Consider the following 72,089-nt stretch of genomic DNA (forward strand, 5'->3'; position numbering starts at 1 on the left):
ATGGGGTAAAAGACAGTGGAATCATAAAGAACTATAAAACAATTCTCTGTTCCAAATTCCCCACTTGCCAGATAACTCTTCTAACTGCTAAATACTTACTACCATGTGAATTTGTGGAAATTGTTATGTAAAATATGTAATAATTTCTAATCATCATCATCTCCATTTTACATTTGAAAGAACTAAGGGGGCCCTGCTCAGTGGTTGAGCATCAACCCATGCACCAAGAGGTCACAGGTTCGATTCCCAGTCAGGGCACAAGCCCAAGTTGTGGGCCCGATCCCCAGTAAGAGGCATGCAAGAGGTGGCCAATCGATGTTCTCTCTCTTTGATGTTTCTCTCTCTCTCTCTCTCCGTCTCCCTCTAAAATCAATGAAAGAAAGAAAGAGAGAGAGAGAGAGAGAGAAAGAAAGAAAGAAAGAAAGAAAGAAAGAAAGAACGAACCAAGGGTTACAGATGTTAATAAGTTGCCTTAGGATTCAATGTGTTGGAACCAGCACTTGATCCTGGCCCATTTGAACCAGAAAAGTGGGCCCCTAACCATTATATTCACAGCCTCTTGTCTGCTTCTGTATAACAAACCACATGTATTGGCTGACTAAAAGAATGAGGATATGCTGGATGGGGATTGGTGGAGCAGTTAACATCAGTCCTAGATGGACCTTTCTTTTACCTCCCTTTTTTCTCTCAAGTATTCCTAATAGTCAAACGTAAGCCTGTTATATAAGTAATCATCGTCAGCTTCCCTGACAAGACCTGTTTAATTTATACATACAATAATCACCAAATAGGAGGTTGCTACATATCCATTAGTTCAAATGACAGCATTGATTTTTTAAATTACTGATCCTAAGAAGGAAAATGCTTCCAAACAATTGAACAACTTTGATTTATGAAAATAGAAGAAAAAAATAAAATTGAGCATGTCTAAACACAGAAAACTAAATATTAAAAATAAGAGAATAACTATCAAATGCTCATGTTCAGTTTAATTTGCAAAATAAATCATTTGTTTTAGAAAAACAATTAATAAGCTGTAATTTAAAAATCTGTGAAGTTGATAGTAGAACATTATGGATGATTAGATTTGCATAACATTATAAAATTAATAACAAGGTAATGAGGGCATTAATTATAACTTAATAGATAAATAGACTAGATAAATGATAGATGGTTGGATAGATAGATAGACACACAGACAGACAGATAGAAATAAAGACATAGAAACAAAAGTAACAGATGTTTATTTTGACTAGATCTCTGTAGTAGTTTGGTCTAAGTGGCTTAAACAATGGAAAGACTGTCAGCAGCTCTGGAGACTAGCAGACTGCGATTCAAGTATGAATGTGCATCTGAAATAGAAGTAAACACCAAATCCTGATAATGATACCTTCAGGGAACAGACAAGGGGTTGGGGTAAAAAAAAAAAAAAAAAAAAGAGAAGGAACACATAAGGTAACAGAAACTATTAAAATACCTAGCTTTTACATAAGATAGCTATTTAAAATATCTTCCTTCAGAACCAGTGTAGTAGTTTCAACATTATAGTCAGGAAGCTCACTCCCTTTGTTTCAGCCCTAATATTTATGCTAACTACTTGTGCATTCTCAGGAAGTTTAGTAGTCTCTCTAATATGGATCCCTTTCTAAAAATGTGGATAATAATAGAATCTTCCTTTTATATTGTTTTGAGGATGTTATGACATAATATTGGTAAAGCAGCTAAGTTGTGCCTCATGCTGTAAGTTAGGAATGCCTATCAAATAAAAATGCATCCTTATATTATTTTAAAAATAAGATACATGCTATGGAAATATGTCATTCACCTAGAATTATGTGTAATTTAATTATTTATGACTGAGTTCCACAGAATGAGAAGTAATGTTGTGAGAGAAAACAGCAAGAAAACCTTTTATTTTTATACGATCCATGTATTTTAGATGGAAATGTATAATTTAGGATTTGTGTGAGGGTGAGGGAAGCATGTCTATAAATCTGTCATTTTATTGCTACAATGTATTTTAACTACCAGTGTGTAAGTTGTTCAAAGGAGGAAAGATGCTTCATTTTTACGGTTGACCCTTCCTCAGATAGCACCCTAAAATTGCTTCTGCATCATAAAAGTTAACCATTACCGTTCTCTTATTACTAAGCCTCAAATCCCAATGTTTGATTTAATCAGTTATTTAACAACAGACCAGAAATGCAGCCCTGGGCAGTAAAGGGTGAGAGACTAAGTAGTCACCTCTCACCATCATCAAGAGCACATTTCACTGGATGGAGTAGAGAATCTAGCTTATTTTATGCACCTTAGATATTTTATCATGTTCCTAACAGACACCATTTCCATCCCTCACTCTGACCCTTCAAAGTAGAACTATATATAGGTATATGTGTTTGGGGATTGGACTCCTGTCCAATAGCCCCACTTTTCTCTTGTTTCATACCAATTCTTGGGCCATTTGCCTACCTGTGTAGTTTGTTTTTTTGGTCCATCAACAATTAAAAATCTAACTTTAATCTCATTTATGTTGGTTTGATGGAAGGGTTTTGGGCCTGGAATTTGCAGGACAGACCCAGCAAATGGACACTGATAGGAAGGAACTGAGGGTGCTGATGAGAAAATGGACCAAACAATCAAGCATACAGTTTTAAATACAGCAAGTCATGTTAGGACCCCAGCGAAAATTTGAAGTCTGAAGGCCTGTAGGTATAGAGTCTCTAAGAAATCAGAGTAGTGAGAATGGGAAAAGTAAGACAGATTGCTGTGATCAAAGATTGGAATACTGAGTTTTAATATTTTTTAATTAATTATTCATTAATAATGATTTAATGATTATGTACTAATATGTGTTAAACCCTGTCCTAGACAAAGTCTTGAACATAAAATACAAAAGTCTCTGATTTCCTGAAGCTTATATTCTAGGAGAGGAAGAGAGAAATAAGCAAAATAACATATTTAGACTATAATATTGGAGAAAAAGAAAGCAGGGATGGGTACAGGGTGTATCAGGAGAGATAAGTAATTTTAAATAGAGTAATTAGGAAAAACATCACTGATGAGACCTTGGAGTAAGAGATCTGAAGACCTTTAGGTGATAAACCAAACAGATACCTTGGGAAACAGCATTCCAGAGAGAGTAAACAGCACCAACACCTGTCAGAGGGTTCGCCTGTCAAGTGTAAGATACAGCGAACAGGCCTTCGTATCAGAACTGAAAACCGTATTTTAACAGGTCTGTCTGGGTCAATGCTATATTGTTCCAATATTGTTTTGGTAAAGAGAATGACGAACATAAAATATAATTTTAAAGAATATAAAAAATTTCTTCTAAAAATAAAATAGCATTAACTTATCCCGAGATTGTATGTTGGACATTTCATCCAGTAAATAAGACTTGGTTATGAGCCTTTGATCAAAGAATAGGTTGACTGTGAAGTGAACTCCCTCCCTCTACTGACCTCAAGAAAGTGCTGAAGAAGAGCCATATTGACACCTGCAGACAACTGCAGACAGGAAACAACAACAGAGATTCAAACTTCAGATTCAAGCTCCTCTGGCTTCCCCGGGAGCACTCCTCCCCTCTGCCTCATTCCTCTTCAACCACCTTCCACACATCTGGAGACGCTGACCCCTTTGGGATAACTAATTTTAGATTTCCATGAAAATACCTCAGCTAGTTGAGAACTTGTGACTATACAGAAAAGCCTACTCCATCCCTGCCTTCTGTTCCCTATGCTTTCAACATTAGATTCAGAATATTCCAGGTGTGTTTGCAAAAAAATATAATATATTTTTATTAGTAATCTTTTTTTGCGAAAACCAAATACTTAACATTTCAAGCCACAAAATAACTTGATTCTTGCGTTTTCTCCTATTGATTGTTACCCTGGCAATAGTCTTTGAAATCAATTAATTTTTTTGTTTTTAGATTCCATACCCTATAATTCAGACCAAAAAAATAAAACTTTAGTTAATTTTAACTATTAATGAAGGTTTCTTTTTTAGTACCTTGACACCACTGAATTGAGCAAATCACATAGCACATATAATGCATGTTTCAGCTGGGGACCTCCAATGGTTTAAAAATAGCAGCGAATATAATGACAAACATTGACTTCAAATAACTTTAATTTTGATTCTCTGTGTAAAGAACACAGAGTTGTATTTTACTGGAAAATCGTGTTCACAATTTTCACTTGTCTTTTATCCAAATATAAATCCTACTGTTTATTTATAGTGATTAATTTTATTGGGTAATTTCAGAAAGGGAGAGATTTTATATGAAACATCTACAATAGCCACAAAAGTCAATATCACTTCTGAAAATGTGTCATCCACATGACAGAGACATTAGAAATCTATATAGTATGAAGTTAATAACTATTTAAAGGTACAATGAATGAAAGATATAACTAGAGACAGTCCTCAATATTTTCATGCAAAAATATTAGTGTATAGATCAGACTCAGAGCAGAATGCCACTATGTCCCTCAGATATACTTTTCCTTCTTCATCTTTTATTTTACCCTGGAAGTATCTCTATTTGGATTATATAAAAAAATGATGACCTCTGGATTCATTATTTGTTTTAAATTTCTTGCTGCAGAATAGCCTTAAAGTGGCCAAATTAAATTGTTCAGTGAAGAGTGGCTTATTATTAGTTTTTCCTTTAAAGCCCAGGTGAGGTAACAGATCAGCTGCTACAAACTGATCATTCCCATTCACTTTCACCTCCAAAATAACTTAGAAATGAACCCTTCTTCAGTTATTGTATATTGAATTTTCTATTTCATTATTGATTTTTAGAGAGAGAGGAAGGGAGAGGGAGATAGAGAGAGAAACATCCATGTGAGACCAAAACATCAATCAGCTGCCTCCTGCATGCTTTCTATGGGGGATTAAAAGTGCAACCTGGGTATGTTCCCTGACCAGGAATTGAACTGGCCACCCTTCAGTGCATGGGACAGTGCCTAACCAACTGAGCTACCCTGGCAAAGGCTATATTGAATTTTCTAAATGTTTTATGTTGGGACACTAACTCACATTATACATTTGATGAGACTGACAGATTACAAACCCAAAGACCTCATTTTGCAGGTGAAGTTACTGAATTTCAGCAATGTTAAATAAGTTAAGGAATGTTCACAATGTTAGTTGCTAATAACCATTAAACTTTTACTTGATTTTTGTTATTTTTTAGCATGAGATGTTAAGATGGGCTTTGGGACCAGAATCCCCCATCTTCTCAGGTTGCCAGCACTTAAATAAACTTCATTCCTTCTCACTAACTCCTATCTCACGAGTTTGGTTTTTCTTGCAGCAGGCAGCAAAACTCACGTTCAGTAACAATATTGGTAGACACACCATAGTAAAAGAGACTATAAAGAAGGACACTGTAATGAGAAGAGAACAAAATAATGAACTGGATGCCTAGGAAGCATCAGAACTTAAATATTTTAAAATGTGATTCTTTATTCAAAAATTGATTAGCAAATTTCAAAAATTACCAAATTAGCAGAGCATTGATTTTTATAAAATAGGTTTACTAAATATTAAAGTTATGTAGTGGGTATATTCTCATAAAATTTTTGAGTTTAAATTATAAATATAAAAACATAATGATTCTATAATAAAATATTTCTATAATTACATGTAGGTAAATATATTTATGATGATTATTCAAATAAGGAATTAAAAATGATCATCCAACGAACCATAATGAATGATGGTGTAATTTATGCTTTAGAAATATGGTAGTGGACGATCTACTTGTGAAGAAAACTGTGATACATAATCACACATAGAGAACAATGAGAAAGATACAGCATTAGGGCAGAAAGTAGACCAAGAGCCTAAGAATGCTGGACATTCAACATAGGCAAATATTGTAGAGTGAGTGAGAGTAACAGAATAAAGATATAGTTTTGAAAGGTGCAAAAATGGCGGCGGAGTGAATGGAAGCTACACAGACCATCTCCCAGGACCAAACAGGATTTACAACAAAAATAAAGACAAATCGTCAGGAAGGGGCAATCGAAAGACAGCTTGTAGGACCACATAACCAGGGACACTGACTCAATCCTGGTAGGCTTGCGAGGACACAAAAGGGGGCCGGGAGCCCACAGTCCTCAGCGGCCTGGGCTGGGACCAGTGGACTCAGCTGGGACCAGGGTACTTGGCTGGAAGCTGCTGCCACCTCGACTGTGTCCGACAACTGCAGCTGAGTCCTGCGAACTCGGCTAGATACTACGCCTTCTGCTGGTGCCAAAGCCTCGGCTGCCCTTGGCTGGGAGCAGCGCCCTCGGGTTAAAAGTCCCAGATGGCTTCATGACACAGAGTCTGGACAGAGGCTAAATTGGCAGCGCTCACCTCGGGCTCTGGCAGAGGGAAGGAAGAATGGACTGGAACTGTGTCGGGACACTCGGGACTTGGAGGGTGCTCAGAGCTTTTGCTGAGTGCAGCCACTCAGGACTGTGGTAATCTTACTCCTTCCCAGGGCCCTGGGGAGAGGCGGCGGTCCCTACCTCCGAGATTCAACCCCACCTGGTGGCCATTGACATGCTAATTGAGGCCCATTACCAACCAGCATCTGCCCCACCCTTGGGAAATCCTCTTACACTGAGCACCTGAGGGAGGTTTTCAGGCAACTCAGAAACCAGGTTCTTCAGGTAACCACTACTAATAGCCTCCAGGCAAAAAAAAAAACAAAACTAGAGAATAACTACCATTCCCTGGGCTAGGGACTCTAACCAGGAAAGTTAAGACTTCACAGTGGTATTTAAAGTGGGTCCTCCCAGCCTCATCCAAACGCAGGAGAGGGAGCCACAAACAGCAGAAAACCAACACCCACAGGGAAAATTTGGCAGACTCCAAAGCTCACTGTGATAGCCAAAATGGTGAAACACAGAAACAAAAGCCAAATGAAAGAACAAGAGACCTCTACCGAAGATGAGATAAATGAGGTATAGTTAGGCAAGTTAACAGAACAGGAATTTAGAGCCATGATCATGAGGAAGCTCAACAGCATGTGCAAGGAAATAGAGATGATGAAAATATGCCAATTGGAAATTAAAAACCACCAAAAAGAGATAAAAAATGACATATCATAACTGAAAAACACATTGAAAGGTCTAAAAAGCAGAGTAGAGGAAGCTGAGGACTGGGTCAGTGAATTATAGGACAGGGTAGAAAATATCAACAAATCAGAAAACAAAAAGGAAAAGACGATTAAAAAAACAGGAGGACAGCATAAGAGAACTGTGGGACAACTGGAAACGTAATAATATTCGCATCATAGGAGTCCCTGAAGAAGAAGAAAATGAGCAAGGGTTACAGAATATATTTGAAGAAATAGTGACAGAAAACTTTCCTAATTTGGTCAAGGAAGAAGGCACTCAAGTTCAAGAAGCACAGAGAGCTCCAAGTAAGAACATCCCAAACAGGCCCACACCAAGACACATACTAATCGAACTGCCAAAGATTAAAGACAAACAGAGAATACTAAAAGCAGCAACAGATAAACAACAGGTTACCTACAAAGGAAACCCCATAAGGCTCTCAGCTGACTTCTCATAAGAAACACTACAGGCCAGACAGAAAGTCATGAAATAATCAAGGTCATGAAAAACAAAGATCTGAATCTAAGACTATTCTACCCGGCAAGACTATCATTCAAAATAGAAGGTCAAATAAAGAGCTTCCCAACCAAAAATAAAGCTAATGGAATACATTAGCACCAAACCAGCACTGCAAGAAATGTTAAAAGTACTGCTATAATTAGCAGGAGAAATAGGAAGAAAAATATAACCACACTAAACAAAAATGGCAATAAGTAAGTAGATATAAATAATTACCTTAAATGTAAATGGATTGAATGCTTCCATAAAAAGACACAGAGGAGCTGATTGGATAAGAAAGCATGACTCGACTCATCTATATGTTCTTTACCAGAGACCCACATCACAACAAAAGACTCTCATAGATTGAAAGTGAAAGGCTGGAAAAAAATTTTCCAAGCAAATGGAAAGGAAAAAAAAAAGCTGGGGTAGCAATACTCATATCTGATGAAATAGATTTTAAAATGAAGACCATATATAGAGACAAAGATTGCCACTACATAATATTGAAAGGATCTATCCAACAGGAAGATATAACCATGATAAACATATATGCACCCAATATAGGAGCACCCAAATATATTAAAAATCTTCTGGAAGACTTCAAAGGAGAAATCAATAGCAATACAATCATAGCAGGGGACTTCAACACCCCGCTGACATTACTGGATTGATCCCCTAGACAAAAAATTAGCAAGGAAACAGAGACTCTAAATGAAGCAATAGACAAATGAATTTAATAAATATCTACAGAGAATTACACCCCAAAACTACAGAATTCACATTCTTCTCAAGTGCACATGGGACATTCTCAAAGATAGACCACATGTTAGGGCACAAACTAAGTCTCTACAAGTTCAAGAAGCCTGAAATCATATAAAGCATCTTCTCAGATCACAATGGCATGAAACAAGAAATAAATTGCAAGAAGAACATGCAAAGACATTTGAACACATGGAGGCTAAATAGCATGTTATTGAACAATGAGTGGGTGACCATGGAGATTAAGGAAGAAATTAGAAATTTCCTGGAAAACAATGAAAATAAATACACAACAACTCCCAATCTATGGGATGCAACGAAAGCAGTTCTGAGATGGAAGTTCATAGCACAACAGGCATACATCAAAAAATAAGAAAAATCTCTAATAGACTATCTAATCTCACAACTTAAAGAACTAGAGAGCAAACAAAAAGAAAACCCCAGAGCAAGTAGAAGGAAGGAAATAGTAAAGATCAGAGCAGAAATAAACAACATGGAGACAAAAAAAAAAAAAAAAAAATTCAAAGGATCAATGAAAGAAAGAGCTGGTTTTTAGAAAAGATAAATAAGATTGATGGACCCTTAGCTAGACTGACCAAGAAACAAAGAGAGAGAACCCAAATACACAAAATCAGAAATGAAAGAGAAGAAATAACAACTGACACCACAAGAAACAAAGAGAGAGAACCCAAATACACAAAATCGAGGAGAAGTAACAACTGACAACACAGAAATACAAAAGATTGTTAACAACTACTATGAACAATTATATGGCAACAAATTCGACAATCTAAGCAAAATGGACAAATTTCTAGAAACACATAGTCTTACAAAACTGGATCAGGAAGAGATAGAAAACTTGAACAGACCAATAACAACAGAAGAAATTAAAGATGTAATCTAGACTCCCCCAGCAAACAAAAGCCCAGGCCTGGACAGCTTCACAGGGGAGTTTTACCAAACATTCAAAGAATTAATACCCATTCTACTCAAACTATTTCAAAAATTCAAGAAGAAGAAAGACTTCCAAACTCCTTTTATAAAGCCAGCATAATTCTAATTCTAAAACTAGAAAAAGACACTACAAAGAAAGAAAACTACAGGCCAAAATCCCTGATGAACATAGATGCCAAAATCCTGAACAAAATACTAGCAAATCGGATCCATCAATACACCAAAAAAATTATCCACCATGACCAAGTGGGATTCATCCCAGGGATGCAAGGCTGGTACAATATTCGCAAATCAATAAACATGATACACCACATAAACAAAATGAAGAATAAAAACCACATGATCACATCAATAGATGCCGAACAAGCCTTCGACAAAATCCAGCATCCATTTCTGATAAATACGCTCAGCAATGTGGGAATAGAGGGATCATATCTTGACATAATAAAGGCCTTATATAAAAGACCTAAAGCCAACATCATATTCACTGGGAAAAAACTAAAAGCATTTCCCTTAAGAACAGGAACAAGGCAAGGAGACCCACTTTCGCCAGTCTTATTTAATATAGTACTGGAAGTCTTAGCCACAGCAATCAGACAGGAAGAAAAAATAAAAGGGACCCAAATTGAAAAGGAGGAAGTGAAACTGTCATTATTTGCAGATGACATGATACTATATGTAGAAAACCTCAAAGACTCCATCAAAATTTTACTAGACTTAATAAATTAATTTGGCAAAGTAGCAGGATACAAAATTAATGTCAATAAATTGATGGTATTCTTATACACCAATAATGAACTCACAGAAAGAGAAACTGAGAAAACAATCCCATTTACCATTGCAGCAAAAAAATTAAGATACCTAGGAATAAACTTAACCAAAGAAATAAAGGACCTGTTCACAGAAAACTACAGGTCATTGAAGAAAGAAATAGAGGAGGATATAAAAAAGTGGAAGCTCATAACTTGTTCATGGATTAGAAGAATTAACATCATTAAAATGTCCATACTACCCAAAGCCATCTATAGATTCAATGCAGTCCCCATCAAAATACCAACGGCATACTTCACAGAACTAGAACAATTACTTCAAAAGTTCATGTGGAACTAAAAAAGACCTCAAATAGCCACAGAAATCTTAAAAAGGAAGAACAAAGTTGGAGGGATCACATTACCAGATTTCAGGTTATACTACAAAGCCTCTGTAATAAAAACAGCCTGGTACTGGCCCAAGAACAAGCATATAGACCAGTGGAACAGAACAGAGAACCCAGAAATGGACCCAAGGCAATATGCTCAATTCAAATCTGACAAAGGTGGCAAGAGCATACAGTGGAGTAATGATAGCCTCTTTAATAAATGGTGCTGGGTAAATTGGTCAGCTACATGCAGAAAAATGAAACTAGACCATCAACTTATACCCTACACAAGAGTAAACTCAAAATGGCTAAAAGACTTAAATGTGACTCATGAATCCATAAAAATCCTAGAAGAAACTGTAGGCAACAAAATTTCAGACATCATACGCAGCAGAATTTTCACTGATACATCACCTAATGCAATAGAAACAAAGGAGCAAATGAACACATGGGACTACATCAACTCAAAAGCTTCTGCACAGCAAAAGATACAATCATCAAAACGGAAAGGCTACCCACTGTATGGGAGAGCATAAATGATACATCAGATAAGGGATTAATTTCCAATATATAGAGAGGGCTCATACAACTCCACAAAAGGAAGACAAAGAACACAATTAAAAAATGGGCAGAGGAACTAAATAGACACCTCTCCAAACAGGACATACAAATGGCTAAGAGACTTGTGAAGAAATGCTCATCATCACTAATCATCAGAGAGATGCAAATTAAAACAACAATGAGGTATCACCTCACACCTGTCAGAATGGCCGCCATCAACAAATCATCAAACAACAAGTGTTGGTGAGGGTGTGGAGAAAAGGGGACTCTAGTACACTGCTGGTGGGAATGCAGACTGGTGCAGCCATTATGGAAAACAATATGGTGTTAATTCAAAAAATTAAAAATCGAACTTCCATTTGACCCAGTGATCCCACTTCTAGGAATATACCCTAAGAAGCCTGAAACACCAGTTAGAAAGAATATATGTACCCTCATGTTTGTAGCAGCACTACTTACAATAGCTAAGATCTGGAAACAGCCCAAGTATCCATTAGTAGAGGAATGGATGAAAAAGCAGTGGTACATATACACAATGGAGTACTATGCAGTTGTATGAAAGAAAGATCTCCTATCCTTTGAGACTACATGGAGGGACCTCAAAAGTATCATCCTAAGTGAAAAAAGCCAAACAGAGAAAGACAAGTATCATATGATCTCACTTATTTGTGGAATATAATGAACATAACAGTCTGAGGAATGGGGTAGTCCCAGAGACGTGGAAGTGGTTTACAGACTGACAATCCCCAGAAGAGGGGATGGTGGGGGAGAGATAAACCACAAAACTTACATTCATGTATGCATGAACAGTGGACATGGACAACAAACTGGCGACAGGGCTGCGTGGGAGAGGGAGGGGGGAATCAGTGGAGGGAAAAGGAGAAACATCTGTAACAAAAATTAATTAATAAAAAATAAATAAATTAAAAAAATATATAGTTTCCAAAAATTTTAAAAAATAGGAATTAGTAAATAGTTTTTACAGAAAATACTTATTATTTTCTTTCTCACACATGGTGTTTTTCTAAAAAAATCAGTTTTACTAGTTATTCATGTGTATTTTTTCATAAACGATGTTACTATTGTCTGCAAAAAAAAAGATAGAAATATAGCTTATGTTTAATTAAAATATCAAGAAGCTCATACAGCCCTGGCCAGTTTGGCTCAGTAGTTGGGGCATCGGCCTTCCGACCAGAGAGTCACAGGTTCAGTTCTTGCTAGGGGCACGTACCAAAAAAAAAAAAAAAAAAAGGCTCTAACAAAAATAACTGATCTAAGGATTAATACATTTTTATATTACTGTTTATTTTTTATAGTGAGCACTGCATAATATGTTAGTAAAAAAGAAAGAACTTTTTGTCTTGAAATTTTTCATAATGTATTTCATTACTTTTATATGCTAATATCTGAGAACTGAGAAAAACATAATCCTGGAATTAAATACTTAGGTCATATAGGGGATCACTTTAATACTTTCTTTCCTAAAACCACTCATCCTGCTTAGTTTATTCACCTACTATTTTTCAATTAACTCTTGCAATTATTCATCATGGAATTCCATAGCCATAGATATATGTTTCTGTGATCTACAGCAAGAATGAAATTCTAAAACTAATTTTTCTCTCTTCCGTCCTTGGGTAGAAATATTCTATTTGTAAAAATGCAGTTGTCAAAATTCATAGTCAGCTTGCATTAATATGTTGCTAAACCTTAAATGGGAAAATGTTAAAATATAAACTTGAAAATGCATAATTTCTTATGGAATACACACATAACATTTTTTCTAAGAAATATGAAATCAGTTATCAAGGGTTTTCTATGATGTGCCTATTTAATGTGGCTGATACTATTTTTATTTGTTTAATATTAAAGGCAGGATTAAAACAATCTTAGTTGTTAAACCATTGTATTGCATTTAAATTCTCCGTATAATCACCCTGACACTTTCGTACTCATTGTTAAAAATACTGTGCTCAAAATTGCTAACCCAATTGAGTAAGTTATGCTTATAAAACAAAAGTTTACTATTGTGTATTTTGTATATTATCTACTTAATCTCAAAAACTTAATGTCATTTATTATTTTTATAGTTTTACAAATGAATAAACTGGGGGTTAGAATGCATTAAATAAATTTTCAACATCACACAACTAATTGAAAACACAGCCTGAAATCAGGTCGCATAATATCAGAATTCTGTACTTTCTGGTGTTTCTCACTGCCCCAGAAGTTGATTTCTGTTTTTTGTTGTTGTTGCTTTTTCAAATGAGTGTACTTGATCAGATAGCAAACTCAAAGTTCTTCATTATTTTTTCTCTCAATTAAGTCAGTAAGCAAATTAATATGATTAATTGTAAGTAACATGTACAGTTTACAGAATTTCCCCCCCACAATTATTGTTATCAATTATTGTAAATTTTGGTTTTCTAGTCCATTTTACAGATAATATTGTGTGGATAGAGATATTAGCTGAATTGTTTCAAGTTTCTCAGCTAGTGATTTTTATATAATGTGGAGTAGGAGATGCAGTGAATCACTATCAGAAAAAAAAAAGTTTTTTAAATAGAATAAAAAAAAGAAAAGAAGCTTTCCTTCCCTAACTCCACCTCTGCTACCCTCCCCCCTCCCCTAAATATCTGAAATGATCCAAGAAATATACATGAATAGAGAAAAAATGCATTCATTTTGAAAACTAAGAGTGCCATACATTTTGAGAAAGCTCTATTTCAATGACATCAAATTAAAATAAGTTACTGTGGGCGGGTTCTCACATGTGCTTCTGACAAAGAAGTCTGTTGACTTCTCATGGATGTTAAGGAGTAGAGATAATACACTAATTTGGAAACAGTAGGACATTAGGCAAGTTTCATTTGTAAGACATATAAAGACAAGTATTGAATAGGCTTTGCCATTAAAAAAGAGAACTTTAACATTGAATTTTTCAGTTTAATGTTTAACACTGAATTTTTCAGTTTAATGTTTACTAGGGATTTTCATTAACATATAACATCTTAGGACAAGATATAATGATGAAGAAGACCTTCATTAATTCTCAGAGGTTTAATTAATGTGAGCTTTAGTGTCCTTTTTTTTTTTTTTTTTTTTTTTTTACAATAGCTCCCTCTGTCCATTTATAGACAAGAGTATGGTAAATAAAGTGACTTGAGACTGATTATCAAGATATATTAGAAGGAAAGGAAGAAGAAGAAAGATAATGCACCACTTACCTTCTTTTTCTTCTACCCCCACCCCACTATACTCACCCCACCTAGCTTCGAGTATTTTCTTAAATCCATAACTGAATGGAAACTATCTGAGTGATCCAGTGACTAAATGTGAACACTTTTTAATAGCAGTATATGATTACTTTGTAATTCACCACTCCCCATGCTACAGAGGAGAGCTGAAATGATACTCTATGGCTATGCTCTCATCTGTTTATTGACCAGGATTAAATGTTACTTTGTACCTCCAATTCCCAGTAGGATTTTCAACTAAGTGTTTATGCAAAGTATATGGATTGAAATAATGTTGAATGTTAAGTAAAGTCTTTATAAATTGGGTAAAGATGTTTGCAGACAAAATCTTTAGAATAGTTTAGAAAATGAATTATAAAATTTTTCAAAATCATTTCTCTAAAAAAAATTTTGTAATATTCTAAAAGTATTACTGTCTTCTACTCAAGTCCAGATGTAGGGATTAAAAATGTTTGAACTTAGTAAAACTAAATGTTTTATAAGCTCATTTATATTTTAAATGTCATTTGCCCTTTCTATATTAGTGAAGCAGGCAGATTTTATTGTGTTGCCCTGATATATCTTCAAATGGTGGACATATTGATTTTGTAACTTCCATGAAATGATCTCATTAAACAAAAAAACTTGAATTAAAGAATAAAGGAGAAATACAAGGTTATTGTTAAAAAGAATATTGTTATATAGGAAAAAGTTTGAATACATATGCCTATCTTGTTTTATATTTCCATTAAGAATCAGGACAGTTTGTACTGAGTGTGCATCTATAGAATATGTGTTCTTTCCCAAAGCTGAGAGATGTGAGGTAGAGACACAGATCTGGAAGGTGATGACTATATTACAGAACCACATTGACTACATTTCTCAAATAAGGAAGAAATTTACCATTTGTGAACCTAAATGTTCTCAAAAAAATCTTTCTGGGAATTATAGCCATGTCTTAATTTTATTATGACGAGTCATCTTTCAGTGAATTTGAACATTACCTAACCCATTTTCAGCCTTCTTCTATCTCTAAGATTGATTATGGCTGACACTCTCAGCAGTCAAAACATCTTGCAAATGACTCCTTAGCCTGGAGAGCCCAACCAGAATGATGTTCACTTCACTCCCTGCCTAGCTTGTCTCCCATCTAACCACTGAAGCATTTACAAGAACACTTTTATTAAATTTGTTCCAACATGTGTTCAATTAGATGAAATCTTCTTAAATATTGCACTAAATGTGAATGGGGAAAATGCTAAATTGTCTCTATGTTTGTTAAGTGTATTCTCAAAGGAAGATGAAGCCATATTATATCATTGGATTTAAACAATAAAGTAAATAATGTGTGTGTGTGTGTGTTTTAGTTTAGCTATGTTTATACATTAAGTGTTCTTTGCTACATATATTAGAATCTGTTAAATAAACTGACTATAAAGTAGTAGCCCAGGGTGAAATGTCATACTTTATATTCTAGGTACTAATTTTATGGAAGAGTAGAAAAATATGCTTTCTCATATAATAAAATAAATGATGTTGGGGAGACAACTAAGAGTCAACTTAGAGACATTATTTATTTTCTTTATTTGGTAAATAGAAAATTAAATAGTTATTACTTGTTTTGTCAGAAAATATATTTAGTATCACTGTTTTATGTTACTAAAGAGTCGCCTGAGTTGGAGGGTGCTCTCCCTTGCTCGGCTCTTGTCATGCTTGCAAAAAAAGAATTCAGATGAGTGACGGAGAATAGTGTTGAAGCAAATCAAGCAACTTTATTAAGGAGTAAATTTAGTAAAGAAGTAAAGCAAGTGAATTTATTAGAATACACTTGGCATAAAGCACAAGCAGGCAACTCAGCTAGTCTTAATATCCTGCCTGGTGGGGGTTCAAAGTTTTTATACTTTCCCCCACACAGGATTCAAGTCTCCCCGCCAGATAGACTAGAGTTCAAGGTCCCATTTTCTCCCAGAATTTCTGAGAACATCTGTCAATTTTATCTTGGCAAGTCCCAAGATTGCTGACTTCTTTGTTCAGTGGGTGAGATAAACTCCCTATTTTATCTCCCTTATCCCCTCTTCCTGCCCTAGCAGCTTTCTGTCCTAACTAACATCCCCCCTCAAATGATACCACCCAAATGTTTTAGGGGTTTTGTTATTTGTCCCCCAGACTTCATCTCTCCTTGTGTTTAGCTGGCACAAATGTCATTAAGTGGGTCTTTTTCTTTATTTTCCCAGGCCAGGATGATTTAAGCTATGTATCTGGTTAGGTGTAAACCGTTTGCTCTCAAGTGTCCTTGGTTGGGGCAGAGAAGGTCTTGTGATCCGCAAGCTGGCTGCAAGCTGCTCAAGCTGTTCAATTTTCTCATCTCGGTTTCCCCCTTCCACTTACCCAGGAATGTTCCTAGCTTCTTACTACCCTGACACAATTTATTCCTTGTAAAAAGAGGGTGAAAATTTCAAACAACACATTATACAGATTATATTAACTAATGTATGGAGGATCACTACATTGCTTTTCTTAATATTATACATTATTCAATGGCAAATGCCCGTTAGAGGCTATTTCGTAGGAAGAGTAAAATATCTAGAATTTCTGAAAGAGTAAAGTAAAAATGTCCTAAAACACTGTGTCTAATAAATTCACAATTGTCTATATATTGAGTGGTGGTGGGAAAAATTGACCGTAATTTATTTATTTATTTTTGGTTTACCAAGCTGATTCCTGTCAACCGTTCTAATCTCACTGTGCACATGGACGCATGTGAATAATTTATAGTGTTAGGTATAACCAGCTTTGTACCTTTTAAAGAGATGAATTTCAACATTATTATTTCTTGTCACCCCAATATTAGATATTTCATGTCTGATGATTTTAATTGCTGATCCATGAGTCAAAACTGAAACTATGGCTGCATCTTTATAGATTTTTTTTTAAAGTTATGTACAAATTTTGATTATGCAGTTTTAGGGAAAATATTAGAGCTTCCATCAGATTCTTTGGAGTCTATGACTCAAACATAAGACTCAATCTTCTAAGTATTTTGCGATTCATCTTTTTTTTTTTTTTTTTTAATCCTTACCAAAGGACATTTTTCCATTTATCTTCAGATAGAGTGGGAGGGACACAAAGGGAGAGAGAGAACAACATCAACGCAAGAGGGACACATCAACTGGTTGCCTCCCACATGACCCTGACCAGGGCCGGGGACTGGGGATGAACCACAACCCAGGTACATGCCCCTGGCCAGAACAGAACCCGTGACTCATTGGTCCACCTGGTCTACTGCTGAGCCAAACTGGCCAGGGCTGATACTTACATCATTTTAAATGTATTACACACATTTTTAAGGTCACATATTATTTTATTCCATATATTTAAGAACTCCTTAATTTACTACCACTTTTTCTTGTTTTCTTTTATTATTTTGGTTTGTTTTTAGTCCAACTTAATGTAAACTAATTTTTCAGCAATCTATAAAACAGTGAATTGAATACAATGAGGTCAGAGAAATAATAAAATAAGGGTTTAAAGAACAGGACTAACAAATGTCCTATTACATTATTAAAGTGGTCTGAGTTCAGCTCCAAGGGTCCTAGAAATTAAGTAAAACAATATGTTCAATTACAGAACAGAAGACACAATCACACTATCTTAGGTTAGAAAATAATCTTCTATGATTTTTCCTGAGTATAAAACAATTAAAATATCACGTCTCTCCCTAGCTTCCCTGGCTCTAACTCTGTGTAACTTATTCACTGCCATCTGCGCTATAATAGAAGATCTTGGTAAGAAAGACAGACAAAACCCTTTTCAGGATGATAAGGAGGGAGAGGGCAGGTTATTCTGCATTTGAAAGGACAAGAGACCATAAAGATGAAAAAGGAGAACACTGACAACTGTGAGAAGTTTGATGAGAGAGACAAGTATGAGAGCAGCCACAAATACAAAGACCCAAATACAGAACAATGAAAAAAGATACTCTAAAGGACACTGTTCCTCTGCACTTTGCCATTCACTTGCTACCTTCTGCAGCGGTTCTCAACCTATGCGCTGCGACCCCTTTGGGGGTCGAATGACCCTTTCACAGGGGTCGCATAAGACATAATAGTAGCAAAATTACAGTGATGAAACAGCAACGAAAATAATTTTATGGTTGGGGGTCACCACAACACGAGGAACTGTATTAAAGGGTTACGACATTAGGAAGGTTGAGAACCACTGTAAGCTAGCTTTCTGAAAACCGTTAAGGCTTTTGGGGCTAGACTATGGGGTGAAGTGTGTGAAATTAATTAAACGAGGATGTCTTTAGATCACGGTGGCTCTGATGTTGTGCAGCCTCCCTAAGAAAACCAAAATCTAAGCCTATAAATTATTAAATCGAAACCTCAGGACAACCAATCACAAGCAGGAAACTAGGCTTTAAATTAAGCAATCAATTATTTCCTTTTCTGGCTGTCTTTTCTCTACAAAAGTCTCTCTCTGAGCTCCTGCAGATTTAGCCTTCCTAACCACTCCTGGTTTGGGGCTGCATGTCCTCAAATGACTTTTGCTCAAATAAACCTAACATTTTTTAATAATATGCATCCTCAGTTTATCTCTTAATAAGTGATTGGCTATATCAAACTACCTTAAACTCAGATTTGGTTTTACAGGGAAAAAATACTTAGGATAAATGATGACCACTATTAATCTAAAACGTTGTACTAGCCGGGCCAACTTTCTCTCCCACTGATTCTTTAATCCAGCGTTGGAGGGAAGACTCAGTGATCCTCCACTAAAATATATGCACTTGGGACATTTTAAATAAAATGGGCAATGAATGGGCAGCAGAAGAAACCAGAGGCCAGTTAACACTGTGGCAGGATAGTAAGAAGCTAGGAAAATTAATGAGCAAGTGGAATGGGGAAACTGAGACAAGAAAATCAAAGCCAAACAATTTGAACAACTTATAGCCAGCTGTTGAATCACAAGACTTTATCTTCCCCAACAAAGACATTTGAGAGCAAATGGTTTATACCTCTCCTCCCTGACCAGAGAATACATAGCTTAAATCACCCTGGTCTGGGAAATAGAGAACAAAGACCCAATTAATGCCATTTGTACCAAGTAAACCCAAAGACAGGTGGAGTTGATAGGGGAAGGGTAAGCAGTAAGAACAGAATCACAGTTGATTAATAGCTATTCACTGTAGTAATGGTAGATAAGGTATTTTTCTTACAGAACCTGGGGAACTGTGAAGAACCTGCTATAAAAAGAAAAACAGAGTCATAAAGATAACTGACCTTGAAGTCCAATGGCCCCATCACTCAGAAAGAAAATACATCCTGAGAATAGATCAAGGACAGGTCATGTCTGAAGGGACACAATGCCTGGGCACTAATCTCTATGAGGACAGTTATAGAAAACAGACCTTGAGAACTCACATACTTTTAGATTCTTTTCCACTCTATAATTCTATATAATGGCTGGCTTGAGATGAAATGCCAGAGCATTTTTTCAGGGTACTATACCTGCCACTCTCTCAGATGGCTGGCATCTGAATAAAAGCACCTCAAACAGACACCATTGGTTTTGACTTCAAAGTGGGGGAAACAATTAACAAAAACCCCATTAACATCAGACAGACTCAAGATAAAAAGCAAAACAGGAAAGCGGACCAAAGAACAATCCAAAATTCCACTATATGCTCATTTTGATGCATCAGCATATTAAAAATGCACCAGGAAAGCTGGTGAATATTCTGCTGAAACCCTCCCCTAGGATTCTGGCCCACAGGAAAAATAATTAATTAATTAGTTAATTAATTAAAAGTCTGAGCCTACGGGAAATCACATCCACAGCGCAAGGCCAGTGTAGAGCAAAATGGCTTTATCGCATGCACCTGGGTGCAGGCAGGCCAAGCCGAAAAGAGCTCAGCATCAGTTTTTTGTTGTTATTGTTTCCTGGCTTATATACACACAAACTACAGAACCTACAAAAAAACAAAAAAAAAAACAACAAAAAAAAACGACATTCTCTTGGCACCGCTTTTTTGGTGCCAGGGCTGATACAAGCTGTCTCAGAGGAAAGGGAAGAATCTGCTTCAGCGAGGTCTGGGCCATCATCATTATTATGTTTTTTTATGGTCCCTCCATGTTTTCCAAGGCCACCATTAACCCCTCATCTCTATGTTTCCTCTGGGTTTCAGTCCCAGAGTTTTTTTAGGAAACTGCTCGGGGGTTTACGTGCGGGAATAACTGGTCAGAACAGAATTTAGTTTTGTTAAAATGTATTATCCCTTTCAACAACAATCCCTCAGGACAAAGACCCAATTCGAGCTAGCTCTAGAGCACACCTCTTTTTTCCAGGCATGACTTTTTTTATTTCTTTCTAAACTCTCAGCGTCCCCACAAGACTTGCAACCAGGGGAGGCGTGGGCAGCAGCAGCTCTACTCGAGCTCCCCGCCTTGGCTCGCCGCCTTCCTATGACGTCTCGAAAGCCAAAGCAGAGCACTGCGAGGCCCTAGGCCATTTACTGCTGCTTTTTCTACCCTTAGTTCTTCCTTTGTTTCCCTGTCCCCAGCTTTAATAAACATGCTCTCAAACCCATGTGGACTCATGAAGTCAAGATGATCTCACTTATACACGGAATATAATGAACATAACAGTCTGAGGAGTACAGTAGACCCAGAAACATGGAAGTAGGGCACAGACTGACATCCCTCAGAAGAGGGGGTGGGAAGAGATAAACCACAGAACTTATATGCATGTATGCATGACCAACGGACATGGACAACTAAGCCGGGGATGGGGTAGGGGTGGGGTGGGGAGGGGGTTGCCAATGGGGTAAAAAAGGTGAAATATCTGTAACAAAAAAATAAATAAAAAATTTAAAAAATAAAATAAAAAAAGAAACCACACACTACAGGCCAGCCTGAGGCCGACCCTCTTTGGGTTGCTCCCTGTTTGTAACAATGTCTAAGAACGCTTGCATAAACACCTTCTTTATTTTATAACTATTTTGCATTAGCATATTTATACTTAACTCTTTCTGTGTGCTAGCACATATTCAAAGTAGAGGGTTTCAATATTTTTAAGGCACTTATTTATATTTTAAAATAAATAAGCTAAATAAGAAAATAACGAAGCTAAAAATATTTTAAACATTTTCTTGTATTTCTTTTCAGTATTTTTCTAAGTATCTGTGATTGGTAATACTTCTAGGTACATGTTTGTATACTTAAATATAACATATGCAAATTTTCATGTTATTACAAAATTTAATATAATATGAAATATTGTATATTATACAATGCCAGCCTAACCAATTTGGGACAATTACATAACTTCTATATTTTAGAGCACAAGATTAGGTACTTGGCTCAGTTAAACAGTGTGTGCAATAGTTCCAGTTTGGAGTAAAATAATTATTATTTGTAAAGATTGATATACACAAAGGATTTGACAGTGAAATAAAGCTCATAAGAATCAGATACAAAACTGAGATCAAGCCTTACTAGTAAAGTTAAGGACACATATTTTATAGCCACATAAAAAACAGAGAGTAGTGTATTACCACCAATATATCTCCCTGTGTCTCTCTGTCTTTTTTTTTTTTTTTTTTTTCTTTTTGGTGCATGCCCCTAGCAGGAACTGAACCCAGGAATCTGGTCTGCAGGCCAACTTTCCAACCGCTGAGCCAAACCGGCCAGGATTCCCTATGTCTTAATTACCCGAACTATTCAGACAAACTAGGACATCCTATAAAGTATTGTATAGATAAAGAGAGTTTGTCAGGGCTCTGTCAATGGGAATATTTATAAGATATTAGACTGGATCTTTTTTCTTTACTTCCTACAGTCTCACAGAAAAAAAAGAGAAAGAGAGAGAGAGAGAGAGAGAGAGAGAGAGAGAGAGAGAAACATCACTGTTAAAGAGATACATTGATTAATTGTCTCCTGCTCATGCCCTGACCGGGGCCATGGATCAAACCTGCGAACCAGGTACGTGTCCTTGACCGGGAATCAAACCCAGGACCCTTTGGCATACTGGCCAATGCTTTAACTGTTAAACAACAATGGTCAGGGCTATCCTGATCATTTTATAAATTAGCAAGTTGGGGTTCATGGAGTTTTAGAGACTCCATCATGTAAAAACCTGGGATTGAGATACTGATTCAGGTACATATAACAGAGCAAATTTTCAGAGTAAAAAACATCTTAGACAAAATCAAGTTCAGGAAAAATGATGTTCTAGAGTACTGAGCTGTTGGCTCTCCGAACACCTGCCGTATCTTCTTTAGGTGGGCTCAGCAAGGAGAAAGAACATGAATAAAAGAAGATGTGGGAAATGAGAAAAGTAGAGAAGTAAAAGTGTTTATAAGTTTCTATTTTAGGTCAGTTTATACATTAAAGAATTAGAAATAGTTTATAGGTAGTTTTCAATAATTAACTTTACCTTCCTGAACCTTTGAAAACATAGTATTACTAAATTTTTTGAAAGTTATATATTTTTATTTTAACATAAAATGATATTTAATCAAAATCTCTTAAAAGACATCTTTTCTAGTTATATTTTAATTTATCTTTATTTTGTTTCTTTTTATAAAATACATTTTTATTAATGTTTTAGAGAGAGAGGAAGGGAGAGAGAGAGAGAGAAACATCGATGTGAGAGAGAAACATTAATTGGCTCCCACTGGCATGCCCCCTACTGGGGATCAAGCCCACAACCCAGGCATGTGCCCTGACCAGGAATCGAACCCAGACTTCTCAGTCCATGGGAAGACAATCAATCCACTGAGCGACACCCATCGAGCTATTTTAGTTTTTTATATCAGTTTTCTTAAACAGTTTTAATTTCAGTTAAATATATTAGCCTCATACACTTATTATGGATAGTTTAAATCAATTCATCATAGAAGTGTTATATAACCAGTGCATAAATCTGTTTATTTATAAAATGTGATTATAATTCATTCTCATTAATATAAAGAGGTGATAAGAAGTTAATGGAAAAATCTTCATATACCTTCTGCAGTTAGACTCACACTATTTTCCCAAGGTCAGGTGCATATATTATGCCTAATGCCAATCAGCAATGTCCCAGAGCTCCAAACATTCAGCAACAATCCTGATGCCATATGGAATGTGTGCACTTTGTGGGTCAGAACAGCATGAGAAGATTTGTATTACTTTTTTTTTTCCTGAAGTCCTTTAAAATTAAAATAAAACATTTAACCAACAAAACTATAAACCAATAATATTAAAGCACATTCCGCCATAAAAAGAGTTAGATTTTGTTAGTTTACGTTCTTAAAATTCTACTTTATAACATTTATGTAGACAGTATTGTTATATCTAGTCTATTCTCTTCTTTGGAGAGAATTTTATGTTCCATCTCAAAGGACATATGCATTTTAAACCATGAGATATTAAGTAAAATGATGACTGTCAACTTTGGGATCACTCTCAAGAGCTGGTATCTTCTCCTTGCAGTTGGGTCCCTGATTGAAGATGTGTAGTCCCATAGCCAAATCTTAAACATGTAGTTTAATTAAATGCTTATTGTTTTAAGACACTACTGAGATTTTGAGGTTTCTTTTCATTACAGCAAAGCCTAAGCTACTGTAAATTATAATTCTTGTATGTTCTGTCCTCCCAACTTCTCCTTCATGGTCCGGCACTGTCACCTTCCTCACTTAAGTAATTTGTCCGTGAATATAAACTATGAGATGTGCTTCGTTTTAGAAGTCATAATAAAATGCCTTCATTGTTTCCCTGGAAGGTTTGGCTCAGTGATTAGAGTGTCAGCCTGTGAACCAAAGAGTTGCGGGTTCGATTCTGGCCCAGGGCACGTACCTCGGTTGTGGTTCGTCCCCAGCCCTGGTTGGGGTTGTGAGGGAGGCATCCATTCAATGTGTCTCTCTCACATCGATGTTTCTCTCTCTCTCCCTCTCTTCCTCCCACTCTATCTAAAGATAAATGGAAAAAATATCCTCGTATGAGAATTAAAAAAAAAAAAAAAAAAACCTCCATTGCTGGCTTGATGTAACTCTGCTATTGGTGATATGCCATACATCTATCTCCACAGAACAGTAGGCATCTCTACCAAGTAATTTTCAAATATGATCTCACATGTCTGATAATGTATCTGTTCTACATTTGGAAATGTGTTAAGTATGTACCAAGTTAAAGAAAAGGAGATAAATAGTGTGCTGTATCATACATTTGTTTCATCCTCACACCAGTCTATGACGAACATATAGTGCATCTATTACACATTTACAGAAGAGGACATTGACTCTGCCAGCTTCCCTTAACCCTTGGTTATACATTCCTCTGTCATAAGGCTAACCACAGCATACTGTCATTTAAATGTTAAGGTTTTTGTTTGTTTTTTTTCCTGCTAGATTATGAGTTTTGATGAGAAAGATCCTGACAATGCTAAGTGTTCAATTACTATTTGCTGCATGAATCAATGGCTTGTGAACACATTTAATTAACCAAACATGCTCCTATTTTTAAATGGTATCCAAAAGGTTTGAAACTATGTCTGAATCAACTAACATGTACAATGCTTTTCCTTTGATGCCATCGTTGCCTGAGGACTATATAATGACATGCTAACCATGCGTGCTTTCATGCTTTTGCTACATAACGTCCACTAAACTGAAATCTCAGAGACACTGCATCTATTGAATGCCTCAGCTTTCTGACTTTTCACACATCCATTATTTTATTGAGTTTCTTTCTTTTTTAAAATACGATTTTATTGATTTTTTAGAGAGAGAGGAAGGGCGAGAGAGATAGAAACATTGATGTGAGAGAGAAACATTGATCGGCTGCCTCCTGCACGCCCCCTGTTTGGGATTGAGCTCACAGTCCAGGCATGTGTCCTGACCAGAAGTGGAATCAGGACCTCTTAGTCCATGGGATGATGCTCAAGCCACTGAGCCACACCAGCCGGCACACCTCTATTATTTCAAATGACCATGTTCTTTCTAGCTTCCATGTGAGAAAACATTTTATCAATATACTCATATCAATTCATTAGTAACTTAAGGCAACATAAGGACTATCAATAACTATGTATTTCTCTCTCTCTCTCTCTCTCTCTCTCTCTCTATATATATATATATATATATATATATATATATATATTTAAACCCAGATAAATTGCTTTTAAAGAAAAATTTCAGATGTACATAGATGACTTGATTTATGAAAATTGAGTTTTCACATTATTCTGAAAGCACACCATAAAGAAAAGTGTATATTCTGTTTTGTTTGTTTGTGTAATATCCCTTCCATTATGATGTCTAATATGAGGGAAAATTACAGCCCAAAGGGTTGAACTCAAAGTATCAGCTTCTTTTGTGTGAAATGTCTGATTTTTAACTCTGTCACTAAGCCTTCTTTTTATAAGAAGGATTTTACCTTCAATTTTATATTCAATTCATAGGCTTTTTCATGATAAATAGCACTTACTTTGTCATTTTTTCTTGAAAAGTATGATGATTTCAGGTTTTTAATACATAGGGTTATGTTACTAGTGAAAATTTTGCAGGAGGTCTAATTACATTTAGCTTTATTTCAAACCTCAATCACAACCACATAACATATTGATATGGAGAAATATAACATAGGTTACCTACGCTTACATTAAAGATTTATTTTTACTTATAGGAAAATTAACAGGGGAGAAGAAAAAGGATAAGCAGACTCTACAATCTGCTATGGGGGTGTTTTCCCTAAAGCCATCTAAGGACACATACATTTAATTTACAGGTATGGCAAGTCTGACACATTGTTGTCATATAAGCTTCGTTGGGTTGGAATTTGAATAATTTGTTCTCCTCAGTTTCCCCCACAAAGAAAATATGGCACATAGAAAATAAATATTTGTTAAAAGAATGATCGAAATGGTTGTCTGCTTAAGAAAGTTATTATTGCGATGTTAGTTATAGATATTAACCTATAGATTTGTACAGGCTGCCCTGTAACGGAGAAGGGAGGACAGTCTTGTACACATTGGATTAACACATATTGAAAAGTAAAGGTGAAAAGAGAAAGAACCTGATTTGGGGGCAGAAAGATACCAAAGCTGAAATGATAGCATGTAAATGCCCCTTTTATGTGGATAGACCATCCCTTCTTCAATCTTAAGTCACTTCTCTCATATTAACAGACCATTTCAATTTTTTACTTTACCTATTGTTTCAGTACTTATGCTGGGGTTTTAAAAAATGCTACTTTAGAAATGAATCTGCTGATAACTTCTTGAAAAAGAATGCAACATTTATATTCCTTTCAAATATCTGTTCTTCAGTTGCCCTTAGGTGACCTCTGTGTTTAAATATTTCAGGGGTGTCTGAAGCTAACAATCAAGGTCAGGAGTTATACTAGTGTAGTCAGCAACCCATAGTGCAAAATGCAGGAGAAGACGCTGAAAATTCCAAAGATTCAAAGGCAGAGTCAGGTTGGGAGTCAAGGCAAGTCTTCAGATTAGAAACAAAGGTGATGTAGCTGTAAGAAGAGTTCAGGAAAGATCGAGGTCCGCACTGTGCAAGTGAAAGCAATAGCTTGGCCGTTTCATAACCTGCCCCTCGTGGCTGTGAAGCTTCAATGAAGGGCAGCCAGCACGAGTGTGGTCATTAACTCTCCTGTGGCCACGCTATGGAATTCGAATATTTGTCGGATGACTATGGGGAGTTCCTGAAGGATTTCCAGCTGGGGAGTGACATGATTAATTTTTTGTTTTATAAAGGTCACTCCGGCAGCTGTGCAGTGTGTAATTGAGAATGGTAATAAACTTAGAGAACGGAATTTAGAGTAATTAAATTAAACCTCTTTTAATAAACAAGAACACATTACCCAACATCCAGATCAATATATAAAACTTAATCAATAAAAAACAAGAATTTATGCTACATAAATCAAATCAACAGACCCCTTAATAGAAGAAATTTCATTGTTTATTTAAAACCAGTAATGCATATAATAAATGTGTTCTGTCACTGTCTAGTCCTAGTCCTAGCTCGGATTTACAAGTTGTCTTAGATTGGATGCAAAATTAATATTATCAGAGGTGTTAGAAATTCTTGTAAGGAATTTGTTCCACAGGTGTTCAGGCTCCTATATAATATATATATATATATATATATATATATATATATATATATATATATATAATATTCAACTTATGTTTAATTAAAGACTTTAAAGTAGCAAAACTTTCATGAATAGATCATCCTTTCTTAAGTCTTAAGTCACTTCTCTCCTATTCACAGAAAATTTCAATTTTTTACTCTACCTATTGTTTCAGTACTTGTGTTGGGGTTTAAAAAAAAATGCAACTTTGGAAAGGAATCTGCTGATAATTTCTTGAAAGAAGATGCAATATTTATATTCCTTTCAAATATTTGTTTTTCAGTTGCCCTTAGGTGACCTCTATGTTTAAATATTTCAGCAAAAACAGAGATGAACCTTGATAACATCAGGCTCAGCAAAATGTCAGAAAAAGTGAAGAACTATATGATTTCACTCATATGCGGATATAAAACTGAAAGTCAGACACAGACAACAGTATGACATTTACCAGGGGAGAGGGATGTGGGGAGGCAGGAATGGGTAAAAATGACCAGATATAAGGGATGGAAGGAGACTTGACTTTGGGTCGTGGGCACACAATACAATATACAGATCATGTATCATAGTGACAAACGTTTGAAACCTTGTAATGTTATTAACCAATGTCACCCAATAAATATAATAAAATTTTTAAAAAATCACACTAAATGAGGACTTACAGGAGAAAAAAGCATGCTCAGTCACACTGCAGAGTGACAGCTCGTGGACTAAAGTGGCAAAAAGCATTTCTTTTTTGATCTCTATGGCTGACAAATAGTAAAATTTTCTTAAGAAATTTTTCAGTAGAGAAGCAATGGTCCACACTGATCTCACGAAATCTTAACTGAAAAATGTATAATATTCATTTCTCCAGACATTTATGAAAATGTGATATTGTGACATGTCCCACCTGGACAAGAATCTAGTGTCTTTGGACTTTCTTACATAAAAAAAACAGTAATATAGATCTCAAGGTTAATATGTTATTCTTCTTTTTAGATTTTCTGTTTCTAAACAAAACAACAATAAAGGTTCAGCCTCATTTAAAAAATAAATAGCTCAATTTTTCTTAAATCGCTTAACTAACCTGCATGTAAAATAAATCCAGGTTGAATGCATATGAGATGAATTTGACATTACAAGCTAAGATGATATATGTAGATGCATTAAATTTACCTCTTATTTTCATCTTCTATTTAACCATTAGCAACCTCCTTGCATGCTGTACAAAGAACAGACCTCATGACCAGAGCTAAGCACTAGAATTACAACCATGCCTTCTCCAAAGAATCATTATGTGAATGTGTTGTGGGTGTTGTTAAAGATATAGTAAACCCTTGACTGAACTTGGGTTCAATAGGCCACAGCTTGCTAATTTGTACCACCCCTGGCAGAAAAAGCAATAGTTGTCCACTTTGAAAAATTTCTGAAAAAGTTCACATTTATAAAACTCAATTCACTTTTCAGTGGAAATCTGGAATAAGAAGGATGGCAAGATAGCTGCAGTCCAGAGAGGTTTCCAGCCACCTGTTGCCAGCACTGGACAAGACTTATGGCAAAACATTCAACTTGAAAAGATAGCTGAAAAATAGCTGATCAAAAATATTGTAATGTAGAGAGGAGATAGGGTAAGATGCAGAGTGGGTGAACCAATGTATGCAGCTGTGAAGCTGGAGGGAAGGTGCCACAGCACAGACCCGGCCTTCTGGGAGCATGGGGTCTCAGCCCCTCACAGGGATCTCCAATCCAGAGCAACAGAGAAGTGAAAGGGCCCCATGTAGCATTAGGAAATGGGAATCAATGGTGATTTGGTCCACCTGTGAGATTCTATTTGTTTTTAAAATTTTTCTTTATTGATTTTAGAGAGAGGGAAAGAGAGAGAGAAACATTGATGAGACAGAACATTAATTGGCATGCCCCCAACAGGGGTTTGGCCCATAACCTGGGCATGTGCCCTGACCAAGAATCGAACCAGCAAACTCTTGGTGCATGGGTTGATGCTCGACCACTGAGCCACACTGTCTGGGCTGTTTTGTTTTTTTTTTATATCCCCTCCTGCTTGGGTTGGCAACAGGAGGTGTCAGTGACCAAAGGCAGAGCTGAAGCATTGGAAGGAGAGGAAGTGGTCACTGGCCCCTCCTACAAGCTATGGTCACCATCCCCAATGCAAGTCTGTTTAAACCATCCTGACCAGGACCAAGATACCCCTGTAGAGTGCAGTTCCAAAGGGTAAGAAAGAGCAGCTCAGAACACAGATATTCAAGGTGTGAGACTTGAGGCAGTTCCAGCCTCTGAGCTATGAAGGCCCTGTTGCTGGACTACTTGGGGACCTGCCCCTCTGGCCTTGAGTCAGGTGGCCCAGGCAGGGAAAGTGACTCACAGTGGCCTGAACCAGAAAACTTCCCTAGAGGCTCAAAGCCAACACACCAAGGGTCCACATTCAACAACATAAGAACAAAATCCAGTGAGCTCCACAAATAGCAAATCCAAAGTCTTTATTTTTGTATTGTTGTTTTTGTCATTGATGTTGTGTGTGTGTGTGTGTGTGTGTGTGTGTGTGTGTGTATGAGAGAGAGAGAGAGAGTAAATTTTGGTTAGGTCTGGTTTTGTCTTGTGTTTGTTTTTTTGTTTTTTGTTTTTTTCTGTCAGCATATGTATAATAGTTTGCACAATGTGGTCAGAGTTGAGACTCACAGTCAACAAGCCTGAGGACTGAGACCACCCATGAATGGGATGACAGCAACTTAGACCCAAATTCAACAGAAAGGTCCACATGACCCACACAAGGGACATTCCTAGAGACCCCTGCACCACTGGGTCCCATAAGAAGCCACCCCACCAAGACTGGGAGACATAGCAGTGTTATCTGACACACAGAAACAAGCACAAAGAAACAGGCCCCAAATGAAAGAACAGGAGGAATTTCCAGAAAAAAGAGCTAAATGAAAGGGAGGCAAATAATTTATCAGATATAGAGTTTAAAGTAATAATTATAAAAATGCTAAAACAACTTAGTGAGAACTATAAGGAACTTAATGAGAATTACATGGAATGTAGCAGGAACTATATCAGCATGAAAAAGGACACAGAAACCATAGATAATTGAGTTGGAAGTGAAGAATGACATAACTGAAATAAAGAACATCCTGGAAGAAATCAACAGTAGACTAAGAAGAAGCTGAGGATTGAATCTTTAAATTAGATGATAAGGTAGGAAAAATAACACAATTAGAGCAGCAAAAAGGAAAAATGCTTAAAAAGTATAAGGACAGTTTAAAGGATCTGTGGTACAATATGAAAAGGAGCAATATCTGTCACATAGGGGTATCAGAGGGAGAAGAAAGTGAGCAAGGGATAGAAACATTGTTTGAAGAAATATTGACAAGAAACTTCCCTAACGTGGTGAAGAAAGATGTCATACAAGTTCAGGAAGCAGAGAGAGTCCCAATCAAAATGCACACAAAGACACCCACAGCAAGACACATCATAATTAAAAAGGCAAATGTGAAGGACAAAGAAATAATATTGATCAAGGGCTTATTGTAATCTACAAAATTTTGTTTGCTTAATAGTATTGTTTCTTAAAAACCTAAATGTATAGTCTCTTATAAATGTGGACAGCCAATTCCTTGATAACAAATTAAAATCTGTAATGTATTTCCAGTCAACTCATAATCTTACTGTTTTGAAATTGGTACAAATTGAAAGGTAGTTTTATCATTAAAAACATTTTGATTGACAAAAAAAAAAAAAAGAATTTTAAGAAAGCAAGAGAAATATAGTCAATTACCTGCAAGGAGCTCCCAGAAGGCTGTCAGCTCATTTTTCGACAGAAACGCTACAGGCCAGAAGAAAATGGCATGAAATATTCACAGTTATGAAAGCAAGGATCTGAAACCAAGACTACTCTATCCAGCAAGGTGAAATAAAGAGTGTCCAAGGCAGAAAAGTCTAAAGGAGTTTTTAGCTCAAAACCAGTGCTGTAAGAAATGCTAAAGGGACTACTGTAAGAAGAAGGAGAGAAAGACAGGAACAGAGACATAAATAATAAAAATGGCAAAAAATAAGTACCTATCAATAATAATTATAAATGTAATTGTGTTAAGTGTTCAAATCAAAAGACACTGGGTAACTGAATGAATTAAAATTCATATATATATATGAATATATATATATATATATATATATATATATATATATATATATTCTGTCTACCAGAGATCCACTTCTAAACAAAGATTAACATACGATGGAAGTGAGGAGATTAAAAACATTTTCTATGGAAATGGAAATGAAAAGAAGGCTGGGCAGCAATACTCATATATGACATAATGGGCTTCAAAACAAAGGCCATAACGAGAGACAAAGATGGTCACTATATAATACTAAAAAGATCAATCCAACAAGAGGATATGATCCTAGTAAACACTTATGCACCCAATATAGGAGCACTGAAATATGTTTTAAAAACTCCTGGAGGACTTTAAAGCAGAGATCAACAGCAACATAGTCATAGTAGAAGCCTTTAACACCCCACTGACATCACTGGATAGATCTTCTAGACAAAAAATCAATAAGGAAGCAGCAACCTTAAATGACATCAGATAGGTTTCATTGATATATACAGAACATTTCATCCCAAAGTTGCAGAATATACATTCTTCCAAAGTGCAGAGGAACATTCTCAAAAATAAACACAAAATAAGTCTTTACAAGTTTAAGATTGAAATCATATGAAACATCTTCTCAGATCAAAATGGCATGACACTAGAAATCAACTACAATAATAAAACTCAAAAAGATTCAGACACATGGAGGCCAAATAGCATATTATAAAACAATTAATGGGTGACTAGTGAGATCAAGAAAGAAATAAAATACTTCCTGGAAACAAATCCAAATGAACACAGAGTAACCCAAAATCTATGACACACAGTAAAAACAGTCCTGAGAGGAAAGTTCATTGTATTACAGGCCTACTTCAAGAAACAAGAAAAAGCTAAAATAAACTATATAAATAGGTCCAGAGGCATGGATTCATGGAACAGATTGATGAGTCTTAGTGGGGAGAGATGTGGGAGGGATAGGAAGAAATTAACCAAAGAACAAATATGCATATAGGCTTAGCCCATGGACACAGACAGTAGTTTGGTGAAGGCCTGGGGTGGGGCAGGGGTCTGGTGGAGGTGGGGAGAGGAAAGAAAATAGGGAACATTTGTAATACTATCAATAATTTTAAAAAATAAAAAAGAAATCTGGAGTAAATGGAAACTAGTTCATTTTCAAATATAATTTGAGTAGTCTTGTTTCCTTTTTCCAAAAAGAGCTTTTAATATATCATTCCATTAAGTGATAAAAGTGATGGTAGGTAATAAAACAATTGAAACTTAATGAAAAGCTATAAGCAACTTCTCTAAGGAAACAGAATATTTTGTTTCCAACAGTGTTCTACTAACATAATGATTAACATGATTGAATAAGAAATATAATAAACACTTAAAATAAAGATGTACAATGTTAGACCCTCAATTAAATTGAGTATATTAATAATAAAATAAAGAAACACTCATCCATTTTACTCTTGGATATGGAATTCAAAATAAGTATGTCTTATTTTAAGACACATTTTTGATCAGAAAATTTCAAATTGTGAACTCTGTGAAATCACTTGTGTGCATCTACATAGGAAATAAATAAATACCAAATTTAAGACCAAATTTTAGGATCTAAGATGTAATACACTGACATTTTCTTCTTAATGTTGCATCAAGGTATTTCAGGGAAATGCCTTCAAAGGCTCATTTACTTTCCTAGAACTTGTGGTTATTGTGAACAAAAGAAAATGCGTGAACTTTTTTTTTTACATTTTAGAAATAACTAGTTATAAAATGTTAAGCCGCAATACAACAAGAATGTAAAACATTGAAAATAAGATATGCTTCGTTGTCTCTCTTGAATTTTACTGATCTTTTTTTTTTTTTTTTTTATCCTCACCTGAGGACATTTTTGTTGTTGTTGTTGTTGTTCAGATAGAGTGGGAGGGGAGAGAGAGAGAGAGAGACATCGATGTGAAAGGGACATATCGAGTGTTTGCCACCTGCACAACCCGACCAGGGCCGGGGACAAACTGCAACCAAGTTACATGCCCTTAGTGGGAACTGAACCCGGGTCTCTCTGGACCATAGGCCAATGCTCTAACCACTGAGCGAAACCGGCCAGGACTCACTGGTGATCTTTAACCACAGCATGTCAAAGACTTCCATAGACATAGATTGAGATCAGAAATTTTCTCTCTAAATGATGAGCGATATGTGGAGCCCAGTCCTGTTACATGGCTGTGCTAAGTATAGATATATTTTACACATCCTATTATCAGTCCTTAGAAAAGACTACCACAGACAGGTCCTCCAGCTACATGTAGAATGGACCGGAAAAATGACGCAATAATTTCTCCAACTAGTAAGGAATAATTATGATTGCTTTTGGAAGGTTTATAGCCTTCGTATTTCTCTTGTACTGCTTAGGTTTGTACAATTTCCCCATTCTTAAAAAAAAAAAAAAAGTTCAGTGGCACATAAAGTGTGATAGAGTATGTCACTGGAATTCCCCCTTCCGTCTTGAGATACTGAGCTGCTAGAAATGTTGCTTTTGACAGACTTAGCTGGGTTATTTGGAAACTGTCCATTTGAAACATCCCTCGCCAAAGACAAACCCACCAGAGAGCAGTCTATATCAAATGTGGCCACTGTGTGTAGTGAAAGGGCTCAGCCCCATGCCTCAAGGTGGGAAATCATGAACAGGATGAGGTGAGGTCGTGGTTAAAACTGAATTTCAGTTGCCTTGGCAGGGTAGCTTAGTTCCCATTCCTATATGCCAAGGTTGTGGGTTTGATCCAAGATTAGAGCACCAATAGATTCTCTTTCTCTCTTTCTCTCTCTCTCTCTCTCTCTCTCTCTCTCTTTCTCTCGTGCGCGTGCTCTCTTGCTTCCTCTCTCTCTAAAATCAATAAATAATAAAAAATCTTCATTTTTCTCTCCCAGGGAACTGTGACCTATAGCAAATAATGTCAGACCTGGTCTGGATAAGCAAACTCTAAAAATGGGATTTTGGAATTGATCATTTACTAGCTCATAATAATAAGGACAACTCTATGGGTAAAAGGTATAGTCTTGAATATCTTTGGCATCTTGTAATAGTGCATTGTCTTGAGTATCATATGGTGTTCTAGTTTTAGTTTTAATCATAAAATATAACTTATAAAATTCATGAGGAAAAATAATGGTCTTTGTACATACAAATATTCCTTTTTCTTCCCATTAATTATTCTTCCTTCCTAAGGCTATAATATTCTCTCCTTCTTGTCTCCTTTTGCTTGAAGAATTGTCTTTAGAAGAACTTTAAAGGTCATCCTGCTAATGACAAACTCTTTTTAGTGTCCTTTGCCTGAGAACGTCTTCATTTCTTCTTTGTTTTTGAATGAGTTTTAGTGAATATAGAATTGAGAGTTGACGGTTCCTTTTCTGAAGAGTATGAAAAACTCTAACTTCTTTCTGGCCTCCATGGTTTCAGCCGAGAAACCCACAGTCATGTGAATTATTTCCCTACAGCCAACACATTGTTTCTCCTTATGTAGTAAACCTTTTCTTTTAAGAGTATGTCACAGTGTTTAAGTTTAGCAGACAGGTTATGGACTAACTTTTTGCACTGCAATTTCAATGCCAGTTTAACTTTAGAGCCTTTGGCATGTTAGTTTGCTCTCCCTGATGTCTGATGCTCAGGGGACTCCCACCCATCCCTAGGGCTCTGTCATCAGATATTTCTTGGTGGTGGATGGTGATGTCACTCCTCAGGGCCTAAGAGGCTTTCCGGGTGTGGATGTTTCGGTCGGCCCACCCCATGCGTGCTACCTTTCTGGCTGTGGAAGGACAATCTCAGGCTCATCAAGACTCAGAGGCTCTCTGGGCCAAGGCAATTGATGTGGCTGAGTACCTCTTGCCTGTTTCATCCATCTACCTCTTTGTTTCGCATCAGAAAAGGAAATCCTCAGGATTGGTGAAGAAGGAAGTGTTCCCTTGGTAATTCTTTTCACCAGGCCTCCCAACTGATCCTCTTTTCCATTGATATCAGCTTGCCTAGTGTTGTTAGAGGGAGTCATCTGCCATCCAGAGGGGGAATGGGCCTCTCTGAGTTGCCCTTTTTAATTTTTTTTTTTTTTTACATTATTACAGATGTCCCCATTTCCCCCTGGTTTGCACACCTCCCCCCAGCCGTGCCCCCTCTTCCCTCTGGCCATCACTGTACTATTGTCTGTGTCTCTATGTTATGCATATATGTTCTTTGGCTAACCCCATCACCTTCTTTCATGCGGTCCCCCTTTCCTCCTCCCCTCTGACATCATCAGTCTGTTCCATGTATCCATGCCTCTGGTTCTATTTTGTTCATAAGCTTATTTTGTTCATTAGAGTCCACATATAAGTGAGATCACATGGCATATATCTTTCACTAATTGGCTTATTTCATTTAGCATAATAATCTCCAGGTCCATCCAGCTGTTGCAAAAGGTAAGAGTTCTTTCTTTTTTATGACTGCATAGTATTCCATTATGTAAATGTACCACTGCTTTTTAAAAAATATATATCTTTTTCTTTATTGATTTTAGAGAGAGAGAAAGGGAGGGAGGGAGCTAGAAACATCGATGAGCAAGAATATGATTGGCCACTGTCTGCATGACCCCTACTGGATCAGGCTCACAACCTGGGCATGTGCCCTGACTGGTAATCAAACCAGCAACCTCCTGGTACATGGGTCTATGTTCAACCAGTGAGCCTTACCAGACAGGCTGTACCACAGCTTTTTATCTACTCATTTCCTGATGGACACTTGGGCTGTTTCCAGATCTTGGCTATTGTAAATGGTGCTGCTATAAATATGGAGATACATATATTCTTTTAAATTAGTGTTTTGGGATTCTTAGGATATATTCCCAGTTGGATCAAAAGGCAGTTCCATTTTTTTTCTTATTTATTTACTTTTGTTCCAGATGTTTCTCCTTTTTCCCCCATTGACAACCTCCTCCCCCTCCCTCCCCACCCCGGCCCCAGCTTTGTTGTCCATGTCCATTGCTTATGCATACATGCATATAAGTTCTGTAGTTTATCTCCTCCCCCAACCCCCTCTTCTGGGGACCGTCAGTCTGCATCCCACTTCCCCATTTCTGGGACTACCCCATTTTTCAGACTGTTATGTTCATTATATTCCACAAATAAGTGAGATCATATGGTACTTGTCTTTCTCTGCTTGGCTTATTTCACTTAGGATAATACTTTCCAGGACCCTTCATGTTGTCTCAAAGGATAAGAGATCTTTCTTTCTTACAGCTGCATAGTACTCCATTGTGTACATGTACCACAGTGTTTTTACCCATTCGTCTACTGATGGACACTTGGGCTGTTTCCATATATTAGCTATTGTAAATAGTGCTGCTATGAACATGGGGTACATATATTCTTTCTGATTGGTGTTTTAGGTTTCTCGGGGTATATTCCTAGAAGTGGAATCACTGGGTAAATGGCAATTCAATTTTTAATTTTTTGAGGTAACATCATAGTGTTTTCCATAGTGGCTGCTCAAGTCTACAGTTCACTAGAGTCCCCTTTTCTCCACACCTTCACCAACACTTGTTGTTTGATGCTATGTTGATGGCGGCCATTGTGACAGGTGTGAGGTGATACCTCATTGTTGTTTTAATTTGCATCTCTCTGATGATTAATGATGTTGAGCATTTCTTTATATGTCTCTTGGACATTTGTCTGTCCTGTTTGGAGAGGTGTCTATTTAGCTCCTCTGTCCAGTTTTTCAATTGGGTTCCTTGTTTTCCTTTTGTTGAGTTGTATGGGCACTCTATATATTTTGGAAATTAACCCCTTATCTGATACATCATTGGAAGTTATGCTCTCCCATACAGTGGGTTGCTTTCCATTTTGATGTTTTTTTCTTTTGCTGTGCAGAAGCTTTTGAGTTTGATGTAGTCCCATGTACCTATTTTTTTCTTCGTTTCTGTGGCCTTAGGTGACGTATCAGTGAAAATTCTGCTTCGTAAGATGTCTGAAATTTTGTTGTCTACATTTTTTCGAGGATTTTTATCGATTCGCAAGTCACATTTAAGTCTTTTATCTATTTTGCGTTTATTCTTGTGTATGGTGTAAGTTGATGGTCTAGTTTTAATTTTTTTGCATACAGCTGTCCAATTTTCCCAAAACCATTCATTAAAGAGGCTGTCTTTACTCCATTGTATGCTCTTGCCACCTTTGTGAAATATTAATTGAGCACAATGTTTTGGGTCAATTTCTGGGCTCTCTGTTGTATTCCATTAATCTATGTGCTTGTTGTTGTATCTGTACTAAGCTGTTTTAATTATAGTAGCTTTGTGGTATAACCTGATATTCTGTATTGTGATCCCACCTACTTTGTCCTTCTTTTTCAAGATTACTGTGACTATTTGAAGTCTTTTTTTGGTTCCATATTAACTTTTGAAGTATTTTTTCAAGTTTTGTGAAATATGTCATTGGTATTTTGATGAGGATTGCATTGAATCTATAGATTGCTTTGGGTAGTATGGACATTTTAATGAGGTTCCTTCTTCCTATCCATGAATATGTGCTTCCACTTATTTGTATTTTCTTCAGTTTCTTCCTTCGGTGTCCAGTAATTTTCTGAGTACATGTCTTTTACATCCTTGCTTAAATGTGTTCTAAGGTACTTTATAGTTTTTGAAGCCATTGTAAATGGTCATGTTTTATTTTCTTTTCTTTTAATATTCACCCGAGGATATTTTTCCATTGATTTTCAGGTAGAGTGGGATGGAGGGAGAGAGAGAGAAACTTCAGTGCGAGAGAGACATCAATTGTTTGCCTCCCACACAATCCCTACCAGGACCAGGGATCAAACCGCAACTGAGGTACGTGCTCTTGACTGGAATCAAAACTGCGACTCTTTGGTTTGCAGGCCGACACTCTACCAGCTGAGCCAAATAGGCCAGGGTGGGATTGTTTTCTTAGTTCCCCTTCCCGACAGTTCATTATTGGTGTATATAAATCTAACTGATTTCTGGATATTCATTTTATATCCTGCTACTTTACTGAATTCATTTATCAGTTCTAGTAGTTTTTTGGTGGACTCTTCAGGTTCTCTATATACAGTATTGAGTCATCTGCAACCAACTGAAAGTTTTACTTTTTTCTTTCCAATTTGGATGCTTTTTCTTTCTTTCTTCTTATCTGATTGCTGTGGCTAGGACTTCCAGTACAATGTTGAATAAAAGTGGTGGAAGCGGACATCCCTGCCTTGTTCCCAGTGTCAAGGGGAACGTTTTTAGTTTTTTCCCATTGAGTATGATGTCATCACCTCAAGGAGAAGATAAAATATTGGCAAGCCCACGCTTGAAGTGGCCATCATGAGTGGCCTGGTGGGTATCTCTCAGGCTCAGCCTCTCTCATTATGATTGTCTCCATCACAGGCAGACTCATTTTCACACATGCATGTCTACCTGTTGAAATCACATGTGTGTGCTCTAACAGCTGGAGTCCTGGATGCAGGTGGTTGGTCCATGTGTGTCATGGGAGAGGACCCCTGAGGTCTTTATCTGTCAGCACGTAGAGACCCCTTTAGCAGCTGCTCAACTTCCCTCCTCAATGTGAACCAGGATGGGTGGATACTATCCCCTCTCCTTGGACATTATCTTTTTTCCTAGTTCCAGGTTATTTCATCAGTCCTCTGATAGGTTGTGCTGAAAATACAACTTTAAAGTAGTATGCAAGAATGCCTGTGGCGTAACCTTCTAGGGTGAGCACAGCCAGGTGAGTGTGCACCTGGGGACTGGGCGGGCCTGCACACTGTTCTCTCAGAGGAGGGCCTTTTCATTCTCTCCATGGGACCTACTGTGGTCCCTTTTGCCTCACGTGGTCCCCAGGGCTGGTCACCAGCAGACCAGAAGCTGCCAGTCTAAGGGCGACATGCTCTCTCCCCAGTGTTGACAGTGCGTGTTTCCCCATCGGGGAGGTGGGCATCCCTGACATGTCCTGGCGTGTGCGCAGCCTCTCCTTGGATGTGCAAGTGTTTGCCCCCTGTCCCCTTAGAAAACACTGACTCTCAAGAGTTTCCTGCATGACAGGGACGCTACACCTCTCTCTGGCCTTGGGCTGTGAGACACACCTCCCAGCTTGTGGTCTGTCTGTGCAGTCTTCTGCACCTTCTTTCTCGATTCTGTTTTGGGCACAGGAAGAGCTAACTGTCACCTGGGGTCACACGTTGCGCAGTGGTCTCTGCCCCAAAATGATGCACACTTACTAAAAGGGATTTTTTATTTATTTTTTATATCTGATCTCTAATCTGTCTGGGATTTCCCTTTCAAGTAACAAAAATGCGATTTCAGATGTAAACATAAAAATATGTGAGCAGACACAAAAGGGCACCTATTGTCATATTACATTTCCAGGAAACATCCAGAACAGGTAAGGGTGCAGAGACAGGAAGCAGATCGGGGGTCACCAGGGGCAGGAATGGGGGGTAAGGACTGTTGGTGCGGGGTTCCTTTTGGGGAGATGGAACACCCTGCGACTAGACGTTGGTGATGCCTGCACAGCCCGTGACGCTCAGGAATGGAACACTTTAAAATACAGACAGTAACTTTTATTTATTACTTAAAAATAATTATGCCATTGAAAAACAGAGGGTAAGAAAAGAAAGAAAGAAGCAAGCACCCACCCCCAAAACCCTAATCATAGAAATTAAAGAAAGAAAAACTGAATCCCGTAGAGGAGTAAAGAGAGCCATCACAATGAAAAGACATAAAAGAAAAATATCAAATTCCTCGGGTGAGAGAGGGCGAGCAGACACAAGGGGCTCTGGGTGTGGCCCTGACCCATCTCTGCGAGGCGGCTCCTCCTCTGTGTCAGGCACCAGGGCCGGCTCCGGGGAGGGCTCTCCGGGCAGGGGTGCTGGGGCCTCAGCCAGGTCAGCAGAGGCTGCGCAGGCCGGGCCCGGCTCCATTGCTGCGGCTGGAGTGGCTGCTGGAGGAGGCACCACGGCTGGAGATGGACACCCCTCCAGGTCTCGAGTGGCACCCAGGTCTGCCCCTGCATCAGGCTCTTGGGCTTGGACGAGAGGGGGTGAAGTAGGAGCTGACTCTGCCCCCTGGGCTGGTGCTGGAGTGCGAGAGAAGAAAAGATCACCCAGGTGCCTGCATTTCCATGTGCATGCCCCACTCCAAGGGCAAACAGAGCCAAAACCTTCCAGAGAAGCCACAGCTCGGGACCCGCCACAGGATGTCCTCCCCGCCCGCAGTCCAGCAGCTGGGTGGTCTGAGGCCGGTCTCTGCTCTTGGCCAGCCTTTGTGGGTGCTCCCTGTGTGTCTGCCACCAACCCCTTCCCCCCCATAAGTTCCCATGAACTTCCCACCCATTCCACCACCACCTGCCCCACCTTCTCACCCTTGGGCTCTGCCTCCTGGGGCTCCGAGTCACCGGCCCTGGTTTGTTGAACGTAAGCACCGGGCTCCAGGTCGAAGTTGAAACTTAGGAACAGCGTCTGGAGACTCAGTGGCTCCCAGGTTGGAGGCTGGCGGAGCCCTGGCTGCTCCAGCAGAGCAGTCTTCCAGCTGCCCAAGGGCGCTGGTTCCCCAGACCCCCAGGTGGGCACACTCACCTCAGGCCTGTTCTGGCCCTGAGTGGCGCCGCCCACCTGCCCCTCAATGGTGGAGATGGGGCTGGGGTCTGTATCAATCAGCTGCTGCCTCTCTATGTCCTGGGTTGTTCTCTGCAATGACAGTGACCAGCAGTTGGTTGGGAGACCTCAAGTCCTGCCCAGCCCTAGTCTCTGCTGCTTCTGCTCCCAGATCAGGCCCAGCTGTGTCTGCACAGCCCTCCACCCAGGGGAATGAGATTCACCTCCAGGGCTCGGGATAAAACTCGGGCAGAGGGCACCACCCACACTCCATGTCCACCAGCCAGCCCTAACCTGGGGAGTGAGCATGACCAGCCCACCAGGCTTCTGACCACACACTCCTCCACAGACCCTCCCCATGTGACCCCCTTACACACACACACACACACACACACACACACACACAGGGCGGGGCATAGGGCTGGTCATGTGGGATCAGAGTGGTGATCTGGTCTGAACAAAACCACCCTGGGTCTCCCTGTGTTACCTCTGAGGCCCGCCTTGTAAAGGGCCACAGGTGTCTGGGCTGAGTGCGGACCCAGCGGCGACCACGCCTGAAAAGACTCCCGCTGCCACCTCGTTTGAGGCCACGGCCTCGGGACACTGGAAGGCAGCAGGAGAACATGCTGTCCTCTCGAGTGTCTCTCCCCAAGTGAGCCGGACAGCGGCTGTTATAGAATGTGGCTGCATGGTTACCAGGTCTCCGGGTTCTGTGGGCTCCATCGTCAGGAAGTGAGGTCACGGCCTGGGTCCCCTACCCTGAGCATCTCATCAGACAAGAGCAGTAACTTTACTTCCTGACAAGAGCAAAGGAAACCATCAAAATGAAAAGACAACCCACTGTATAGGAGAACATAATCACCGTACATCTGTTAAGGGCTTAATATCCACAATTTATAAGGAACTTATGAAACTTAATGACCACAAAACAAACAATCCAATTAAATGATGGGAAAGGACCTGAATAGACACTTCACTAAAGAGGACATACAGATGGCCAATACACATATGAAAAGATGTTCAATGTCACTAATCATCAGAGAAATGCCAATTAAAACCACAATGAGATATCACCTCACACCTGTCAGAATGGCTATCCTCAGTAAATCCACAAACAAGTGTTGGGATGGATATCAAGGAAGGGGAACCTTCGTGCACCGTTGGTGGCAATGCAGATTGGTGTAGCCACTGTGGAAAGCAATATGGAGTTATATCAAAAAATTTAAAATAGAACCGCCTTATGACCCAGCATTTCCACTGCTGGGAATTTCTCCGAAGGAACCCAAAACACTTATTTGAAAGAATATATGCACCCCTAAGTTCATTGCAGTGTTATTTACAATAACCCAAGGTTTGGAAGCAGCCCAAGCGTCCATCGGAAGATAAGTCGCTAAAACAGCGTTGGTACATTTACAAAACAGAATACTACTTGGCCATCACAAAGAACATTTTACCTTTTTTATAGCATGGGTGGATCTGGAGAACATTAGGCTAAATGAACTAAGCAGGCCAGAGAAAGACAAATACCATGTGATCTCACTCATATGTGGAACCTCATGAACAAACTGAAGTAACAAGCAAAATGGAGGCAGACTCATAGACAGAGGCTGACCTCTGTCATGGGAGGGTGGGCTGGAGGAGGATGGTGGAGGGATTGAACAAAAAATAAAGGAAGTACTCACTGCCAGAGACAACAGGGTGGTGATTGTGGAGGGAGCAGTGGAGGTGGAAGAGGGTTTAGTGGGGATAAATGGTGATGACAAAAAGAAGAGCATGAAGAGAGCCATAACATTTGGTTAGTGTCAAGAGCATCATTGCTTGTTCACATCTTTCTTCTGCACAACTTATTCCACATTTTAAAATATAGCCCCCAGTACATCTGTCACCTGAATTAGCACTGCTTTTTTCTGCTGCTCATACCTTAGGCCTGCTCTGCTGCCTCCTAACTATTGACAAATATACATCAACCATGGGATACTGAAAACATTCCAAACATATCTGAGATCATTCTAGGTCCCTTCTAAGACTATAGAGAGCATTTAGTCTTAATCTCCACATTGATGAGGGCAGTGTAGATGCAATATTGTCACTTTTGAGCCAGTGATAATGAAACTCACTTTCTCTGTTGAAGATATCATAGCACGTAGTATCACATTTAAGGATGTATAAATCATCCCGGCCCGTGTGGCTCAGTGCATTGGTTGTCGTCCTAGGGACTGAGAGATCCTGGGGATCGATTCCAGGTCAGGGCACATGCGCTGGTTGCACACTTGATTCCCAATAGGGGTCGTGCCAGAGGCAGCCAATGTTTCTCACATCAATGTATTTTTTATATATGATACAATCTATATCTGTATCTATGTTACCTTCCTAAAGATAATTGGTTCAATTTTCCTAGTTATACCATGGTTTAAAAAATGGAAATAAAATTTGAGTTTGTTGGCTCAGATCTGCACACCAACTTCTATACTTTTTCTAAAAATAGGCCCTTTTCTTGTGGTGGAACGTACATTTGAAAAGGTAGCATTAAAACATTTAGTTATATCAGTATACAAATGTTGTTTGAAGTATCAACCTTGGACTTTGACCATTATTAAAATAAGTTAAGACTATTTTACTCCCCCCACCAAGTGATAAACTTAACATATGCTGTATGTAGAGAAATGTAAAAAGTACCTAAAAGAAAGAAAAAAAAATCAGTCATTACTCTTAGATAACAATTTTGATAAATATTTTTTCACCAGTGAAAATATTGTAGTGACTAGAATCCCATTTGTGATTTCACTATAAGGGATTACTATTGGCTAAGCTTAGAACCTGTGCTGTGATGAGAGTTTGCTGTGTGAATATTGAGAATGTTGCTATGCTTGCTTGTGAAAGTACAGTGGCCCGTGGAACTCAAGTAGAGAATCTTTACCAGTAGGTAGAAGTAACTGGAGAGCACTGGAGAAACCTGTAACAATAATCAAAGCAGACAACACTGCATTAAGAATTTCCAGAGAAAGGGAGTTGAGCTCGTCCTGCTGAATTATACGAGGGTTAATGGGGATCAAAATACAAGTTAAGGAAAATAAAGCAGAACGCTCAAAAGAGGGAACATTTAGAATTGGAGTCAGGTTATCAGGTGTTTGGAGTCTGAGAAGACTCACTAATTGGGGAAGAAGATCAGGAATATAGGAGGTCAGAAACAGCTTCCTCATCAATGTCTGGAGAAACAGCAGACATTTAGGCCCTAAAGGGAAAAGCTTGGGAAGCCTTCAAAAGGGAGTTTCTCTTTGCATGTCTCCTGCCTAACTGGATTCTCATTTTCTGCCTTACAAACTTTTCTTTTCTTTTCTTTTTCATTTTTTTTATTAATTAATTTTTGTTACAGATGTTTCTCCTTTTCCACCCCTGATTCTCTCCTTCCCCTCCCTCCCTGCCCTGTCCCCAGCTTTGTTGTCCATGTCCATTGTTCATGCATATCAGTTCTGTGGTTTATCTCTCCCCCACCACCCCTTCTTCTGGGGATTGTCAGTCTGTACCCTACTTACCCGTCTCTGGGACTACCCCATTCCTCAGACTCTTATGTTCATTATATTCCACAAATAAGTGAGATCATATGATACTTGTCTTTCTCTGTTTGGCTTTTTTCACTTAGGATGATACTTTCCAGGTCCCTCCATGTAGTCTCAAATGATAAGAGATCTTTCTTTCTTATAGCTGCGTAGTACTCCATTGTATATATGTACCACAGCTTTTTTATCCATTCGTCTACTGATGGACAATTGGGCTGTTTCCAGAACTTAGCTATTGTAAACAGTGCAGCTACAAACATGGGGTACATATATTCTTTCTGAATGGTGTTTCAGGCTTTTTAGGGCATATTCATAGAAGTGGGATCACTGGGTTAAATGGAAGTTCAATTTTTAATTTTTTGAGGTAACAATATATAATGTTTTCGATAGTGGCTGCACCATTCTGCATTCCCACCAGCAGTGTAGTAGAGTCCACTTTTCTCCACAGCCTCGCCAACACTTGTTGTTTGATGATTTGTTGATGGCGGCCATTCTGACAGGTGTGAGGTGGTACCTCATTGTTGTTTTCATTTGCATCTCTCTGATGATTAGTGATGTTGAGCATTTCTTCATATGTCTCTTAGCCATTTGTATGTCCTGTTTGGAGAGGTGTCTATTTAGTTCCTCTGCCCATTTTTTAATTGGGTTCTTTGTCTTCCTTTTGTGGAGATATATGAGCACTCTCTATATATTGGAAATTAACCCCTTATCTGATATGTTATTGGCAATTATGCTCTCCCATACAGTGGGTAGCCTTTCTGTTTTGATGATTGTATATTTCACTGTGCAGAAGCTCTTGAGTTTGATGTAGTCCCATCTGTTCATTTTCTCCTTTGTTTCTATTGCCTTAGGTGATGTATCAGTGAAAATTGTGCTGCATATGATGTCTGAAATTTTGTTGGCTATATTTTCTTCTAGGATTTTTATGGATTCATGAGTCACATTTAAGTCTTTTACCATTTTGAGTTTATTCTTGTGTAGAGTGTAAGTTGATGGTCTAGTTTCATTTTTCTTCATGTAGCTGTCCAATTTTCCCAGCACCATTTATTAAAGAGGCTGTCCTCACTCCACTGTATGCTCTTGCCACCTTTGTCAAATATTAATGGAGCATATTGCCCTGTGTCCATTTCTGGGTTCTCTGTTCTGTTCCCCTGGTCTACATGCCTGTTCTTGTGCCATTACCAGGCAGTTTTGATTACAGTGGCTTTGTAATATAACCTGAAATCTGGTAATGTGATCCCTCGAACTTTGATCTTCTTCCTCAAGATTGCTGTGGCTATTCGAGGTCTTTTTTGGTTCCATATGAACTTTTATTATTTTTTTAAATTTATTATTTATTTTTTTGTTACAGATATTTTACCTTTTTTACCCCATTGGCACCCCCCTCCCCACCCCACCCTCGCCCCGTCCCCGGCTTAGTTGTCCATGTCCATTGGTTATGCATGCATGCATATAAGTTCTGTGGTTTATCTCTTCCCATCCCACTCCATGCCCTCTTCTGAGGGATGTCAGTCTGTGCCCTACTTCCATGTTTTTGGGTCTACTGTATTCCTCAGACTGTTATGTTCATTATATTCCATATATAAGTGAGATCATGTGGTATTTGTCTTTTTCTGCTTGGCTTATTTCACTTAGGATAATACTTTCCAGGTCCCTCCATGTCGTCTCAAAGGATAAGAGATCTTTCTTTCTTACCGCTGCATAGTACTCCATTGTGTATATGTACCACTGCTTTTTTATCCATTCGTGTACTGGTGGACACTTGGGCTGTTTCCAGATCTTAGCTATTGTAAATAGTGCTGCTATGAACATGGGGGTACATATATTCTTCCTGATTGGTGTTTCAGGGTTCTTAGGGTATATTCCTAGAAGTGGGATCACTGAGTCAAATGGAAGTTCAATTTTTAATTTTTTGAGGTAACACCATATTGTTTTCCACAGCGGCTGCACCAGTCTGCATTCCCACCAGCAGTGTATTAGAGTCCCCTTCTCTCCACAGCCTCGCCAACACTTGTTGTTTGATGATTTGTTGATGGCGGCCATTCTGACAGGTGTGAGGTGATACCTCATTGTTGTTTTAATTTGCATCTCTCTGATGATTAGTGATGTTGAGCATTTCTTCATATGTCTCTTGGCCATTTGTATGTCCTGTTCGGAGAGGTGTCTATTCAGCTCCTCTGCCCATTTTTTAATTGGGTTCTTTGTCTTCCTTTTGTTGAGTTGTATGAGCACTCTATATATATTGCAAATTAATCCCTTATCTGCAACATCATTGGCAATGATGTTCTCCCATACAGTGGGTTGCCTTTCCATTTTGATGATTGTTTCTTTTGCTGTGCAGAAGCTTTTTAGTTTGATGTAGTCCCATGTGTTCATTTTTTTCTTTCTTTGTGTTGCCTTAGGTGATGTGTCAGTGAAAATTCTGCTCCGTATGATGTCTGGAATTTTGTTGCCTACATTTTCTTCTAGAATTTTTATGGATTCACGGGTCACATTTAAGTCTTTTATCTATTTTGAGTTTATTTTTGTGTATGGTGTAAGTTGATGGTCTAGTTTCATTTTTTTTTTTGCATGTAGCTGTCCAATTTTCCCAACACCATTTATTAAAGAGGCTGTCTTTACTCCACTGTATGCTCTTGCCACCTTTGTCAAATATTAATTGAGTGTAATGCCTTGGGTCCATTTCTGGGTTTTCAGTTCTGTTCCACTGGTCTATATGCCTGTTCTTGTGCCAGTACCAGGCTGTTTTGGTTACAGTCGCTTTGTAGTATAACCTGATATCTGGTATTGTGATCCCACCTACTTTCTTCTTTTTTTTTCAAGATTGCTGTGGCTATTCGGGGTCTTTTTTGGTTCCATATGAACTTTTGAAGTATTTGTTCTAGTTCTATGAAATATGTCGTTGGCATTTTGATGGGGATTGCATTGAATCTATACATTGCTTTGGGTAGTATGGACATTTTAATTATGTTAATTCTTCCAATCCATGAACAGGGTATGTGCTTCCACTTTTTTATATCTTCCTCTATTTCTTTTTTCAAAGACCTGTAGTTTTCTGCAAATAGGTCCTTTACTTCTTTGGTTAAGTTTATTCCTAGGTATCTCAAATACTTTGCCATGATGGTAAACGAGATTGTTTTTTTAGTTACTCTTTCTGTGACTTCATTATTGGTGTATAAGAATGCTGTAGATTTCTTGCTGTTAATTTCTTATCCTGCTACTTTGACAAATTCATTTATTAAGTCTAGTAGATTTTTGATGGAATCTTTAGGGTCTTGTATGTGTGAAATCATGTCATCTGTGAATAATGACAGTTTCACTTCCTTCTTTTCAGTTTGGATCCCTTTTATTTTTTCTGCCTGTCTGATTGCTGTGGCTAAAACTTCCAGTACTATGTTAAATAAGAGTGGCAAAAGTGAGCATCTTTTTCTTGTTCCTGTTCTTAAGGGAAATGCTTTAATTTTTTGTCCATTGAGTATGATGTTGGCTGTAGGTCTTTCATATATGGCCTTTATTATGTCGAGATATGATTCCTCTATTCCCACATTGCTGAACGTTTTTATTAGAAATGGATGCTGGATTTTGTTGAATGCTTTTTCAGCATCTATTGATATAATTATGTGATTTTTATCTGTCATTTTGTTTATGTGGTATATCACATTTATTGATTTGCAAATATTGTATCAGCCTTGCATCCTGGGATGAATCTCACTTGGTCATGGTGAATAATTTTTTGATGTATTGCTGGACCCAATTTTTTAGTATTTTGTTCAGCATTTTGGCATCTATGTTTATCAGGAATATTGACCTGTAGTTTTCTTTCTTTGTAGTATCTTTTTCTGGTTTTGGAATTAAAATTATGCTCGCCTCATAAAACAAGTTTGGAAGTCTTTTTTCTTCTTGAATTTTTAGGAATAGTCTGAAGAGAATGGGTTTTAATTCTTCTTTGAATATTTGGTAAAAGTCCCCTGTGAAGCTGTCCAGGCCTGGGCTTTTGTTTGGTGGGAGAGTCTTGGTTACATCTTCAATTTCTTTTGTTGTTATTGGTCTGTTCAAGTTTTCTATCTCTTCCCAGTTCAATTTTGGGAGACTATGTGTTTCTAGAAATTTGTCCATTTTGCTTAGATTGTTCAAGTTGTTGCCGTATAATTGTTCATAGTATTTGTTAACAATCCTTTGTATTTCTGTGGTGTCACTTATAACTTCTCCTCTGTCATATCTGATTTTGTGTATTTGCATTCTCTCTCTTTGTTTCTTGGTGAGTCTAGCTAAGGGTCCATCAATCTTGTTTATCTTTTCAAAAAAACAGCTCTTTATTTCATTGATCTTTTGAATTGTTTTTTGATCTCCATGTTGTTTATTTCTGCTCTGATCTTTACTATTTCCTTCTTTCTACTTGCTCTGTGGTTTTCTTTTTCTTTACTTTCTACTACTTCAAGTTGTGAGGACAGGTAGTCAATTAGAAATTTTTTCTTGTTCTTGAGGTAGGCCTGTAGTGCTATGAACTTCCCTCTCAGAACTTCTTTCACTGTGTCCCATAAGTTTTATGTTGTATGTTCATTTTCATTGGTTTCCAAGATTTTTTAAATTTCTTCTTTGATCTCCATGGTAACCCATTTATTGTTCCATAACATGCTATTTAACCTCCATGTTTTCAAATGTCTTAGCATGTCCTTGTTGCAATTGATTTCTGGTTTCATGCCATTGTAATCTGAGAAGATCTTGATATGATTTCAATTTTCTTGAACTTGCAGAGACTTAGTTTATGTTCTAACATGTAGTTTATCTTTGAGATTTTCCCATGTACACTTGAGAAGAATGTAAATTCTGCAGTTTTGGGGTGTAATTCTCTGTAGATATCAATTAAATCCATTTGGTGTTCTGATTCATTTAGAGTCTCTTTTTCCCTGTTTATTTTTTGTCTAGATGATCTATCCAGTGATGTCAGTAGGGTGTTGAAGTCCTCTGGAATGATTGTATTGCTGTTGAATTTTCCTTTGAAGTCCTCCAGAAGATTTTTACTAAATTTTGGTGCTCCTATATTGGGTGCATATATGTTTACCAAGGTTATATTTTCCTGTTGGATAGATCCTTTCAAAATTATGTAGTGGCCTTCTTTGTCTCTAGTTATGGCCTTCATTTTGAAATCTACTTTATCAGATATGAGTATTGGTACCTCCGCTTTATATTTTTCTTTTTGTTTCCTTAGAAGATTTGTTTCCGTCCCTTCAGTTTCAACCTATGTGATTCTTTTGTTGTGAGGTGAGTCTCTTGTAAACAACATATATGTGAATCCTGCTTTTTTATTCAGTCAGCTATTCTGTATCTTTTTTTTTTTTTTTTATCTTCACCCGAGGACATTTTTCCATTTTTTGTTCAGACAGAGCGGGAGGGAGAGAGAGGAAGAGAGAGAGGGAGAAACATTGATGTGAAGGGACACATCGAGTGGCTGCCACCCGCACGACCAACCAGGGCCAGGGACAAACTGCAACTGAGGTACATGCCCTTAGCGGGAACCGAACCCGGGTCTCTCTGTACCACAGGGCGACGCTCCAACCGCTGAGCCAAACCGGCCAGGGTTATTCTGTATCTTTTTATCGAAGCATTCAATTCATTTATGTTTAAGGTGACTATTGATATGTACTTATTTATTGTATTGCCCACCCCCCTTTTTTTTAGTGTCGGTATATTTTTCTTCCTATTAATTCTACTAATTACAGCAGTCCTTTTAACATTTCTTGCAGTGCTGGTTTGGTGTTAAAATATTCCCTTAGGCTTTTTTTTGTGTGTGGGAAGCTCTGTATTTTACCTTCTATTTTGAATGATAGCTTTGCTAGGTAGAGTAGTCTTGGATTCAAATCCTTGTTTATCATGACCTTGATTACTTCATGTCATTCCCTTCTGTTCTGTAGTGTTTCTGTTGAGATGTCAGCTGGGAGCCTAATGGGGGTTCCTTTGTAGGTAACCTGTTGCTCATCTATTGCTGCCTTTACGATACTCTCGTTGTCTTTAATTTTCGGCATTTTGATTACTATGTGTCTTTGTGTGGGCCCGTTTGGGTTGTTCTTACTTGGTGCTCTCTGTGCTTCTTGAACTTGAATGTCTTCTTCCTTCATCAAGGTAGGAAAGTTTTCTGTCACTATTTCTTCAAATATATTCTCTAACCCTTGCTCGTTTTCTTCTTCATTGGGACTCCTATGGTGCAAATGTTACTACATTTCCAATTGTCTCACAGTTCCCTTAAGCTGTCTTCCTGTTTTTTAATTGTTTTTTTTTTTTTCCTTTAGGTTTTCTGATTGGTTGATTTTTTCTACCCTGTCTTCTAATTCACTTATCCAGTCCTCAGCTTCCTCTACTCTGCTGGTTAGTCCTTCCAATGTGTTCTTTATTTCTGCTATGTCATTCTTCATTTCTACTTGGTTGGTTTATATGTTTCTATATCTTTACTCATGGTGCTGATGTCCTTACTCATGCTGTTGAGCTTCCTCAAGATCATGGCTCTGAACTCTACCTGTGATAATTTGCTTAACAGCATTTCATTGATCTCATCTTCTATAGAGTTCTCTTGTTCTTTCATTTGGGATTTGTTTCTTTGTTTCACCATTTTGGCTATCTCAGTGGGTTTTGGAGCCTGCCAAATTTTCCCTGTGGGTGTTGGTGTTCTGCTGTTTGTGGCTCCATATACTGCAGCAGTTCTCAACCTGTGGTTTGCGACCCATTTGGGAGTTGAACAACCCTTTCACAGTGGTTGCCTAAAATTACAGTTATGAAGTAGCAACAAAATTAAATTTATGGTTGGTGGTCACCACAACATTTGGAACTGTTTTAAAGGGTCATGGCATTAGGAAGGTTGAGAACCACTGCTCTACTGAGTTTGAATGAGCATGGGAGAGCCCACGTTAAACCACTTTCAAGTCTAACTCTCCTGGGTACATTTGCAAGTCCAGGAAAGGTTCAGTTATCCTCTTGCTTTTTGCCTGAAGGCTATTAGTCTCAGTTACTCAGGACCTTGGTATGTAGCCCTCAGGTGTTCTGCATAAGAGAATTTCCAGAGGGTGGAGCAGATGCTGGTTATTAATGAGCCTCAATTTGCATTCTTTGGCTCACCTGGGTGGGGTTGAATCTCCGAGGGAGGGGCTGCTGCTTTTCCCCACAGTTCTAGGAAGGAGCAAACTGTCCACTGTCCTTTGTGGCCACGACTCAGCAAAAACTCTGAGTGCCCTCCAAATCCGAATGTCCCCACAGATTTCTAATCCAGTCCACCCTCCCTCTGCTGGAGCTCAAGGTGAGTGGCTGTAGCCAATCTAGTGCTCTGTCCTGGCCCTCTGCTCTGTGGAGCAAGCTTGTGATTTTAACTCTGAGGGCATTGCTCACAGCTAAGACAGCTGCTGTCCGTGCGCTCCCAGCCCGCCACCCTCTCACGCTTCCACAGATCCTACCAGTGTCCAGTTACCTGTCCTCTCCCACTGCTTGTCTGTTGCTTTTTAGTTTAGTTGTCTTTATTTTAGTTGTAATTCCCACTTGGTCCTGGGAGATCATCCGTGTAGCTTCCATTCACCTTGCTGCCATTTTTTCTCCCTCAATTTTTCATTTTTTGATGAAACTCCATACTGTTTTTCACAATGGCTGCATCAATGTGTGTTTCCACAAACAGTGCACGTGGGTTCCCTTTTCCCCACATCTGTGCCAACACTTGTTGTTTGTTAATTTATTGATGGGTGAGTTGCATTTTGTTACATGTCAGGGATCAGGAAACCCCAGATCTAAATAACCTTCTTACGTTGGGTGGGAATATGCAATACTCCCTGCTACTCTGTATTCCTCCATCCTGGGGTCCCAAATCATTGCTCTTTCTTACCATCTATCCTCTTTGGTTCATTTCTGTGTTATTTCCAGAAATTACAATTGTGCTTATTAGGCAGGAGTGGGGAGGAGCATAAGAAACAGCTCCATGCCACCTTGTGCCGACTAACATTGATGTTCAACGGAAGAGACTATTTTGCTTAGAACAACAAAGAAAGGTTTGCTTGCCTGGAAGAAGATAGTGTTATTCATTACACTGAAAACACTAAATATATGGGGGCCTCTTATATACAATAAAAGGTATCTCCATCTGTCCTGCCTTATTGGAAGATGATTTAACTTTGGGTGATGGGTACAACATATAATATACAGGCCATGTATCAGAGAAATGTACATTTGCAACCTATATAATATTATTAACCAATGTCACCCCAATGCATTTAATAACAAAACCCCTGACCAAAAAACAAGGTATCTCAGTTTTACGTAGCAAATTATACTGCACAAAAGTGCTTTACAAAGTTTTTCCACACACCATCCTCTGAGATGCCCAGAAATATACACAATATCAGAGTCCAAGTGACTGCACACACAAAATAATTCAGAATACTTTTATTTAAAAGTTAAGGCAATATTGATTATTTCTGATAAAATTTTCTACAATCTGAGCCTTAAATGTCTCCAGGCCTTGTTCAATGTCTAATAATAGTATGTCCATCTGTCCTGCCTCATCCCAGTAACAGGGATAAACGCAACTGCCGATGAATATGCAACAATGTAAATTTGTCAATTGGGACCGAGTGCCTGATAACTGGGAGAAGAAAAACAGAAAACCTTCTGGCCATGAGAAAGACTGAAAAATGGGTAATATGTGAGTTAGAGTTAGATGATAGAAGACAGAGAATTAAAGGATATTGGAGTTTGCATCAAAAAGAAATATCATGTGCCAAAACTATTCTTTTGCTTTAAATGTTTGTTATTTGGATATTTTGTTTATTAATGCTTCGAATGAAACACACACAACTGCTAATCCTAAAGTTAGGCTAGTAAAATGTTTGAAAATTGGTCAGAAAATGTAGCGTGCAAACCGCAATCAGATCTTGAAATTTGCTGTTCAGCTTCTGCATTCAGTTTCTCCTGCCACTGGCTGGCTTGCTGTGGTCCCTTTTATATCCCAAACAAGTGCGAGAATAAAATTCAACCAGACTTCATTGAACAATTCCCTATGTATGGCTATGAAATACAGAGACAAGTGAGTTTCTTGAACACTATCTTTAGGCAACCTTGGAAAATTAGGGTGTAAAGGAAGAGGATAGAATCTGTATGGAAATGAAGGGAGTACTATAAACATTCATCGGCCTGAAATAATTTATGGAATGCCTCTGCTAATAACTGGTAAAGGTAACCTTGGACTTTATTCCAGTTTGCTAGTTTCTGGCTTTTTAGCCCAACACAAGATGAGGCATTCTCAAACCTGAGAATGGTGAGCCAGCCATTCTGTGAGGTCTCACCTGAAATCTCTGGAGAAACACCACCTACCCATGTCTGATGGGCCAGAAAGCTTGTTCTGCCTCTGCCTTCCCTCCTTATCCTATGCATTTGATGTTTCCTTCAGAGTCATGACAGGACGCTGTCTGTGCTAAGGGGTAATGCATGAACAACCACCATGTAAACATTAGTCTGGATGGTATGTTTTTGAAATAGCTCCTGATCCATATGCCAACATTCATGTCGAACTTTCAATATTTCTTGATCTTCTTTAATGTGAAGTACTTCCCTGAAGCCAATATTTCTGTAATGCTCCCAAGTTCCTCTGGTCCCGTAAGGGATCTGAGCCATACGGCTCAGAAGCCAGTGCACAGGGACTGCAGCCTGCTGGCCAGCAGCCTGAGATGGCACACGCCGCCAGCAAGCTCACGCAAGGCCAGCTGGCGGAGCGAGATGCAGGGACAGATGCATCTTATAAATGGACATCTGTGGACAGGCTACACTCCAGGCCTTCCAGGCTGGCACGGAATCAAAAGGACCATTCTTCTTCCTTGATGAAAGTACAGCCTAACCAAAGATGTTATACCAGTTGGCAGAGAAGACAGAATACAGCGAGGCCAAGATATTAAATGGACTGAAGTTGAAATCTCTCAACCCCATGACTTTAACAGGGAAGAATCCTATTAGCATCGAGATTTTGTTTTTCCTTTCCTTCATCTACAGGATCAAAGTGATAATGAGCTACGAAATGAAAAAAATATTACCTTTATTGTTTTGTGTGCACATCCCAAAGGAGCAATAGTATATGTGTGTATTACATACATTACATAAACTTATGCATTTTATATATATATATATATATATATATATATATATACACACACACATGCACACATGTAGGTATATATACATGCACATGTGAGTATGTGTGTATAGGGGCAGAATATATCTCAAATTTGAAAGAGAAAATTCTAGTTTGTTTAAATTCTTCAGTTTTAGCAATGCCTAGGCAATAACTGATAAACAGCTTTGTGGGCTGGATCTCTCAGAAGCCTCTCTCTGGGACAGATTGATTATATTTCTATGAGAGATTAGCCTTAGTGGAGCAAACTACCAAGAAGACATCTAGGCCCCATATTGAAGCATTAATCCAGTGTTTGCACAGAACACCAACTATCAATATGCTGAGGTAATAAAAATACACACACTCATAGTATCCTGTGATAAGTATGAAATGCAATGGATTAAACAAAGACTTTATGATTCCCTTACCGCAGCAGTTCACTAAGGTTTTTGCAAGCACGTGTGTGTGTGTGTGTGTTGTGTGTGTGTACTGAAGGCCCATAACGAGGCTATCATAAGCTGTATTCTCCCTAATTTATCTGATTAAGAATATGTCACAGAACATTTAGCAAATTCGGTCATGATCAGTAGATGATGAAGTGAGCCATATAACAGCGTGATATTTAATAATTAAACAGTCTTGACTCAATCTTGTAAGAACTCGTGTCTGAGTGCAGAGGACAGGAGAAAAAGGCAGTGAAGGAAGAATAAGGGCAGATGTGGAAATGCTCTCAGGGCTGTGTGACACTGCAGCCTAAGGAATGCTACTAACACCGACTTGACCTATTTTGCTAGGTTTTCAGTACTTCTCGGCAGAACATAGCTCCACTTTAGGACAATGAAGACTCCAGAGAACATTAACTCCTCAGCACCTAGAAAACGCCAGCATGGCAGTGGAATGCATGAGGAGAGCTGGTAGCATATCACAGCCCGGGAGTCAGTGCCCCGAGCACTTGAACATCCATAGTGATGCAGATAGAACCAGGTGCAGGGATTCCTGGCAGACCTTTTTGTCCTCAGCAGGAGCCTTGATGCATTAAAGAGAGAAGGAGAAATGGGAACCCGTAGTTGGGATGGTGCCTAAGAAAACACAGTGCCAAGTAAGATGCACCAGTGCTCTACCCACCAGAAGTCTTCCCTGCAACCAGTGAAATGGTAAACCTTCTGGCTGAGGATGGGGACATCTGGCAGAGGCAATGCCACCACCACAGGGTCAATGACCATCGGAGGTGGTGCTGCCTGTCCAAAGCAGCAGCATTCAGGCATAGCAGCGATAGTCCACAGCAGGTGTTGCAAGTGCCACTGAGCACTGGTTCCCAGCAAAGTGGGTCTTGTCCAAGTAAAGTATTTCACTTGTGGTGAGAAAATGTGGCCTTCTGGTGCCTCGGACTACCTTGGGCTGTCTGTTGGTAGGATGGAGTTGAACTCAGAAACACACTATAATTTAATTCATCAAACTTGAAGGAAATATTTTTTTCATCAGTGAAATTGCATATTTTTACAAAGTAATATCAATAATTTGACTTGATATGGAAACCTTGAGTATAATAAATGTTTATAAAACATATTTGGAATATCAATATATAAATGAATTAATATAGAAGTTGCAACAACTAAAAAATCAATGTAGACAAACCCAAATTAATAAAGTTCTGTCTGAAAGATGACCATTTGTTTTGTATATAAAAAGGGATATTCCTTAAGAGAAGTGATATTTGACAGAATAAAACTATACAAAAGGTTTCTTACTTTAAAAGTGTGTGCAGATTTCTTTTAATGTTTTTTATATTATTTTTTTATTTTTATTTTTTTATTAATTAATTTATTTTGCTTACAGATGTTTCTCCTTTCTCCCCAATTGATAACCCACTCCTCCACCCTCCCCGCCCTGACCCTAGCTTTGTTGTCCATGTACATTGGTCATGCACACATACATATAAGTTTTGTGGTTTATCTCTTCCTCCTCACCCCCTCTTCTGGGGATTGTCAGTCTGTACCCCACTTCCACGTCTCTGGGTTTACCCCGTTCCTCAGACTGTTATGTTCATTACATTCCATAAATAAGTGAGATCATGTGATATTTGTCTTTCTCTGTTTGGCTTGTTTCACTTAGGATAATACTCTCTAGGTCCCGCCACGTAGTCTCAAAGGATAAGAGATCTTTCTTTCTTACAGCTGCATAGTACTCCATTGTGTATATGTACCATTGCTTTTTTATCCATTCGGCTATTGATGGACATTTGGGCTGTTTCCAGATCTTAGCTATTGTAAATAGTACTGCTATGAACATGGGGGTATATATATTCTTTTGATTGGTGTTTCAGGCTTCTTAGGATATATTCCCAGAAGTGGGATCACTGGGTCAAATGGAAGTTCAATTTTTTGAGGAAACACCATATCGTTTTCCATAGTGGCTGCACCAGTCTGCATTCCCACCAGCAGTGTATTAGAATCCCCTTTTCTGCACACCCCTGCCAATACTTGATGTTTGATGATTTGTGGATGGAAGCCATTCTGACAGGTGTGAGGTGATACCTCATTGTTGTTTTAATTTGCATCTCTCTGATGATTAGTGATGCTGAGTATTTCCTCATATGTCTCTTAGCCATTTGTATATCCTGTTTAGGGAGGTGCTGCTTAGTTCCTCTGCCCATTTTTTTTTAATTTTTTTGTTACAGATATTTCTCCTTTTTTTACCCCATTGGCACCCCCCTCCCCACCCCACACCTTCCCCGTCCCAGGCTTAGTTGTCCATGTCCGTTGGTCATGCATACATGCATGTAGGTTCTGTGGTTTATCTCTTCCCACCCAACCCCCCACCCCCTCTTCTGAGGGATGTCAGTCTGTGCCCTACTTCCATGTTTCTGGGTCTACCGTATTCCTCAGACTGTTATGTTCATTATATTCCATATATAAGTGAGATCATGTGGAATTGTCTTTTTCTGCTTGGCTTATTTCACTTAGGATAATACTTTCCAGGTCCCTCCATGTCGTCTCAAAGGATAAGAGATCTTTCTTTCTAACCGCTACATAGTACTCCATTGTGTTTATGTACCACTGCTTTTTTATCCATTCGTCTATAGAGTGCTCATACAACTCAACAAAAGGAAGACAAAGAACCCAATTAAAAAATGGGCAGAGGAGCTGAATAGACATCTCTCCAAACAGGACATACAAATGGCCAAGAGACATATGAAGAAATGCTCAACATCACTAATCAGAGAGATGCAAAATAAAACAACGAGGTATCACCTCACAACTGTCAGAATGGCCGCCATCAACAAATCATCAAACAACAAGTGTTGGCGAGGGTGTGGAGAAAAGGGGACTCACTGCTGGTGGGAATGCAGACTGGTGCAGCCACTATGGAAAACAATATGGTGTTACCTCTGCCCATTTTTTAATTGAGTTTTTTGTCTTCCATTTGTTGAGCTGTATGAACACTCTATGTATATTGGAAGTTAACCCCTTATTTGATATATCATTGATAATTATGTTCTCCCATAGAGTGGGTTGCCTTTCCATTTTGGTGATTGTTTCTTTTGCTGTGCAGAAGCTTTTGAGTTGAATATAGTCCCATGTGTTCATTTTCTCCTTTGTTTCTATTGCCTTAGGTGATGTATCAGTGAAAATTCTGCTGTGTATGATGACAGAAATTTTGTTGCCTAAGTTTTCTTCCAGGATTTTTATGGATTCATGAGTCACATTTACGTCTTTTATCCATTTTGAGTTTATTCTTGTGTATGGTGTAATTTGATGATCTAGTTTCATTTTTCTGCATGTAGCTGTCCAATTTTCCCAAAACCATTTATTAAAGAGGCTGTCTTTATTCCAATGTATGCTCTTGCCACCTTTGTCAAAAATTAATTGAGCATATTGTCTTGGGTCCATTTCTGGGTTCTCTGTTCTGTTCCACTGATTTATATGCCTATTCTTCTGCCAGTACCAGGCTGTTTTGATTACAGTGGCTTTGTAGTATAAACTGAAATCTGGTAATGTGATCCCCCCAACTTTGTTCCCCTTTTTAAAGACTGCTGTGGCCATCTGGGGTCATTTCGGTTCTATATGAACTTTTGAAGTAACTTTTCTAGTTCTGTGAAGTATGCCGTTAGTATTTTGATGGGGATTGCGTTGAATCTATAGATTGCTTTGGGTAGTGTGTACATTTTAATGATGTTAATTCTTCCAATCCATGAACAGGGTATGTACTTCCACTTTTTTATATCTTGCTCTATTTCTTTTTTTCAATGACCTATAGTTTTTTGCTAATAGGTTCTTTATTCGTTTGGTTAAGTTTATTACTAGGTATCTTAATTTTTTTACTGTAATGGTAAATGGGATTGTTTTCTTAGTTTCTCTTACTGTGAGTTCATCATTGGTGTATAAGAATGCCATCAATTTCCTGACATTAATTTTTTATCCTGCTACTTTGCCAAATTCACTTATTAAGTCTAGTAATTTTTTTATGGAGTCTGGAGTCTTGGGGGTTTTCTGCATATTTTATCATGTCATCTGCGAATAATGACAGCTTCACTTCCTCCTTTCCAATTTGAATCCCTTTTCTTTTTTCTTCCTGTCTGATTGCTGTGGCTAAGACTTCCAGAACTATGTTAAACAAAAGTGGTGAAATTGGGCATTCCTATATTGTTCTTGTTCTTGTTCTTAAGGGAAATGCTTTTAGTTTTTGCCCATTGAGTATGATGTTGGCTGCAGGTCTTTCATAGATGGCCTTTATTATGTCGAGATATGATCCCTCTAGTCCCACATTGCTGAGCATTTTTAACAGAAATAAGTGCTGAAATTTTTCAAATGATTTTTCAGTGTCTATTGATATGACCATATGATTTTTATCTGTCATTTTGTGTATGTGGTGTATCACATTTATTGATTTGCAAATATTGTACCAGCCTTACATCCCTGGGATGAATCCCACTTGATCATGGTGAATAATTTTTTTGATGTGTTGCTTGTTCCAATTAGCTAGTATTTTGTTCAGGATTTTGGCATCTTTGTTCATCAGCGATATTGACCTGTAGTTTTCTTTCTTTGTAATGTCTTTTTCTGGTTTTGGAATTAGAATTATGGTGGCCTCATAAAATTAGTTTGGAAGTCTTCCTTCTTCTTGAATTTGTAGGAATAGTCTGAGGAGAATGGGTATTAGTTCTTCTTTGAATGTTTGGTAAAATTCCCCCGTTAAGCCATTCAGGCCTGAGCTTTTGTTTGCTAGGAGAGTCTTGATTATATCTTCAATTTCTTTTGTTGTTATTGGTCTGTTTATGTTTTCTATCTCTTCCTGTTTCAGTTTCGGGAGACTATGTGTTTCTAGAAATTTGTCCATTTCACTTAGATTATCAAATTTGTTGCCGTATAATTGTTTATAATATTCGCTCACTATCCTTTGTGTTTTTGTGGTGTCAGTTATTTTTTCTCCTCTTTAATTTCTGATTTTGTGTGTTTGGGTTCTCTCTCTTTGTTTCTCAGTGAGCCTAGCTAACAGTCCATCAATCTTCTTTATCTTTTCAAAGAACCAGCTCTTTGTTTCATTGATCCTTTGAATTGTGTTTTGGTCTCCATGTCATTTATTTCTGCTCTGATCTTTACTATTTCCTTCCTTCTTCTTGCTCTGTGGTTCGTTTGTTTGTTTGTTTGCTTTCTAGTTTTTTAAGTTGTGAGGTTAGATCGTCTATTATAAATTTTTCTTGCTTCTTGAATTAGGCCTTTAGTGCCATTAACTTCCCTCTCATAACTACTTTTGTTGCATCCCATAGATTGTGAGTTGTTGTGTATTCATTTTCATTGATTTCCAGGAAATTTCTAATTTCTTCCTTAATCTCCATGGTTACCCATTCATTGTTTAATAACATGCTATTTAGCCTCCATGCGTTCAAATGTCTTTGCATGTTCTTGTTGCAATTGATTCCTAGTTTCATGCCATTGTGATCTGAGAAGATGCTTAATATGATTTCAATCTTCATGAACTTGTAGAGGCTTAGTTTATGTCCTATCATGTGGTCTATCATTGAGAATGTCCCATGTGCACTTGATAATAATATTAATTCTGCAGTTTTGGGGTGTAATTCTCTGTAGATATCTATTAAGTCCATTTGATCTAGCACTTCATTTGGAGTTTGTGTTTCTTTGTTTATTTTTTGTCTAGATGATCTATCCAGTGATGTCAGCAGGGTGTTGAAGTCCCCTGCTATGATTGTATTGCTATCAATTTCTCCTTTGAAGTCCTCCAGAAGTCTTTTACTAAATTCTGTTGCTCCAATATTGGGTGCATATATGTTCACCAAGGTTCTGTCTTTCTGTTAGATAGATCCTTTCAATATTATGTAGTGGCGTTCTTTGTCTCTAGTTATGGCCTTCATTTTGAAATCTATTTTATTAGATCTGAGTATTGCTACTCCTGCTTTTCTTTCCTTTTCATTTGCTTGAAAGATTTTTCCCATCCCTTCACTCTCAGCCTATGTGAGTCTTTTGTTCTGAGGTGGGTCTCTTGTAAACAACATATATGTGAGTCATGCTTTCTTATCCAGTCAGCTACTCTGTGTCTTTTTATTGGAGTCACATTTAAGGTGATAATTGATATGTACTTATTTATTGCCATTTTTGTTTAGTGTAGTTTTATTTTTCTTCCTATTTCTTCTACTAATGACAGCAGTCCTTTCAACATTTCTTGCAGTGCTGGTTTTATGTTAATATATTTTCTTAGTCTTTTTTTGTCTGGGAAGCTCTTTATATGACCTTCTATTTTGAATGATAGCTTTGCTGGATAGGAAAGTCTTGGATTCAGATCCTTGTTTTTCAGGACCTTGATTACTTCATGCCACTCCCTTCTGGCCTGTAGTGTTTTTGTTGAGAAGTCAGCTGTAAACCTTATGGGGTTTCCTTTGTAGGTAACCTGTTGCTTAGTTCTTGCTGCCTTTATGTTTCTCTATTTGTCTTTAATTGTTCACATTTTAATTACTATGTGTCTTGGTGTGGGCCTGTTTGGGTTCTTCTTACTTGGGGCTCTCTGTGCATCTTGAACTTGAATGCCTTCTTTCTTCACTAAGTTAGGAAAGTATTCTGTCACTGTCTTCAAATATTTTCTCTAACCCTTGCTCATTTTCTTCTTCTTTGGGGACTCCTATGATGCGAATGTTATAACGTTTCCAGTTGTCCCACCGTTCTCTTAGCTATCTTCCTGTTTCTTAATTGTTTTTCCTTTTGGTTTTCTGATTGGTTGATATTTTTCTACCCTGTCTTCTAATTCATTGATCTGGTCCCCAGCTTCCTCTACTCTGCTGGTTAGTCCTTCCAATGTGTTCTTTATATCTGCTATGTCATTTTTCATTTCCCCTTTATTGGTTTTCAGTGTTTCTATATATTTGCTCATGGTGCTGACATCCTTACTCATGCTTTTGAGCTTCTTCAAGATCATGGGTCTGAACTCTACCTCTGATAATTTGCTTAAGTTCATTTCATTTTTCTTATCTTGAATAAAGTTGTCTTGTTCTTTTATTTGGGATTTGTTTCTTTGTTTCAGCATTTTGGCTATCTCAGTGGGTTTTGGAGCCTGCCAAATTTTCCCTGTGGGTGTTAGTGTTCTGCTGTTTGTGGCTCCCACTACTGGGTTTGGATGAGCCTGGGTGAGCCCACGTCAAACACCACTGTCAAGTCTTACTTTCCTGGGTAGATTTGCAGGCCCAGGAAAGGTTCAGTTATCCTCTAGCTTCTTCCTGGAGGCTAGCAGTCTCAGTTACTGTGTGCCTTTGAACATAACCCTGGTGTTCTGCATAAGAGGATTTCCAGAGGTAAGGATAGATGCTGGTTGTTAATGAGCCTCAATTTGCTTTTCTTTACTTCACCTTGGAAAAGCTAAATCTGCAAGGGGGTGGGGTTGCTGCTTTTCCCCACAGGTCTGGGAAGAAGCACACTGGCCACTGTCCTTTGTGGCTGCAACTCAGCAAAAAACTTGGAGTGCCTCCCAAATCCCGGTTGTCCCCACAGAGTTCCTGTCCTGTCTGCCCTCCCTCTGCTGTAGCCCTCAGGTGAGTGGCTATGGCTACTATAGTACTTTTTCCTGGCTCTGTGCACGGTGGATCAGGCTTGGTCTTTATTCCCCAAGAGTGCTGCTCATAGCTAAGACTGCTGCTGTCTGTGAGCTTCCAGCCTGCCACCCTCTTGTGCCTCTGCAGATCCTGCCAATGTCCCTGGTTATATGGTCCTGTCCTGCTGCTTTTCTGTTGCTTTTTTTCTGAGTATTTGTCTTTATTTTAGTTGTAATTCTTGTTTGGTCAAGGGAGCTTGTCTGTTTAGCTTCTATTCACTCTGCCGCTATGCGTATCTTTGTGTGCAGCTGGGTCGCACAGGCCTCTCTGGTGCCTCTGTACCTTGCAGGTCCTACAGGTAACTAGATCACACAGTCTCTTTGGGGACCAGGCTCTATGCCTATGTTATGCGCTGCTGGGTGGCACAGGCCTCTCTGTTGCTTCAGGACCCCACCCGCCCCATGGGTAACTAGATGGCACAGTCCCTGCTGGGTCGCACAGGCCTCTCTGGTGCCCCTGCACCCTGCAGTTCCTGCGGGTGGGCAGCTGAATCACACCAGTCTCTCTCGAGCTCTGGCTTCCCACTGCTCTTGTGAGCTGCTGGACTGCACAGGCCTCTGTGGAGCCCCAGGTCCCACAGTTGGCGGCTGGGGAGTGCTGCTGCCCCATGGGGCTCAGGTCCTGCTCAGCTTTTCTGTAGTTTTTGGGGATGGGTCTCAGCTGTTGGTCTGTGCTTCTGCTGCCTGGGGATGGGTGTCTCTCCCCAGCCTCTGTTGCTGGGGGTTTAACCCAACTCTGATCTGGCTGCTATTCATGGGGAATGTTTCCTGGCTCCTGGCTGTCCATGGCTTCAGCAACCAGCACCTTGGGAGCTCCACTACTGTGCACTGGTCTGTGTTGACAAGAGTGTTCACTGGTCCGATGGTTCCAAGTGTGCTGGTGGGCTCAGGTTGCTAGGCCCTAACAATTCCCACTGCCTCCTCCCAGGGGAGACCTGGGACCTTCCAAATGGTGGGACCTCCTCGAGGCACAGGAAGAAGTGCCCTGAAGGGCAGCTTACCATGGTAGCTGGCTGCTCCTGTCCATAGCATAGGAACCTCTGCTCCGCAGCTTTGCACTGCAGGAGTTTGGTCGTCCACCTTCACGTCCACTCTCACTCTCTCACACATTCACCTTCCCTCCGGCCGTGCCTGGTGCCATCTTCCCAGTTTCCACCACATTTAATAAAAGGGTGTGCATATTTTTTAGAGCTGTACTGTTTGGCCACCCTGGGATTTACTTGGAACATAAAAGTAGGCATGTGTTCATGCACTCAAGAAACATTTCAAACATTAATTTAGAGTTTACCATATCCGAAGCTGTCTGCTGTTCCCTGGGGAACATGGCAGAACCTCCAGGAACAGCAGAGTGTCTAACTGGGAGAGGCAGAAGGAAGCATAAACAAGCCACAGTGATGTGCTTTGATAGGTTTTATGGTAGATATATGTACCGATTACTCTGACAATACAAAAGGAGGAAAAGTAATCTTGCTGAGGGTACTAGGAAAGATGTCAGACAAAGGTGATATTCATGCTGGGTCCTAAAAGGGTAATTAGAAATCTTGCCAATGAGAATGTGAATGAAAAGTAGGCCAAGCTGTGGGAACAGGACATAAAAGACATAATTTGTCAAAGGGCACAAGTCAGGCAGGGAATCCTAAAGAGATAAGTGTGATCAGAACACAGGCTAAGTCCAAAAGGGACAGAGGGAGAAGGAAGAGACATTACACTGCAGTAAATGAGAAATATGATAACATTAAAGTTGTGTTCAGTGCACGCAAGCAGAAAAACACCATTTAAAGGATTACTGTAAAAATGTCAGGTCTCAAACAAGGTAGTGGATGTGTGTGAAGGAGGCAGTATCCTGATATACCATGAGGTAGAACGTGTAGATGGTATGACTGAGGGACAATGAAGACAATGAAGCTATGATGACACCAAGTTTTATCTGGATCCCGGAATAACTTCCTTCACAAAGTGTAATCTCTTAGGGAAAACACACTTGAAAGAATTGAGTTCAATTTTGGATACACTGATATTTATTGATTTATTGCTTAGGGTTGTACCAATTAAAAATCTATTCAAATAAAAAATTGTGATGTGTACTTCAAGAATGTTGTGAGCACTAGAAAAATTTATTTTGAAATCATCTGAATGCGCACATATATACAGTCATTGCAGACATAAGGAGAGATGAGATTATCTAGGGGAACGTGTGTGAAGAGAGTTGTTACATCGTTTTGAATCCTCTCCTGCTTTTGAATGCTGCCTCCTCCCTATTTGTGTTTTAACAATCCTGTCTTCCTCCTCATGGCCATATGCCCACCTGTGCAGTGATGGGTTTAAGAATGAGCATGCAATTAGTTTCTAATAAATGAGAATGAAGAAGAATCTTGTGTGTGTTTGGGCAACACAGGAAGGGTCAGTAATGATTATTAGAAAGTTTTCTTCACTATAAAGAGACAGAAAAGAAGAGATAAAAGTTAAATACAACATTTTCTAATAAGTATTTTAAGTTTATTTCAGGTACATACATCTAGTTAGCATTTCCAGTATGTTTTTAAGTTTGTTTATATGTGTCATGAGTATATATGTAAGAGGGCAGAGATTCATGCCCCATAACTCATGCATTTATTCAGAAATTTTGTTGTTTAAATGCTTACCCGAGGATGTTTTTCCATGTATCTTAGGATAGTGTAGGAGGGAGAGAGAAAGAGGGAGAGAGGGAGGTAGGGAGAGAGAGAAACATCAATGTGAAAGAGACACATAGATTGGCTGCATCTCGCAGGACCCTGACCATGGCTGGGGACCGAACCACAACTGAGGTACGTGCCCTTGACCACAATGGAACCTGTAACTCTTTGGTCCCCAGGCTGATGCTCTAATTGCTGAGCCAAACTGGCCAGAGCAATTCAGAAAATATTTTAATACTCATCTTATATCTTTTATTCCAGACTCTCATAAAAATAAATAAATAAAAGAATAAACATTTACCTTTTCTTCCCTAATAACACATAATTCAGTAAAAGGAGAAAAACACATTTAAATAACTATAGTATTATGGACTCACTAGAGAAATAAAGAGTAAGGAGAATCATGCACTGGGTGTTTTACAAATACTGTCTCTTTAAAATTTTTAATCTATATTTTATAGAGGTCGAAACCAAAACTTAGGTTAATTTTCTTTATGTAAATCAGCGACTACATGGCTACCCTGAGATTAAACATTAGGGTTCTCTTTTGTCAAAAGAAAATATTTTAAATTATTCAAAAAGATGTTAAAGGTTTTATTCAGCTGATACACACAAAGGAGACCTGAATACTAGGTGCTCTCTGAGTAGAAGCAGAGTTGGACTTTTGCAGGATGATGAGACAGAGGAAATTTTTCTTGTCATATGGCTCAGGCAGCAGTTTTCACCATTAAATGCTGGCAACTTGTGTTTGAAATGTTTGGATATTGGATATTATTTTCATTTTTCACACATCTTGCTTGGTATCATGATATAATGCCATCTTGATTATTGACAAAACTACCCTTGTAAGAGCTTTCTTTGTTGTTGTTTTAGAAACCTTGTGGTTTATCATAAGTTTTGAAGGCAGTAAGGGGGAGTTTCAAAAAATAGAAAGCAGGGAAAGAGGAATACATAAAATAAAAATGTAGCAAAAATTGAAGGCAAGGGAAACTAAAAACATTCTATCATGCCCATTTGCATACTTTTGCAGTTTTGATACCCAATTTTTTTTTTTCTATGACCCTTCTCTGCCACATGTTTGGACATTAGTTGGTGGCTTATAAATTTGGCAATGGGAACAGAGAAGCAGTAAGAAATAATTGCCTGAAAGAGAAGGTTCAGGCTTAATAGAAGAGATGCCATAGAATTTAAGAGTATGAAATAAATAGCCATTTACCAGTTAGACAAAGAGGAAGCATAAAAACATCAACCAGCATGGTATCTTGGTAAAGTTCTGGAATGGCAAGAAAAAAAGAATATAGGTTTGAATGACAGAAATTGAGTACAGAAGCATTACTTGACTCACTGAAATACAGCATGACAGAAAGGAGGACTAGAGGCATGCTTAGAAATGAGCAATTTTTGATCCCAGTCACGTTTAATGTGTGACTTAAAATTTATTGCCTTAGGCAGTTGGCAAAGAGCTCCATTCTGGGGGTAATCTGAAAGTAGGGGCTACATAGAATGAGATATTTCAGGAAAGAGAAATAAGCATGTGTTCTTCCATGTTCACTGAGAGCTTTTATATATAAATTTTTCTGATGTTTGCAACACAGTTTAATGCCATGATAAAGCTCATGAATTCTTGAGTTCTGAATGAATTCTGGAGGCAGTTTGTCTGGGTTCACAGATTAACGTTGGCATTTATCAGCTATATGACATTAAGTAACTTATTTAAATGTGATAAAATTGCACAAAATTCTTAGAATATTGTTGGACAATCCATACCTGTTATTTTTTATGAATTTAAAGTAATCATATTTGCCTGAGAACAGAAATTGTCAAAGTGTATATTCCAGACCAGGAGTATCAGCATCCCCTGGGAACTTAGCAATGGGTATATTGGGTTCTACCCCAGAGCTATGGAATCAAGAACTGCAAGGTGAAAAGGGTAATGATCAGAGTTTGAACATGCCCTCTTGGTGACTCAATAATCCCTAATGCTTGAGAGCCACTCCCTCAGAACACCCTAAAGTTACAGCAAGGGTTATGTCAAGGGCAAGGTAGAACGTCTTTTTTTTGTTTGTCTCATTTATCTTCAGATAGAGTGGGAGAAAGAGAGAGAGAGAAACGATGCGAGAGACACATTGAGTGGTTACCACCCACACAACCCCAACCGGGGTCAGAGACAAACCGCAACCGAGGCACACGCCCCCCAGCAGGAACCAAACTGGGGTCTCTCCGATCTATGGGTCGATGCACTAACCACTGAACAAAATTGGCCAGGGCAAAGTAGAACCATTTTTTAAAGCAGGTTTATTTTTATTTTTTTATTTTATTTTTATTTTTTTTTATTTTTGTTTTTATTTTTTATGAATTTTATTATTTATTTTTTTTGTTACAGATATTTTACCTTTTTACCCCATTGGCACCCCCCCACCCCACCCCACCTACGCCCTGGCCCCAGCTTAGTTGTCCATGTCCATTGGTCATGCACACATGCATATAAGTTCTGTGGTTTATCTCTTCCCACCCCCCCACCCCCCCACCCTCTTCTGAGGGATGTCAGTCTGTGCCCTACTTCCATGTTTCTGGTTCTACTGTATTCCTCAGACTGTTATGTTCATTATATTCCGTATATAAGTGAGATCATGTGGTATTTGTCTTTTTCTGCTTGGCTTATTTTACTTAGGATAATACTTTCCAGGTCCCTCCATGTCATCTCAAAGCATAAGAGATCTTTCTTTCTTACTGCTGCATAGTACTCCATTGTGTATATGTACCACAGCTTTTTTATCCATTCGTCTACTGGTGGGCACTTGGGCTGTTTCCAGATCTTAGCTATTGTAAATAGTGCTGCTATGAACATGGGGGTACATATATTCTTTCTGATTGGTGTTCCAGGCTTCTTAGGGTATATTCCCAGCAGTGGGATCACTGGGTCAAATGGAAGTTCAATTTTTAATTTTTTGAGGTAGCACCATATTGTTTTCCATAGCAGCTGCACCAGTCTGCATTCCCACCAGCAGTGTATTAGAGTCCCCTTTTCTCCACACCCTCGCCAACACTGTTTTTTTGATTATTTGTTGATGGCGGCCATTCTGACAGGTGTGAGGCGATACCTCATTGTTATTTTAATTTGCATCTCTCTGATGATTAGTGATGTTGAGCATTTCTTCATATGTCTTTTGGCCATTTGTATGTCCTGTTTGGAGAGGTGTCTATTCAGCTACCTCTGCCCATTTTTTAATTGGGTTCTTTGTCATCCTTTTGTTGAGTTGTATGAGCACTCTATATATATTGGAAATTAACCCCTTATCTGATACATCATTGGCAATGATGTTCTCCCATACAGTGGGTTGCCTTTCCATTTTGATGATTGTTTCTTTTGCTGTGATGTAGTCCCATGTATTCATTTTCTCCTTTATTTCTGTTGCCTTAGGTGATGTATCAGTGAAAATTCTGCTCCGTATGATGTCCGAAATTTTGTTGCCTACATTTTCTTCTAGAATTTTTATGGATTCATGGGTCACATTTAAGTCTTTTATCCATTTTGAGTTTATTTTTGTGTATGGTGTAAGTTGATGGTCTAGTTTCTTTTTTTACATGTACCTGTCCAATTTTCCCAACACCATCTATTAAAGAGGCTGTCTTTACTCCACTGTATGCTCTTGCCACCTTTGTCAAATATTAATTGAGTGTAATGCCTTGGGTCCATTTCTGGGTTTTCAGTTCTGATCCACTGGTCTATATGCCTGTTCTTGTGCCAGTACCAGGCTGTTTTGGTTACAGTCGCTTTGTAGTATAACCTGATATCTGGTATTGTGATCCCATCTACTTTGTTCTTTTTTTTTCAAGATTCCTGTGGCTATTCGGGGTCTTTTTTGGTTCCATATGAACTTTTGAAGTATTTGTTCTAGTTCTATGAAATATGTTGTTGGCATTTTGATGGGGATTGCATTGAATCTATAGATTGCTTTGGGTAGTATGGACATTTTAATGATGTTAATTCTTCCAATCCATGAACAGGGTATGTGCTTCCACTTTTTTATATCTTCCTCTATTTCTTTTTTTTTAAATGACCTGTAGTTTTCTGCAAATAGGTCCTTTACTTCTTTGGTTAAGTTTATTCCTAGGTATCGTAATTTTTTTGGCGCAATGGTAAATGGGATTGTTTTTTCAGTTTCTCTTACTGTGAGTTCATCATTGGTGTACAAGAATGCCGTCGATTTCTTGATGTTAATTTTGTATCTTGCTACTTTGCCAAATTCATTTATTAAGTCTAGTTGATTTTTTATGGAGTCTTTAGAGTTTTCTATGTATAATATCATGTCATCTGCAAATAATGACAGTTTCACTTCCTCCTTTCCAATTTGGATCCCTTTTATTTTTTCTTCATGTCTGATTGCTGTGGCTAATACTTCCAGTACAATGTTAAATAAGAGTGGCGAAAGTGGACATCTCTGTCTGGTTCCTGTTCTTAATGGAAATGTTTTTAGTTTCTGTCCATTGAGTATGATGCTGGCTGTAGGTCTTTCATATATGGCCTTTATTATGTCGAGATATGATTCCTCTATTCCTACATTGCTGAGTGTTTTTTATCAGAAATGGATGCTGGATTTTGTTGAATGCTTTTTCATCATCTATTGATATGATCATGTGGTTTTTATTCTTCATTTTGTTTATGTGGTGTATCACGTTTATTGATTTGCGAATATTGTACCAGCCTTGCATCCCTGGAATGAATCCCACTTGGTCATGGTGAATAATTTTTTTGATGTATTTCTGGACCCGATTTGCTAATATTTTTTTTTCAGGATTTTGGCGTCTATATTTATCAGGGATATTGGCCTGTAGTTTTCTTTCTTTGTAGTGTCTTTTTCTGGTTTTGGAATTAGAATTATGCTGGCCTCATAGAACGTGTTTGGAAGTCTTCCTTCTTCTTGAATTTTTTGAAATAGTTTGAGGAGAATGGGTGTTAGTTCTTTTTTGAATGTTCGGTAAAACTCCCCCGTGAAGCCATCTGGGCCTGGGCTTTTGTTTGCTGGGAGAGTCTTGATTACCTCTTCAATTTCCTTAGTTGTTATTGGTCTGTTCAAGTTTTCTATCTGTTCCCAGTGCAGTTTTGGGAGACTGTGTGTTTCTAGAAATTTGTCCATTTCACTTAGATTGTCGAATTTGTTGCCATATAGTTGTTCATAGTAGTTGTTAATGATCTTTTGTATTTCCGGGGTGTTGGTTGTTACTTCTCCTCTTTCATTTCTGATTTTGTGTATTTGGGTTCTCTCTCTTTGTTTCTTGGTGAGTCTAGCTAAGGGTCCATCAATCTTGTTTATCTTTTCGAAAAAACAGCTCTTTGTTTTATTGATCCTTTGAATTGTTTTTTTTGGTCTCTATGTCATTTATTTCTGCTCTGATCTTTACTATTTCCTTCCTTCTACTTGCTCTGGGGTTTTCTTTTTGTTTGCTTTCTAATTCTTTAAGTTGTAAGGTTAGACAGTCAATTGGAAATTTTTCTTGTTTTTTGAGGTAGGCCTATAGTGCTATGAACTTCCCTCTGAGAACTGCTTTCGCTGCATCCCATAGATTTTGTGTTGTTGTGTGTTCATTTTCATTGGTTTCCATGAAGTTTTTAATTTCTTCCTTGATCTCCTCGGTGACCCATTCATTGTTTAATAACATGCTATTTAGCCTCCATGTGTTCAAATGTCTGTGCATGTTCTTGTTGCAATTGATTTCTAGTTTCATGCCATTGTGATCTGAGAAGATGCTTGATATGATTTCAATCTTCTTGAACTTGTAGAGATTTAGTTTGTGTCCTATCATGTGGTCTATCTTTGACAATGTCCCATGTGCACTTGAGAAGAATGTGTATTCTGTAGTTTTGGTGTGTAATTCTCTGTAGATATCTATTAAATCCATTTGGTCTAGTGCTTCATTTAGAGTCTCTGTGTCCTTGCTAATTTTTTGCCTAGAGGATCTATCCAGTGCTGTCAACGGGGTGTTGAAGTCCCCTGCTATGATTGTATTGTTGTCGATTTCTCCTTGGAAGTCCTCCAGAAGATTTTTAATATATTTTGGTGCTCCTATATTGGGTGCATATATGTTTATCAAGGTTATATCTTCCTGTTGGATAGATCCTTTCAATATTATGTAGTGGCCGTCTTTGTCTCTAGTTATGGTCTTCATTTTGAAATCTATTTTATCAGATATGAGAATTGCTACCCCAACTTTTTTTTGCTTTCCATTTGTAAAGCAGGTTTTAATTAGGAGTGTGACAAGATTAATTATGTTATAGTCAGACCATAATATTGACCATACGGAAATACACACAAAAGTGTATGAGTCTCACTAAATGTTTAGGGATTCATTGCTTTGACTTAAGCACTGTCTGCTACAGATATCCACATTTTTTAAACTCCTGGAGTAAGTTACATTGTCAGGCAAACTGTAAGACAAATTCAACCTAATACTTAGCAAGAATATTACAATTTACAAAGTAATTTCTCCCAATAATTTTAAGATTTACACAGTGGAAGCATTATTATTACCTC

Source organism: Molossus molossus, unplaced genomic scaffold (assembly GCF_014108415.1).
Source record: "Molossus molossus isolate mMolMol1 unplaced genomic scaffold, mMolMol1.p scaffold_m16_p_14, whole genome shotgun sequence".
NCBI classification, from domain to species: domain Eukaryota; kingdom Metazoa; phylum Chordata; class Mammalia; order Chiroptera; family Molossidae; genus Molossus; species Molossus molossus.